This window comes from Triticum dicoccoides, chromosome 7A (genome assembly GCF_002162155.2).
Source record: "Triticum dicoccoides isolate Atlit2015 ecotype Zavitan chromosome 7A, WEW_v2.0, whole genome shotgun sequence".
NCBI classification, from domain to species: domain Eukaryota; kingdom Viridiplantae; phylum Streptophyta; class Magnoliopsida; order Poales; family Poaceae; genus Triticum; species Triticum dicoccoides.
This window is the reverse complement of record NC_041392.1, coordinates 564,475,316-564,547,404: the sequence shown is the minus strand read 5'-3', so window position 1 is coordinate 564,547,404 and position 72,089 is coordinate 564,475,316. Positions and strand designations below refer to the sequence as shown.

At 46.2% G+C, this 72,089-nt stretch overlaps 2 protein-coding genes across 2 annotated transcripts; both read right to left on the bottom strand.

Annotated features, from left to right (window-relative positions):
• Positions 1-24,624: 24,624 nt before the first annotated feature.
• LOC119333480 (C2 and GRAM domain-containing protein At1g03370-like) lies at positions 24,625-31,422 on the bottom strand. Its single transcript, XM_037606356.1, has 10 exons — positions 30,814-31,422; positions 29,244-30,608; positions 28,002-28,184; positions 27,580-27,857; positions 27,385-27,501; positions 26,922-27,181; positions 26,041-26,206; positions 25,675-25,947; positions 25,273-25,465; positions 24,625-24,966 (listed from the first exon to the last, which is right to left on the bottom strand). Exons 1-10 carry the CDS (start codon positions 31,241-31,243, stop codon positions 24,956-24,958), a joined length of 3,276 nt encoding a protein of 1,091 aa, XP_037462253.1. The 5' UTR covers positions 31,244-31,422; the 3' UTR covers positions 24,625-24,955.
• A 3,939-nt stretch (positions 31,423-35,361) lies between these two features.
• Positions 35,362-40,716, bottom strand: LOC119327578 (26S proteasome regulatory subunit S10B homolog B-like). Its single transcript, XM_037600677.1, has 10 exons — positions 40,532-40,716; positions 38,539-38,658; positions 37,788-37,924; positions 37,519-37,680; positions 37,327-37,413; positions 37,140-37,226; positions 36,605-36,742; positions 35,989-36,180; positions 35,812-35,910; positions 35,362-35,721 (listed from the first exon to the last, which is right to left on the bottom strand). Exons 1-10 carry the CDS (start codon positions 40,635-40,637, stop codon positions 35,647-35,649), a joined length of 1,203 nt encoding a protein of 400 aa, XP_037456574.1. The 5' UTR covers positions 40,638-40,716; the 3' UTR covers positions 35,362-35,646.
• Between the last annotated feature and the right edge of the window lie 31,373 nt (positions 40,717-72,089).

Genomic DNA, 72,089 nt, shown 5'->3' with positions numbered 1-72,089 from the left:
CGACCGGCCAGCACTTTGACTTGGGCCCTTTCCTCCGGTGCCACTTTCAGAGAAGCAGGCTTTTCAGCTCGGTCGAGTGAGAAAGGAGGGAGACCAGTCGACTGTCCTGGGGTCGCCTGGTCCTGACAGTAGAACCAGGTCGCCTGCCAGCCACGGACCAACTCCGGGAAAGTAATGGATGGAAAACAGCTCTTCCCCCTCGTCTGGATCGCCAAGCCCCCGCACAACTAGATCACCTGCGTCCTCTCGTCACTCGACTTGGCCTTCTTGACCGATTGAGAACGGCAGGTAAAGATGTGCTTGAAAAGTCCCCAATGGGGGCGGCAACCCAAGAAAGCCTCACACATGGAAATGAAAGCGGCAAGGTATACAATGGAGTTGGGAGTAAAATGGTGGAGCTACGCTCCAAAGAAGTTCAAGAAGCTCCGGAAAAAAGGATGGGGCGGCAGAGAAAACCCTCGGTCGATGTGGGTGGCTAGGAGCACGCACTCACCATCGCGGGCTGAGGTTCGATCTCTCTCCCCAGAAGACGCGCAGCCTCGTGGGGAATGACTCCCCCCTCGACCATGTCGTCGAGATCCTCTTGCCGGATTACTGACGGCATCCAATCGCCCTGGATCCAGCCCTTGGGCAGAGTGGACCTTGAGGAGGATCCGCCCCGAGCAGATCTTTTCCCCTTCCCCTGCGCCGCCGCCTTCTTCGCACGCTCCAGAGCGGGGGTCTTGCCCTTCATCATCGTCGCCGGCGAAGTCCCGCACGGGCCTGCTGTGCTGGGGCGAGAACGGAGGTGGCGGAAGGACTTGCGAAGGGAGAGAGGAAGAAGAAAGGAGGAGAAGAGAGCGCACTGCTTGGAAACCCCGAGCCGGCGATTTATAAGGGGCCGCTCCCGAGTGGCTGACTGGTAGGCCCAAACTATCCAGTCAAATCCCGCAGCGGACGCGCGTGCAGTACGTGGCGAAAAAGGTGACGCGGGGATTGAGGAGCTTCTGCTTTATCGCTTCCGATTACTGCGGCCGCTCCCGTCCCGCGCGCTTCCCAAAATCCGAAATCCCACGACATCCGTGGGCTGCAGAACAACTTGTCAAAACGGAAGACCCCGCCCGCGCCGATGCTCGGTATGTCACAAATAAAGAAATTCACTCGACGAAAGGCCTGGAATGGATCAAGGCGACTGAAAAAGGTTGGCAACGTCATCCGTGACGATTGACCCAAAACGAGGCACTCACGTAGCCCAAAGAGCCAGTCGGAAAGTTCTCCAACCCTTTCCCCACTCAAAACCTCGATCCATTCGGGGGCTAATGATGAAGCTACATACCTAGGGTAGGGGCACGGACCTGTCCAAAGAGCCCTACCCAAGGACGTCCCTAGAGGAAGTCACCTTTCAATCGACTTGAAGGTATCCCGCTCGACGGATTCAAGACACTCGACCAAGAAGCTATCACTCGACCACGAAGCCAACCACTCGACTGCCAGAAGACCTAAAGTCACTCTGCAGGCAAACGGTCGGCTATTGAGTAGTCTTTATGGTCATTGTAGCACTTTATTAGGGGCGTTACCAGTAACGCCCAACCTTAAATGTACCTTAAACCCTGCATTACTGAGGGCAGGAGGGGGCCGGCGAACTCTATATAAGCCACCCCCCTCCTCAGTATGAAGGGTTCGCACCCCTGTTATTCACACGCCAGTAATCCAGTCGACCGCCTCCGGGCACCGAGACGTAGGGCTGTTACTTCCTCCGCGAAGGGCCTAAACTCGTACATCTTGGTGTGTTTACAACTTCCCAATAGCTGAGATCTAGCCTCTCCATACATACCCCCCTAAATCACTGTCAGAGTTAGAACCACGACACTAGTCAAGTCGAGGCATACTAGTGACACTATGTTTGTCTATGTATTCACACATGTATTATGTTTCCGGTTAATACAATTCTAGCATGAATAATAAACATTTATCATGAAATAAGGAAATAAATAATAACTTTATTATTGCCTCTAGGGGATATTTCCTTCAAGTTTCGTCAGCCCGACGGCGTGGTGACGGTGATGATGATGCTACCGACGCAGGGCTTCGCCTAAGCACCACTACGATATGATCGAGGTGGATTATGGTGGAGGGGGGCACCACACACGGCTAAGAGATCAATGATCAATTATTGTGTCTATGGGGTGCCCCCTGCCCCCGTATATAAAGGAGCAAGGGGGAGGAGGCGGCCGGCCAGGGAGAGGCGCGCCAAGGGGGAGTCCTACTCCCACCAGGAGTAGGACTCCTCCTATTCCTAGTAGGAGTAGGAGAGGGGGAAGGAAAGGGAGAGGAGGAGAAGGAAAGAGGGGGCCGACCCCCCTTGCTCTAAACCAATTCGGTTTGGGACTTGGGGGGCGCGCCCCACACTCCCCTTGCCGCCCTCTATTTCCACTAAGGCCCATGTAGGCCCATTAAGCTCCGGGGGGGGGGGGGTCCGGTAACCCCCCGGTACTCCGGTATATGTCTAAAACCTTCCAGAACCTTTTCTGTGTCCGAACATAGTCGTCCAATATATCGATCTTTACGTCTCGACCATTTCGAGACTCCTCGTCATGTATGTGATCATATCCGGGACTCCAAACTACCTTCTGTACATCAAAACACAAAAACTCATAATATCGATCGTCACCGAACTTTAAGCGTGCGGACCGTACGGGTTCGAGAACTATGTAGACATGACCGAGACACGTCTCTCGTCAATAACCAATAGTGGAACTTGGATGTTCATATTGGCTCCCACATATTCTATGAAGATCTTTATCGGTCAAACCGCATAACAACATATGTTGTTCCCTTTGTCATCGATATGTTACTTGCCTGAGATTCGATCGTCGGTATCTCAATACCTAGTTCAATCTCGTTACCGGCAAGTCTCTTTACTCGTTCCGTAATACATCATCCTGCAACTAACTCATTAGTTACAATGCTTGCAAGGCTTATAGTGATGTGCATTACCGAGTGGGCCCAGAGATACCTCTCCGACAATCGGAGTGACAAATCCTAATCTCGACATACGCCAACTCAACAAGTACCTTCGGAGACACCTGCAGAGCACCTTTATAATCACCCAGTTACGTTGTGATGTTTGGTAGCACACAAAGTGTTCCTCCGGTAAATGGGAGTTGCATAATCTCATGGTCATAGGAACATGTAGAAGTCTTGAAGAAAGCAATAGCAACATACTACACGATCAAGTGCTAAGCTAACTGAATGGGTCAAGTCAATCACATCATTTCTCCTAATGATGTGATCCCGTTAATCAAATGACAACTCATGTCTATGGCTAGGAAACATAACCATCTTTGATCAACGAGCTGGTCAAGTAGAGGCATACTAGTGACACTCTGTTTGTCTATGTATTCACACACATGTATCATGTTTCCGGTTAATACAATTCTAGCATGAATAATAAACATTTATCATGATATAAGGAAATAAATAATAACTTTATTATTGCCTCTAGGGCATATTTCCTTCATGGGTGTGATAAGCTCTATGTTCACATACAACGGGTGCAAGACAGTTTTGCACACGCGGAATACTCGGGTTAAACTTGACGAGCCTAGCATATGCAGATATGGCCTCAGAACACTGAGACCGAAAGGTTGAGCGTGAATCATATAGAAGATATGATCGACATAGTGATGTTCACCATTGAAAACTACTCCATCTCACGTGATGATCAGACATGGTTTAGTTGATATGGATCACGTGATCACTTAGATGATTAGAGGGATGTCTATCTAAGTGGGAGTTCTTAAGTAATATGATTAATTGAACTTAAATTAATCATGAAATTAGTTCTGATAGTTTTTGCATATCTATGTTGTAGAACAATTGCTCGCGTATAGCTTCCCCATTTTATTTATGATATGTTCCTAGAGAAAACTATGTTGAAAGATGTTAGTAGCAATGATGAGGACTAGCTCCGTGATCTGAGGATTATCCTCATTGCTGCACAGAAGAATTATGTCCTTGATGCACCGCTAGGCGACGAACCTTTTGCAGGAGCAGATGCAGACGTTATGAACGTTTGACAAGCTCGGTGTGATGCCTACTTGATAGTTTAGTGCACCATGCTTTACGGCTTAGAACCAGGACTTCAAAAATGTTTTGAACACCACGGAGCATATAAGATGTTCCAAGAGCTAAAATTAGTATTTCAGACTCATGCTCGGGTCAAGAGGTATGAGACCTCTGACAAGTACTTTGCCTACAAGATGGAGGAGAATAGCTCAGCTAGTGAGCGTGTGCTTAGAATGTCTGAGTACCACAATTACTTGAATCAAGTGGGAGTTAATCTTCCAGATAAGATAGTGATTGACATAGTTCTGTAGTCACTATCACCAAGTTACTAGAACTTCGTGATGAACTATAATATGCAAGGGATGATGAAAACGATTCCCGAGCTCTTCGTGATGCTGAAATCGACGAAGGTAGAAATCAAGAAAAGCATCAAATGTTGATGGTTGACAAAACCACTAGTTTCAAGTAAAAGGGCAAGGGAAAGAAAGGGAACTTCAATAAGAATGGAAAGCAAGTTGCCACTCCCATGAAGAAGCCCAAAGATAGACCCAAGCCTGAAACTGAGTGCTTCTACTGCAAAGGAAATGGTCATTGGAAGTGGAACTGCCCTAGATACTTGGCGGATAAGAAATATGGCAAAGTGAACAAAGGTATATTTGATATACATGTTATTGATGTGTACTTTAGTAGTGTTCATAGTAACCCCAGGGTATTTGATACCGGTTCAGTTCCTAAGATTAGTAACTCGAAACAGGAGTTGCAAAATGAACAAAGACTAGTTAAGGGCAAGGTAACGATGTGTGTTGCAGGTGATTCCAAGGTTGATAAGATCACCATCGCACACTCCCTTTACCTTCAGGATTAGTGTTGAACCTAAAATAAATGTTATTTGGTGCTTGCGTTGAGCATAAATATGATTGGATCATGTTTATTGCAATACGGTTATTCATTTAAGCCAAAGAATAATTGTTGTTCTATTTACATAAATAAAACCTTCTATGGTCATACACTCAATATAAATGGTTTGTTGAATCTCGATTGTAGTGATACACATATTCATAATATTAAAGCCAAAAGATGCAAAGTTAATAATGATAGTGCAACTTGTATGTGGCACTGTTGTTTAGGTCATATTGGTGTAAAGAGCATGAAGAAACTCCATGCTGATGGACTTTTGGAATCACTTGACTATGAATCACTTGATGCTTGTGAACCATGCCTCATGGGCAAGATGACTAAGACTCCGTTCTCCGGAACAATGGAGCGAGCAACGGACTTATTGGAAATAATACATACTGATGTATGCGGTCCGATGAGTGTTGATGCTCGTGGCGGGTATCGTTATTTTCTGACCTTCACAGATGATTTGAGCATATATGGGTATATCTACTTGATGAAACATAAGTCTGAAACATTTGAAAAGTTCAAAGAATTTCAGAGTGAAGTGGAGAATCATCGTAACAAGAAAATAAAGTTTCTACTATCTGATCGTGGAGACGAAATATTTGAGTTACGAGTTTGTCCTTCAGTTGAAATAATGTCGAATAGTTTCGCAACTCACACCACCTGGAACACCATAGCATAATGGTGTGTCCGAACGTCATAGCCATACTTTATTAGATATGGTGCGATCTATGATGTCTCTTACCGATTACAACTATCGTTTTGGGGTTATGATATAGAGACAGTTGCATTCACGTTAAATAGGGCACCGTCTAAAAATCTGTTGAGATGACACCATATGAACTATGGTTTAGCAATAAACCTAAGTTGTCATTTCTTAAAGTTTGGGGTTGCGATGCTTATGTGAAAAAGTTTCAGCCTAATAAGCTCAAACTCAAATCGGAGAAGTGTGTCTTCATAGGATACCCAAAAGAAACTGTTGGGTACACCTTCTATCACAGATCCGAAGGCAAGATTTTTGTTGCTAAGAATGGATCCTTTCTAGAGAAGGAGATTCTCTCGAAAGAAGTGAGTGGGAGGAAAGTAGAACTTGATGAGGTAATTGTACCTTCTCCAGAATTAGAAAGTAGTTCATCACAGAAATCAGTTCCAGTGATGCCTACACCAATCAGTGAGGAAGTCAATGATGATGATCATGAAACTTCAGATCAAGTGACTACCGAACCTTGTAGGTCAACCAGAGTACGTTCCGCACCAGAGTGGTACGGTAATCCTGTTCTGGAGGTCATGTTACTTGACCATGACGAACCTACGAACTATGAGGAAGCGATGATGAGCCGAGATTCCGCGAAATGTCTTGAAGCCATGAAATCTGAGATGGGATCCATGTATTAGAACAAAGTATGGACTTTGATTGACTTGCCCGATGATTGCTGAGCCATTAAGAATAAATGGATTTTCAAGAAGAAGACTGACGTGACGTTAATGTTACTGTCTACAAAGCTTGACTTGTTGCAAAAGGTTTTCGACAAGTTCAAGGAGTTGACTACGATGAGACCTTCTCACCCGTAGCAATGCTTAAGTCCATCCGAATCATGTTAGAAATTGCCGCATTTTATGATTATGAAATTTGGCAAATGGATGTCAAAACTGCATTCCTTAATGGATTTCTTAAAGAAGAGTTGTATATGATACAACAAGAAGGTTCTGACAATCCTAAAGGTGCTAACAAAGTGTGCAAGCTCCAGCGGTCCATCTATGGACTGGTGGAACCATCTCGGAGTTGGAATATATGCTTTGATAAAGTGATCAAAGCATATGGTTTTATACAGACTTGCGGTGAAGCCTGTATTTATAAGAAAGTGAGTGGGAGCACTACAGCCTTTCTGATAAGTATATGTGAATGACATATTGTTGATCGGAAATGATGTAGAATTTTCTGGAAAGCATAAAGGAGTGTTTGGAAGGAGTTTTTCAATGAAAGACCTCGGTGAAGCTACTTACATATTGAGCATCAAGATCTATAGAGATAGATCAAGACGCTTGATATATTTTTCAATGAGTACATACCTTGACAAGATTTTGAAGTAGTTCAAAATGGAACAGTCAAAGAAGGAGTTCTTGCCTGTGTTGCAAGGTGTGAAGTTGAGTAAAGACTCAAAACCCGACCACGGCAGAAAATAGAAAGAGAATGAGAAGTCATTCCCTATGCCTCAGCCATAGGTTCTATAAAGTATGCTATGTTGTGTACCAGACCTATTGTGTACCTCACCAAGAGTTTGGCAAGAGGGTACAATAGTGATCCACGAGTGGATCACTGGACATCGGTCAAAATTATCCTTAGTGGAATAAGGATATGTTTCTCGGTTATGGAGGTGACAAAAAGGTTCGTTGTAAAGAGTTACGTCGATGCAAGTTTTGACACCGATCTGGATGACTCTGAGTCTCAATATGGATACATATTGAAAGTGGGAGCAATTAGCTAGAGTAGCTCCGTGCAGAGCAATGCAGACATAATTTTTTTTGCAAAATACTTACGGCTCTGAATATGGCAGACCTATTGACTAAACTTCTCTCACAAGCAAAACATGACCACTCTTTGGGTGTTAATCACATAGCGATGTGAACTATATTATTGACTTTAGTAAACCCTTTGGGTATTAGTCACATGGAGATGTGAACTAATCACATAAAGATGTGAACTATTGGTGTGAAATCACATGACGATGTGAACTAGATTATTGACTCTAGTGCAAGTGGGAGGCTGAAGGAAATATGCCCTAAAGGCAATAATAAAGTTGTTATTTATATTTCCTTATATCATGATAAATGTTTATTATTCATGCTAGAATTGTATTAACTGGAAACTTTGTACATGTGTGAATACATAGACAAACAGAGTGTCACTAGTATGCCTCTACTTGACTAGCTCGTTAATCAAAGATGGTTAAGTTTCCTAACCATAGACATGAGTTGTCATTTGATGAACGGGATCACATAATTAGAGAATGATGTGATTGACTTGACCCATCTGTTAGCTTAGCACGATGATCGTTTAGTTTGTTGTTATTGCTTTCTTCATAACTTATACATGTTCCTATGACTATGAGATTATGCAACTCCTGAATACCAGAGGAACAGTTAGTGTGCTATCAAATGTCACAACATAACTGGGTGAATATTAAGACGCTCTACAGGTGTCTCCGATGGTGTTTGTTGAGTTGGCACAGATCAAGATTAGGATTTGTCACTCCGTGTATCGGAGAGGTATCTTTGGGCCCTCTCAGTAATGCACATCACTATAAGCCTTGCAAGCAATGTGACTAATGAGTTAGTCCATTGATTTTGCATTACTGAACGAGTAAAGAGACTTGCTGGTAACGAGGTTGAACTAGGTATTGAGATACCGATGATCGAATCTCGGATAAGTAACATACCGATGACAAAGGGAACAACGTATGTTGTTATGCGGTTTGACCGATAAAGATCTTCATAGAATATGTAGGAACCAATATGAGCATGCAGGTTCCGCTATTGGTTATTGACCGGAGATGAGTCTCGGTCATGTCTACATAGTTCTCGAACCCATAGGGTCCGCACGCTTAACGTTCGGTGACGATTGGTATTATGAGTTTATGTGTTTTGATGTACCAAAGGTAGTTCGGAGTCCCGGATATGATCATGGACATGACGAGGAGTCTCAAAATGGTCGAGACATAAAGATTGACATATTGGACGGATATGTTCGGACACCGGAAGTGTTCCGGAGAAGTTTCGGATAAAACCGGAGTGCCGAGGGTTATCGGAACCCCCGGGGGAACTAATGGGCCTCGATGGGCCTTAGTGGAGAGAGAGAGGGGCGGCCAGGGCATGCAGGCCACGCGCCCCCTCCCCCTTGAGTCTGAATTGGACTAGGAAGGGGGGCGGCGCCCCCCTTTTCCTTCCCCTCTCCCTCTCCTTCCTTCCCCCTCACTCCCTTTTGGTGGAAAGCTACTAGGACTTGGAGTCCTAGTAGGATTCCCCTCTTTGGGGTGTGCCAAGGAGGGCCGGCTTGCCTCCCCCTCCCTAGTTTGTATACATTGGGAGGGGGCACCCTAGAACACACAAATTGACAGTTGTCTTTGCCGTGTGCGGTAACCCCCTCCACAGATTTCCACCTCGGTCATATCGTTGTAGTGCTTAGGCGAAGCCCTGCGTCGGTAACTTCATCATCATCGTCATCACGCCATCATGCTGACGAAACTCTCCCTCGACCTCAGCTAGACCTAGAGTTCGTGGGACGTCACCGAGCTAAACGTGTGCAGATCGCGGAGGTGACGTACCTTCGGTGCTAGGATCGGTCGGATCGTGAAGACGTATGACTACATCAACCGCGTTTTCATAACGCTTCCGCTTACGGTGTACGAGGGTACATGGAAAACACTCTCCCCTCTCGTTGCTATGCATCACCTAGATGGATCTTGCGTGTGTGTAGGAATTTTTTTGAAATTACTGCGTTCCCCAACACCTGGCATCACGAAAGAATAAGCTAGAGTTCTGGTTGAACCCTTCAGTGTGCAAGAACTTCAGGAGGTGATTTTCAACGTGGAGAAAAACAAAAGCCCTGGACCAGATGGTCTACCCATAGAATTTTACCAAAATTTTTGGGAATTAATTAAATGGGATCTTAAAGGCCACTCTGGAACCCTGGATATTTCTAGGCTGAACTATGGGATTATTACTTTAATTCCTAAAGTTAAATATGCCAGACAAATACATAAATTCAAACCAATTTGCCTGCTTAATGTGAGTTTCAAGATAATAACTAAAGTACTGATGAATAGACTCGGAAAGGTCATTAGGCCAATAATCTCCCCAAATCAGACAACATTCATAAAAAGGGAGATACATTATGGAAGGGGTGGTAGTGCTACATGAAGCTCTAAATACAATACATAAAAAGAAATAGAGTGTTTTGCTCTTCAAGGTAGATTTAAAAAAAGGATATGATAAGATCAAATGGCCTTTTGTGTATAAGATGATGAAACTTAAAAACTTCCCTGATCAATGGTGTGACTTGGTGATGCACACCATGGTGGGGGGACATGTTGGAGTTAAAGTGAATGATATTATTGGACCATATTTTAAAACCTTCAAAGGGCTGAGACAGGGAGATTCCTTGTCACCCTTGGTTTTTGATATTGCTGCAGATGCCTTAGCCATAATATTGGACAAAGCTATGCAGGAGGGGTTTGTGAAAGGGGTGCTCTCAGAGTTGAATAATTGTGAAGTAAACATGCTGCAATATGCAGATGACACAATTTTTTTTGCTACAAGATGATGAGGAGAGTGCAAAAAACTTGAAATTCATATTGACAACTATTGAACAAATGTCTGGGCTGACCATTAATTTTCATAAGAGTGAAATTTTCTTATTTGGAGAGGATGTTAACAAGACTGGGATATACCAAGAGATATTTACATGTGAGGTAGGAAAGATACCCATTAAATACTTAGGATTACTTGTGGCGGATGTTAGATTGGGGAATAAATTCTGGAAGGGAGTTACAGAAAAAATTGAGAAGAGGTGTGCATGTTGGCAAGGCAGGCTTCTAAATATGGCCGGAAGAGTGACTTTGGTGCAAGCTTGCCTTACCAACATCCCACTTTTCATGATGTCCCTTTATCCTCTTCCTGTTGGAGTCAGGAAAAAGCAGATTTATTCAGAGCCAGACTTGTGTGGCAAGAAGATGAAAATAAGAAGAAATATCATCTGGTTAATTGGAGAACATGCTGCCTACCAAAAGAATGGGGGGGCTTGGTATTATCAATCTAGATGTTATGAATAAATCTTTGTTAGCTAAGTGGCTATGGAAACTAGAAACTGAGTCGAGAACCTGGGTGGATATTCTGGAAAACAAATATATTCAGAATAAGTGTTTGTCTGGACTAGAAAAGAAACCTAGAGACTCTCGGTTTTGGAGCAGTCTGATGGGAATTAAAAAATTATACTTTCAACATGTTAAGAAAAATTGGGTGATGGGAATGAGACTAGATTCTGGGAGGACTGGTGGGTAGGATCTAGACCTCTAAAAGATCTACACCCTAGGTTATATAATATCAGCTTTGATCGCAACATTTCTATGGCAGATGCTGTTAATAGAGGATGGCAAGGTTTTAGCTTTAGAACAACATTGACTAAAGAAGCAACAGAACTTTGGAATAGTCTAGAAACAAGATGTGAGGAGGTAAGGATGCATGGGAGAAAGATCAACCCCTGTGGATGCTTACTAAAAGCAGAAAGTTCTTGGTCAAATCTCTGTATTCTTTCCTGATCAATGATGGTGTGGGATTCTGAAAGCACAAGTGCTCCCTGGGTGATTTTGGTAATTATTGTCAACATATCTCTTGTTGGACTAATATTTTCATCTAGTATATTTCATATGAGTTCAACAGTGGAGTGCCTTGGACAAGAGGATGTGGAACCCCTTCAAGATGCTAAGGACAAAATTGGCAAAAGCTCAAGACTCTACATTTTCATTTCAGTGATCGAAGATCACATTGAGTCCATAGGAAAGCCAATACTATTAAAAGGGGATGAGGTGTTTCTTAGTGGCTTGCTTGCTCAAAGTTCTTAGTGATATGCTCCAAATCCCTCAACCACTTTCTCATTTCCACATGTGTCCTAAACCTAAAGTAAAACTCGGCCCCACCGATTTGATCTATCCGGCACCACCGATTTCACTTGACATAGTGATAACCCACAAGTATAGGGGATTGCAACAGTTTTCGAGGGTAGAGTATTCAACCCAAATTTATTGATTCGACACAAGGGGAGCCAAAGAATATTCTCAAGTATTAGCAGCTGAGTTGTCAATTCAACCACACCTGGAAACTTTGTATCTGTAGCAAAGTAATATGATAATAGCGGTAACGGTAGCAAAAGTAATAGTTTTGGTTTTATAGTGATTGTAACAGTAGCAACGGAGAAGTAAATAAGCGAAGAACAATATGTGAAAAGCTCGTAGTCAATGGATCAGTGATGGATAATTATGTCGGATGCGATTCCTCATGCAATAGTTATAACATAGGGTGACACAGAGCTAGCTCCAGTTCATCAATGTAATGTAGGCATGTATTCCGAATATAGTCATACGTGCTTATGGAAAAGAACTTGCATGACATCTTTTGTCCTACCCTCCCGTGGCAGCGGGGTCCTATTGGAAACTAAGGGATATTAAGGCCTCCTTTTAATAGAGTACCAGACCAAAGCACTAACACATAGTGAATACATGAACTCCTCAAACTACGGTCATCACTGGTAAGTATCCCGATTATTGTCACTTCGGGGTTAACGGACCATAACACCTAATAGGTGACTATTGACTTGCAAGATAGGATCAAGAACTCACATATATTCATGAAAACATAATAGGTTCTGATCTGAAATCGTGGCACTCGGGCCCTAGTGACAAGCATTAAGCATAACAAAGTCATAGTAACATCAATCTCAGAACATAGTGGATACTAGGGATCAAACCCTAACAAAACTAACGTGATTACATGATAAATCTCATCCAACCCATCACCATCCAGCAAGCCTACGATGGAATTACTCACGCACAGCGGTGAGCATCATGAAATTGGTGGTGCAGGAAGGTTGATGATGATGATGGCGACGGATTCCCCTCTCCGGAGCCCTGAACGGACTCCAGATCAGCCCTCCCGGGAGATATTAGGGCTTGGCGGCGGCTCCGTATCGTAAAACACGATGAATCCTTCTCTCTGAATTTTTTTCTCCCCGAACGTGAATATATGGAGTTGGAGTTGAGGTCAGTGGAGCACCAGGGGGCCCACGTGGCAGGGGGGCGCGCCCAGGGGGGTAGGCGCGCCCCCCACCCTCGTGGACAGGGTGTGGCGCCCTGGCCTTGATTCTTTCGCCAGTATTGTTTATATATTCCAAAAATATTCTCCGTTGATTTTCAAGTCATTCCGAGAACTTTTATTTCTGCACAAAAATAATACCATGGCAATTCTGCCGAAAACAATGTCAGACCGGGTTAGTTCCATTCAAATCATGCAAGTTAGAGTCCAAAACAAGGGCAAAAGTGTTTGGAAAAGTAGATACGTTGGAGACATATCACATAGCCACTGCCAGAAACCCTAATTAATTCGGTCTCACCGATGGGATCTCGATCTCACCGAGATGGACTTGCAAACTCTTTGTTGCTTGTTGCATATATTTAGGTCTCACCGATATATGCAGTCGGGCCCTCCGAGTTTGCTTGACTAACTCTCTATTTTGCTTATTACCAAAATCGGTCTCACCGAGTTTGTGTAATCGGTCAAACCGAGTTGAGGTTTTACCCTAACCCTAGCACATCGATCCCACTGAGTTGATCATATCGGTCCCACCGAAAACTCTAACGTTCACATTTTGAACCATATCGGACTGACCGAGTTTCTTGATTCGGTCCCACCGAGTTTGGCGAATTGTGTGTAATGGCTAGGTTTTGTGTGAAGGCTATATATACCCCTCCACCCATTCTCCATTAGGGGAGAGAGCCATCGGAATGTGCCTACACTTCCATCATTCATTTTCTGAGAGAGAATCACCTACTCATGTGTTGAGACCAAGATATTCCAATCCAACCACAAGAATCTTGATCTAGCCTTCCCCGAGTTGCTTTCCACTCAAATCATCTTTCCATCATATCCAAATCTGTGTGAGAGAGTTGAGTGTTGGGAAGACTATCATTTGAAGCACAAGAGCAAGGAGTTCATCATCAACACACCATCTATTACCTTTTGGAGAGTGGTCTCTCCTAGATTGGTTAGGTGTCACTTGGGAGCCTCCGTCAAGATTGTGGAGTTAAACCAAGGAGTTTGTACAGGCAAGGAGATCGCCTACTTCATGAAGATCTACCCAAGTGAGGCAAGTCCTTCGTGGGCAACGACCATGGTGGGATAGACAGGGTTGCTTCTTCGTGGACCATTCATGGGTGGAGCCCTCCCTGAACTCGAGCAACCGTTACCCTTCATGGGTTGAAGTCTCCATCAACGTGGATGTACGATAGTACCACCTATCGGAACCATGCCAAAAATCTCCGTATCTCCAATTGCGTTTGCACTCTCCAATACCATCCCTTTACTTTCTTGCAAGTTGCATGCTTTACTTTCCGCTGCTCATATACTCTTGCCATGCTTGCTTGAAACATATTGTGAATGTTTAAACTTGTGCTAAAACTCCACCTTAACTTAAAGAAATTAAAAACTGCTACTTTTCCTTGTTCAGGGTCTAATCACCCCCCCCTCAAGACACCTCTTCTCGATCCTACAGATTCCCACATAAGTTTCTGTGGAAGATTGATTAAAATCCCATCCAAGATTGAAATGTTCTTTTGGCTGGTGGCCAGAACAAGCATTTTGACCAAAGACAATTTGATCAAAAAGGATGAAAAGGGGGAAAGGAATGTGTATATTGTGTTAAAGATGAAAACATTGATCATCTTTTCTTTGAGTGTTCTGCGGCTAGACTGGTCTGGATTTTGATCAAATGTGCTTTAGATCTTAGAACCACACCAGTTAACTCAAATGGTTACTTGGGGGATGGCTGAAAACCTTTTAAAAACCTGAGAAAATTTTGGTTTTGGTAGGAAGCGTTGCTATATTCTGGGCTCTCTGGAAATGCAGAAATGGTATTATCTTCAGATCTAAAAAGGTATATGATCCAATGATATTCATTCAACTTACGTGCAATTGGATCGTTGACTAGTCGGTTTTGCAGAGAAAAAAGCCGGAGCAAAAACTACTGCAGCTAGGAGCAAAACTAATCAAGTGGGTGGCAAGTGAGATATACAAGGCGGCACAAGGGTGGATACTTGGAGTTCAGCGGCTTGAAGGATGACTCCAACGAAGAAGGAAAAAGTCTTACTCTCTCTGTTTATGCTATGTAATCTTGAACTTGTGGGAGAATAATCTCTGAAACTGGTGTAAGCGATGCATGCCTTTTGTATTCCCGTGCAGCAAGTAGTTCTTAGCTTAGATTAGATTTGATGCATATCTTGAACCCGATGGCTGGACGGGGATCCCCTGGTTTGTGCTCGCTTTGGTTTCGTTAATGAAATCGGAGGGAAACCTCTTTCATTCAAAAAAAATCCGAATACCTCAAATTAGAAATCTCAAATCCATATTATTACATGCAACGTGGCGATCTTTAAGCGGAGCTTGTCCGACTGCTGGTTGAGCTCCCCAGTGTGTTGGTCCGGTCACCAACAAAGTAGAGTAGAGCATGGGACACGAGCAGGCTCACGGGACTCAAGGCGCCGTCGTCTCCCATGCCCTACTCTTCATCGTCGGAGTTCGGAACCCGTTGGGTGCCGGTGGACGTCAGATCGATGATGGATCAGTCCTGGGACGAGTCGACGACATCCACCACTATGTTGTTGTGGCGCCCGGACTGGTGCACCATACGGGGCGGGAGAATGCGACTCAGCGTCACCAGCGTCCACCGTCGCGAGGGTTGCTGCCGCCTCCCGCGCCCGCTGCCTCGCACGGCGGGCACGCCGTGCCATGTTTGCGTTGGACGATGCCCATGGTGAGTCCACGGCCTAGGTGCGCCAACAGAGAGGTTGTGCTTCCACATCGTGTTCGGATACCAAACAGACTGTACCGCCTCCCCTAGGGCAACGACGGTTGCCCTAGCGCCGGATCCATGAGCCATTTGGGCGGATGCAATGGATTCCCGAAGGAATGAGTCCGAGCGCTGCCATGCACTGGCTCCTCCAGGATCAGCGGAGCACAAGCCGGACGGCCATCTCCTCCTCGGGGACGCATGTGATGAGATCGGGGTCGAGGGATCTGGAGGTGACGGACTCGGATCCGCTGTCTGCCATGCCGGAGACGGCCGGACGCCGCTGGATACGAGCTTGGGCGGCGGAGGGGAGGGGCTAGAGTTCAGTCCAGGCCGGGTCCGATGTGGCGGGTGCGCCCGGGCGCCCCGATATCCGCCCTATATTTGAGTTGTATATGAGGGGTGCCAGTCAGCCTAGGCGTTTGAGGCCCGTAAGTGCCCAATTAGGTCGAAATTTCGTGGCCGGACATTTGAGGAGGGTTTGGGGTGTCCGGTTGTAGATGCTCTAGCGTGAACTTGTTATGGTGGAACCAACCCACACCGTGGTTCAAATTCTAGATGTGACACTAGTGTTCATATTTTTCTAAATAACTTTAGACTTTTCAACAATATTCATTCGGTGTTTGAGATGTTTTTATCAACTATGAGACACATGTGATGACTTTAATCTTAAAATGTTTTGCCGGCTCAGTATCTCGAAAGTGTTCATAGAAATATAATATGTGTGCGGGTGTTTATAAGGATAAGTGTATGTGAACATCTGCAATTCTAATACTGTACTAAGATAAAGTTACCTGACAATAATGTGGGGTGTGCAAACCATGTATAGATGACAAGCACGCAGGGTTACATAGCTGGCCTAATGACGGAGTACGGTACTGAAAGCAAATAATTAACTCACAAGTCAGAACGTACAATCATACATTGAGGACGTACAGACAAAATCATTAATCAAACTTTTCTAACTTTTAGCTGCTAACACCAGAGAAAAAATACTTTAACCTCGGACAAGTACAGATAAGATACAAAATAGTACCATTGGATTTGTTATGAAAATGTATATTCGTAATAATATAGAATCTCATAAATTTATGGAATTCTATACTACAATGAATTAAACCACCAAAAAATAAAATAAAAACAGTACTCCCTCCAATTCATAGTATAAAGTTGTACTAAAATCTCCTACAATTAATATGGATTGAAGGAAGTACCATTGGATTTGTTATGGAAATGTATATTTATAATAGTGTAGAATGTCATATATTTAAATTGAACTATAAAAACGTCTTACATCTAGCAATTTTTTAGAGAAAAGGCCAAGGCCCGACTTTATAGATAAAGCCACCAGGCAGCGTCACGGATACCACAGGTTCACAGGAAATCATAACCACACAGAGGAGTTTAAGAAAAACCTAAGCAAGCATGATACAGGCAACTGCCATACACAGGGCGCAGGCCGGGGAGGAGAAAGACCAAATGTCCGCAAACGACAGCACCAAATTATACGGCAGGGTTCGTCCCGGGTATCTGAGAAGTCGAAGCCCGAATTTTGTTGATGAGCAGGTCCAGGGCGTCCCGATCAGGCTCCTTAGTCAAAGATCTCCACTGCTGCAAGAATATACATGATTTGAATAGAACATCAGCAGGTTTAGATGGGAAGGTAAGCTCAATAGTAAATTTGTTTCTAATATTCCATAAGGCCCAGCATAAGGCTCCCAAGCCAACCCAAAATACCCTCTTGGTGACCCCGACCAAAGTTTTAGCTAGAGTTCTAATATCAGAAAAAGAGGAGGGATTCCAAGAAACCCGAAGCCAAGATCTGACGCAAGACCAAACTAATTTGGCAAGTACACAGTTGAAAAAGATGTGGTCGGAATTTTCCAAGGCCCCACACAGGTTACAGAATTCAGAGCCCGGCCCATTGCGTTTTTTGATCTGATTAGCAGTAGGGAGGCGACCACGAAAGGCCTGCCAGAGGAAAATCTTAATTTTCGGAGGAACCCTTGATTTCCAGACACAAGAGAATCTAGCCGAGGGGGTACCACCAATGAGACTAGAATACAACGACTTAACAGAAAAATTACCAGAGGCCGAAAGTGGCCAAAACACCGAGTCAGCCGACTCCGAGAGCACAGGGAAGAGGGCAGAGAGGCTTTGCCAATCTTCCAACTCTTCAGGAGACAGAGCCCGACGGAAAGCCAAATCCCAATTATTAGCAGCCAGCTCCGCGATGGAGATCTGTGGATTGGGACAATAAGAAAACAAAATCGGAAAGCTCACGGCAAGTGGGGCATCCCCAGACCACCAATCCAACCAAAAACGAACAGCAGACCCATTCCCCACAGAAAACTTGACATGCTCCAAAAAAATCAGCCTAACTTTAACAAGAGCTTTCCAAAACTGAGAACCACGCCGCGCGGGAGCAAACATAGGATCGGAGTGGGGGAAATATTTGGCCTTAAGAATCGAAAACCACAGCGACCCGGCCCCCACAGTCATAATTTTCCACCACCACTTGATGAGCAAACACATGTTCATCACCCGAGTGTTAATAATGCCTAACCCCCCAAGGTTTTTAGGCCTACACATCAGTTGCCACTTAACCAGCCTATATTTTCTTTTGTTATCAGCTGAATTCCAGTAGAAGCCACCCCTATGTTTGTCGAAGCCAGAATGCACGCCATTTGTGAGAAGATAGAAGCCCATAAGAAACATAGGGAGAGAAGACATGCAAGAATTGATTAAAGCCACTTTGCCTGCATTGGTATTATATCTACCCCTCCACGGGAGCACCCTGTTTCCTACTTTAGCAACCACCGGAGCGAAGTCCTTCACATGAAGGATACCAGGAGAGATAGGAAGTCCTAAATACTTGAGAGGGAAAGAGCCTAAAGCGCAATTAAGGAACCTGGCAACTCGCAAGGCTTCCGCCCCGTCCACACCCGTCACCAGAACCTCACTCTTGGCGAAATTGATCTTCAGACCCGAAACAGCTTCGAAACACAGCAAGATGAATTTAAGATTGGCAATACAGGCATTATCCAACTCCACCAATATGATTGTATCATCAGCGTATTGCAGGTGGGAGACACCTTCCGGCAGAAGATGGGAGATCACGGGGGTAATGTGCCCACAACGGGCCGCCTTGGAGAGCATGCAAGAGAAGGCGTCGGCCACAAAGTTAAAGAGAACCGGGGAGGCTGGATCAATACATCTAGCAATTTGGAGGGGCGTTCATGCATGCGCTAAATTGCAGGTGGTGTGGTCCAGCCTTGTCCTCTCCGACCCCTCCTCTGGTGACCCCCGTCTCGCCTCCCCTGGCGGCGGCGGGGGAACCCTAGCCGCGCCGCCGCGGCCCCCTCCCCACCTCGTCCTACCTCCTCGCCGTCGCCTGAGGCAGCCGCCGGGCAAGCCCAGGGCGCCAAGGATGGTGGTAGCGGGGCCTCGGTTGCCCTGCTTTCGTGTGGGGAACCCGGATCTGGAGCGGCGGCTCTATTGGCAAGGCACGACCGGCTAGCAGCCGTGTGGGCAGTGGTTTTGGTGTCCCGGTTGCGCGGGCGGCGAGATCCGGTGGTCGTCGTCAGCCGGCGGCGGCCGGTGCGCGCGATCTGGCGCCTCCCCTCCTTCCCTATTTGGCGTGCGGGCCAGCCTGGTCAGGCCGCGCTTCCTCTTGATCGCCGGTTCTGTACAGGAGGCGCTGGTGGTGGCGGGGATCTAGTTCGGGTGAAATCCCTGGCCGGCCTTGACCGGCCGCGTCGTTCCCTCCTTGAAGGCGCCTGTATGGACTGGTCTCCTCACTTCACCTTCCCCTAGGTCTCCCGAGCGAAAGCCCTAACTTTGTTGGGCGGCAGCGGCGCTCACGGCGTCGTTCCTTTCTTGAGGGCGCCACTTTGGGAACCTTGGGGTTGGTGGCGCTTGTGGGTGGTGGGCGACGGCGGTGATGCAGCCCTATTCTAGCATGAATTTACGTCAGTTGCTTGGAGATGGACTCGCGTAGGTGGAGGTCGTCGGCTGGCGTCGTGGTGGCGTCAATGGCGGAGGACCTGCCAAGACTCGCGTAGGTGGAGGTCGTCGTTTGGCGCCGATGGCGGAGGACCTGCCAAGGTTGTCACCTCAATCTGCTCTGAAGATGGACTAGTGGAACACGGCGGCGGCGACACATGTGAGTGCGTCGGACCAGTTTGAACCTCGGACCTGGCAGATGGCTCGGTCGGGGCCTCCGCCTTTAGATGTTAGGCTTAGATGAGAGGTCTGGGCATGTGGCTCAGCTTGCACCCCTTCATCATTTGGATAGGAGTAGCGGCAGATGTTGACAAGATGACGGATCTAGACATATTGTTGTTCTACTTTGTAAGGTCTTTAACAATAAGTAACAAAATGACCGCATGCATCTCTCAGATGAATAGGCCGGGCGTCATTTCTTTTTTTAAAAAAAATACAGGTGATGCGGTAATCCTATCCTACAAAAGACAGGGGTCAGGGTGAGGAGAGAGGACAACTCGGCGTACAGCGCGTACTATACGTGATCGTGTCCACAGGCTTGTGGGTGTCCTGCAAAGCGATCCACAGTTCAAGCCCCAGCAGGAGAGGTTACTATGGTCCCTGGTCCCCTCGCAAAAAGAAAGAGATTACTATGGAACGTGGCAGGTGACAGCAACAATGCACGACTGTACGGAAGGTTGCTTGGCGCCAATAACGATGGACACCGGAATTGATCACGCAGAAGTAAGGTCGCAAAAGGGAAAACTGAGCTATACCAATTAGGACGTACTACTCATTTGTTATTTTATTTTATTTTGCGATGAAGGGCGTACTACTCATTTGTTATTTCAAAAAGATAGGGACATTCCAACACCGCCATACACACATTTCCAAACGGAGGAAATTATCCTGCTAAAAGTTCCTACTGCCTCCCAGAGGAGTTGCGGTGGACCGAGCAGCAGCCGGACAACACTGCACCACAATGGCGGAGGCCATGGGCGTGCTGTGGAAGATGTTCACCGGCCAGGGCGTCCCCCGACGCCGCCATCGATGTCCACCTGCCGCCTGCCGGCGTGCCGCGGTGGTGCTGACCGGCGTCTACAACCTCTCGGAACGAGACCAGCTCCGGGTAATTGGCTGAGGCCAAGATCTCAACCACCACACCGGCGATCAATGCATGAGACATACTCCTACTACATCACGGAATTATTGGCCGGTCCAGCTGACGTGTCCCACCCTGACTAACCCTGCTTGCAGGTGCCGGTTGGCGCGCGGGCCTACTTCACCTGGCCGCTACAATGGCTACGTCCATGGGGCTTATTTTGCTGGTATGAACTCCCCCGATACTCTGATGAACAGCGTATTCAACACTGTGGAGTTCAATGTCCGTCCCAAGTATGACGACCAGCAGATCGCAGAGGTACATAGCCTCTTTGATCTGCATGATATCAAAAGTATCCAAATAATAAATGTCACACGTGTGAATGAAGCACTCCGGCCCTGATGTTTTTTACAGCTAAAATAGTCATCCGAAAACAAAAAACAAACAAAAAACTGAAACTTGCTATAAAAGAAAGTTGCTATCCTCGGTCACTAAAACAGCCATAAAAATGTTCGGAGTTGTCATGTGTTTGTGCCACACGTGTGGAACTTATCAGGGTATAGGAATAGAAAAAACCAAAAGCAGGGAGGATAACATTGCATGGTACCTGGAGAGTGATGGACAATTTTCATCCAGACCGGCCTACGCAGCGCTGTTCGACCAAAGTAGTTGTAGACTTGTTGCGGTGTCAAAACTGTTGTGCTGAAGGTTATCTACGTCCCGCTTTATAGATAAAGCAAGGATTCATATAATTATAGACTTGCTGCGGTGCTAAAGTTGTTGGACTTGATTGTGTTGTGGCCCCAGCCTTCGTTCATGAATCGGAGTTTTGATGTTGGTTGTATGGATCGTTACTTTATCTATAAAGCAGGGCGAAAGCCTATTGCAAAAACAGGGTCGGCCCTGGGGCATGGGCAGAGGGGCGGCGGCCCAGGGCCCAGACCGAAGGGGGGCCCATGATGTGTATACATATAGAGTATAAGCAAAAAAATAGATAAGGAAAAAATTGTGTGGAAAAATAAATGAGATGTGCTTGGCCCGTCAGGTAGCTAGGTAGAAAGTTTAAAAAAAGGTAGCTAGGTAGAGATTAGCGAAGCATCAGCCACGACGGCCGCAGCGCACGCGTATACATGTGAAACAAATCAATCGGAAGATCTGGCTTGTGCCTTCAATCGTCGGTTCGTCTTTCGTCGTATCGTCGGCCCGTCGCTCCGCCGCTAAGCACCTTGGCCGCTCGTTGTCGCTGCTGCGCACGGCAGTCCGGCAGACTGTTGTTGCGCTGTGCGGCCGTGCCGGCAACCCGGCCATCCGGCAATAGGTTAATACGTTATACGTATGTGAGCGTCAGGACTCAGGATAGTACGTATCCACGACTCCTGATCCATTCATCGATCCCTCAATTTGAGTAGTTTCTTTACTAGGTATTCAACTATCCATCTGAAGTTTCAAAAAAAATTATGTATACTCTTCTACATAGTATACATTCAAACATCCTAATCTTTAGTCATTCTATGTCCATATCTAGTGTTTCGATCATCCGATCTATAAATTTCTAATTCTTTATATACTCTTTACTTTTATATAATTTTAAGACACAGCATGCTACGTTGCCTAAGAAGCTTTTTCGGATGATAACTCATCTGATGTTGATCTTGATAGTGCCCTTAATGACTTTGCATCAAGAAACGCCCGAAGAAACCTTTTTTGAAGCAATGGAGTATTATTGTTGTCAATGGAGTGAGTCGAATTTGTTTCTTTTTTGAGGTAATCATGTCATTTTAGTTTTGTTTTGCTATCTTTTGAGTATTTCTGTCGTAATATGGCATTGTCCAATAATTATAATAGTCAAATTTCAAATTAAAGATGTGTGATTAAAAGATTACTCTTATATATATGTTTATGTATCACACGCACACATACATATATATGATCTTACGATATAGGGGCCCATGTCGTCGAGTTCGCCTAGGGCCTCCCAAAACACAGGGTCGGCCCTGTGCAAAAAAGATTAGTTGTTTGGCAAAGTAATTGTGGCCACCTGGCCATCAATAAAAGTAGGGTGGGGCGACGATACCTACGCGGTAGCACAGCCGGTCACAGGAGGCAGAAGCATGCGCTCACGCCGACGATGATTTTGGTGGCTGGAGCGGCCGTGAGCCGATGAAAAGGCTGAAACGCTAATGTCGGCTTCATGCGGCTGGTCTTGGGATCCTAATGGATGCTAATTTCTTTGTGAATTAGGTGAAAGAAAAAAGCTAACTGTAAAAGCCACACTATCACAACCTGCTTCTCAGCTAAAGTACGGTCGGCCCTACAAACAACTTCGAGTTGTGAGGTCACAACAGATGCTAAATAGTTGTTTGTTTGGGTTAAAAATAGTCATCCAAAGTTGCTCCTGGAGGCCCAAACAAACAGGACCGAACATCATCCGGCAAACGCAACGCTGGCCAACCGGCCTCTTGTCGTCGCGACGCCTAGCCAAATGACCCTCAAGGCCTGGTGGGCCGATGTCGCCACCTCCAGCCGGATGGCCCTCTCCAACCACCCGACACACGTCGCACCAAGCCGTGCGCTCTTGCGGGCCCGGCTCACGTGAACCAACCAGCCCGGCCACCTGAGCCTGGTGTGGGGCGAGCGACGCTGACAGGCGGACCCAGACGCGGGTGCGGCCGAACACAAGACGCTGACAGGTGGCCCCGGCCTTTTTGTCACGCGCGGGGCGCGCGCTGGCGCGACCAAAGCACCATATGACAGCGGCCTTGACCGCGCCCGTGGCCCACCCGTCATGGACCCCCGAGGCAAGTCGCCTGGGTGCGCGTCATCTGAGAAGATCAGACGGCACAGAGAGCCAGCCGCGGGAGGACGGCACCAGACGGATGGTGCGGAGGCTCTCCGGGGAGGCAGGTACTCCAACATTCTTTATAGGAGTAATTTGTATTCCGCGCTAACAATATATGCATCCAAGATAGCTTCATTCGTCTTTTGTTATTTTGGAAGATTCATGGAGGAGGTTTGATGAGTCATTTCGGCGTGAAGAAGATCAATGATGTGCCCGTTGAACACTTCTTTTGGCCGAGGATGCGATGGGATGTTGAGAGATTCATTGTTGGATGCATTACATGCTAAAAAGCTAAGTCGCGACTTAATCCTCATTGTTTATAGGTCTCTTTCTGTTCCTAGTGTACATTGGGAAGATATGTCCATATACTTTGCGTTCGGATTACCTCAAACAAAGAAGGGGAGGGATAGTATTTTCGTAGTCGTCGACAGATTTTTCAAGAAGATGATTTTTATACCTTGTTACAAGAGTGATGACCCTATACATGTTGCTAATTTATTCTTTTGTGAAATTGTTCGTCTATGTGGTGTGTCAACTACAATTATTTCATATCATGGATTCGTCATACTAATTTTCTTAGCCACTTTTGGAGATGTTTATTGGTTACGTTGTACTTGGTGTTATATGTCGTGCACCCACTAATTTGTTACCTCTTTCATCTTTAGAGAAGGTTAATTTTGATGCTACGAAATATGCCGAACTAATGTTGAAATGCATGAGATGATGAAGGAAAACATAGAGTGCATGAATGCTAAGTACAAACTTGTGGGTGATAAGGATAGAAAGCATGTTATGTTTAACTTATCTGGGTGCATTTACATAAAGATAGATTTCCTGAGTTGCACAAATCTAAACTAATGCCAGGGGATGATGGTCCATTTAAGGTCTTAGAGAAAAGATAAATGATAATGCATACAAATTTGAGTTGCAGCATAAAAGGATGCATGCAGGAGGGGGATAACAAAACATCCAGTACCTATGCCTATATACATGATGTTTGTTATACAGCAAGCTCTTAGATCAATCATCAATGCATACGAGTATGGCACATTGAACAACAAAATAGTACATGTATGATATACCACATATTTGCTTGATTGTTTTACAGTACATCACAGAACTCCGACAAGACCTCTGTGAATCAAAATTAGCTTCCTTTCACTATATCACTTGTGTTATACATATACAGGTCAGCTGTGCATATACAACTCTACTTGACTTCCTACGAGGGTAAATGGGTAAGGCCGTATCAGAATATTTTTTTTAACGAACTGCTTCTGAAACAATCTATTCACATAGTTAACTTTCAGGCTCTGCTGTCTGTGTAAGAACTGCAAACTGTTGGCAGCAGCTAAAGCATGTCTCACCACAAGCAGATGGCAACAGATCATGCCGATTCCCCTCTCTGTTTGGGCTCTTCAAACAAATTTTGATGGAATGAGTAATCTACTGTCATACTGTACAGAGGTTAGCTTCCACCTACAAATTTTCCGCACACAGAAAAATCAGCGTCATTCTTTCCCGTGGCAAAACAAATAGCGCTGATTCATACAGAGCAATAAAAACAGTATGCTTTCTGACAGTGCCACATAAAAAGTTATACCAGATTCATTGCATTTAGTTTCCACTCGGTGGTAATAATTCATTTGACATGGAAGCAATGAAATGCATCATATAAACTTACTTCCTGGCATTGGTTTGATAAGAACTCTGCTATAGGTTAACGTGACATTAGAAACCACAATAATGAACACTAAGGATCAATAGCTGCATTGAAAAGGGTACCGTTTCTTGACGTAAGATCCTTCTCGACTAAGGAAAAGAGCTCCTTCAATCTATTCGAGGTGTTGGACATGATATTTTTTGTGATCTTCTTTTGTTGCTTGGTGCTTTTCAACCAGGCAATCCCCAATAAAACCTGCACGCTGCAGGTGTTTGGTTTTGACGGTATGTTCGCCATATGATACTTTAGCTGGAGCTGCAAGTTAAGAACCATTGTGATCAACAGTATTCTATCTACCAGTTCAGCAAAAGGATTGACAGAACAAGCATACAGTAATACCACTTCAGTTCTTATGTTTTAGCTCAGAGCTAAGGTTACAACTATTCAGAATGGTCACAAACTCTTGATAATGGTTAGCATAGTACAAACCATTTAAGAATAAATGTGGGAAGGGGGAGTCTTACATTAAAGTAGTCCCCAAGTAGAACACCTTGGAGGGTCATCACCTCTTCAATGGCCCAGCCATCTTGGTTCACTAGGGCATACTTCTGCTGAGTGGTGCTTGCTTCTCCTCCATATCGAGACAATGCTTTGTCAAACTTGTAGCTGATTTGCCGCTTGAATATATTTCTGCTTACAAGTTCCCATTCTGTTGATGAGTAGTCCAGACAGCCAGTCTTTTGCATCACTTTGTGTTCCAACTGACCTCCTGAAAACATCTCCATCAAGGACTCAACCTGAAAATTTAGATATATGTAAGGAATCCCAAAACAAATTTTAGTGTGAAAATGAATTGTGACAAGCTCACGCAAAATAAAAGTGGCACTCACGTCCACAGAAAGAACTGATGAGAATATTTCAGACATTTTGACATCCTCATGGGTAAATAAGGATCCACATTCTTCCGCCTGGAGTTCTTTTGGTTCAGACTCCTCAATTACCTCTCCTTTCTGTTCTTGACCCGGTGATCGCATTTTCCAAATCCCCATGATTATTCTGTCAGATAAAGATTTCTTGGTGTGATACATTCATATGCAAACTAGCAGAATAGCTTAGTACAGGATGGGATAGCAAGATCCGATCAACTATCTGCAGAACCATAATCAGTAGAAAATAGAAACCTTTTGTTACTACATTTTCTTATTTGTATACCGTGAGGTTGTGAGCGTATAGAAGAACCTGAATACAGTGGGCCAGCCTTGGGCAGATTCCTTTTTTTTGGAAACAGTGGGCCAATTTTGACTTGCTTGGCTCAAGGGACTAGACTAGTCAAGATTAGTCAGCTACTAGTTAACCAGTCGCTCGGCTGTGCCAACCAATAGAGTCGAGGTGCCCAGTTAACACCCAGGTTACGACTGGTACACTTGTCAACGCGACTAGTCGCTCGACGCTTAATATTGGGTTCAAATCCCCCAAAAGACTAAAATGTTAAAGTTGTCCTATCTTATAATGGGAATTATGCTGAAATGTGTCCATTTATAGTTTTCGACCTTTCGTCACTGCAGGTCAAGCCGGCTTTGGGCTTGTAATCTGCAAACCAAAGCCACATCAGGCCAGCGTACCCATGAACATGTTATCCTTGAACTTCACAAAATAAGATCTAGAGTTATCTTATTTTATTTAGAAATTTTGATCTGAAGTTCTGAAGAATAAAATATATGCTTGGCCTAGATGTCTCACTGGACCTCAAAAACAAACAAATGAAAGGTACCTGTGAGCATCATTGAACGAAACAAAGGACTGAAAATGGAACTTGAGTCTTCCATGATGATCTGTTGCCTTGGCACCATGTTTTGCTTCTGACCCTCTATCCTTTCTAAGGATAACCATCAAGGATGGGCTGCCAATTGACAGTGTAGGAGGGATAACCTGGATATCATCAACGTCTTCCCACAGAAAGAAAAACTTGGTCTTGTGACCAAATATATTAGAGTAGAATCCAATTATTCTTGGAGAAAAAAATACGCGTCCCTGTAAAAGAGTCAGTTCTCTGTAAATATTGACAGAACAAAATGGAGAAAGTACAAAATATTGGCAACTGTCAAGTGAGTCACAAACGAATGCAAAACGATTCTCCTTGGTAGTATGGTACATACATGTACAGGTCTACTTGGTACAATTAAAATAATAGTAGCATCTTTGACACATAAGTAAACAATCAGAAAAGTAAATACCTGAAGTGGCATCTTCCGTTTTAGATGACAGGTGAAATCATCGATGAGGAATTCTTCAGGAGGGAGGTTAAAGAGCTTTCGGAATGCTAAATTTGTTTGTGCTGACCGCAAATTTATCTACACATTATATCATATGTAATTTCAGAAATAGAAGAGATGATGAAAAACAAATCAGACAAAAAGTTAGGTCCTTACCTTCTTACCGACTTCATTCCCCATCTTTGCCAGGTAATTCAGAACAACTTCAGTTCCTCTCGAGTTGTTCAAAAATATTCTCAAATGTAGCTTAGGGTTGCTTGCTGGATCACACTTCCCATCAAGAGGAACCCATATGTCCATTAAATCTGACAAATTGCTCTTCAGGAAGTTCACTTCGGCGTGACCAATGGGAGCTTCATCTAATTGATTCGAATCATGAATAGCTACATCCATCCTTGATGGTGGATCATCCATTGCATCAAATTCAAATATCTCTAGAAATTCAAGCATCAATGGGTCAGCTACACTATGCATATGCGAAGGTCAGTACCGTCAGTTCATGCAATACTGTGTAGCACAAAGGATCGGCTGCTCTTCCCAGCTGAGAACAAAGCAACATGAAGGGGAAAGAAACTAACCGTTCCATTTTGGATCAGATGCGTGGAATTTAATTGAGCTTGTTTTCCTCTTCGTGTTGCAGGTAAAAACAGCATATAGGTCAAATGGTTTAGATGAACCAGCAGATAGTATACCAGTACCCTCAATAAGTGCAACAGTCAGTAACCAGCCATCTCCATGAGCTTTGACTCCATGATCACTACCTAATACAGGAAGAAGAAAAAGACGAATATTGCTCAACTGTTACCGAAATTTAAAGCAAATCAAGTAGCACTACAATACCAGAACATATGTGTAGAGCGAAATGTCCATTGGTTGCAGTAGAAGACAATTCACCTCATCTCCTTTTAGAATAACACTTTCACTCTTAGAGCATATCTATATCTATACCATCTATTTCTATTCCATTATATAGTGTATGAATAGCTTTGAATATCGTCCATTGGATAAAGTCAATCTGACGTGAGAGAGATGGCAAATCCGAGCACTTGTGGCCGTCGGATTTCTCTTTACTACACCAGATTCTGCCACATATACTATCTAGAAGATTCTATGGTTATACTAAAGCCCAATGGATATTATGCACAAATCACGAAACACACTTCTATTTTATTCTAGACTCTTCTATAATTAAACACTCCTAAGTTCTTCTTTTCTAACAGAACTGTCATTGATTTTTACTTTTGTGAAAAAAAATCATTGTGTTCAAGGCTACGGCCTTACATCATAAACCACATTTATCTTTGTGATGCAGCATTAGGTATTCATGTTATTTTCTATTGAAAATTCAATACGAAGTAATTAAAAGAGACTGCCTAGACAAAATGTGCTCGATATATTTTACCCGAGTTTTGTGTAGCATATACGATGCAGTTTTCAAGTATTTTGTAGCTATAATTTGATTTATTTTTTATGGAATGGACTAAGAGAATTAAATATGCATCTTATACTTGATGCATGTGCCTCAAATTTTCATTTGACTATTACAATTCAGTATGTCGATCTTTGGTCGTACTTTGATTATCTAAGCTCTCACGTGCAATGCACATATTACTTACTAGAAACTTCCTCCGTCCGGAATTACTTGTCGCTCAAATGGATGTATCTAGACATATTTTAGTGCTAGATACATCCGTTTGAGCGACAAGTAATTCCAGGCGCAGGGAGTACAACAGAAAGAGAACATAAAACTAATCAAGAATATACAGATTCATGTGCAACAGTTTTGAAGTAGATAATAACATAGGGCCTAAGATATCCACCTCTTTGTCTCCATGCATTCAAGAAGCGCTTTATTACTTTCAGGATGGTCTGTCCCTGAAGGATCAAGACAGCACAAACCACAACCTCTCCAATTGAATCTGGAAGGTCAATGCCAAAATATTCAAGCCCATTCATCACTTTGGGCCTTGATAAATGAAGGTGAACTATAACATATATCCCTATGATAACAGAGAATATGAATGTGAAGTTCCCAAGGAAGCGGACAATCAACCTCCAGCTTGGTTCTTTATGTGCTTGTAGTGAGGCTAAAATCTTTGCTTTGTTTGAATTGGCATCATCAAGCTCAGCTACTTTAAACCTTTGGGACAGTACTTCAGAAAATTGTGCAAAACCTTCTGACATGCCTTGTTTTGCACCACTCTCAATCATTCCTTTCATCATTGTGCTCTGAAGAAAGTTGATCCGCCAACTTACAGTAAGATGTGCTGTTTGCTCTTCAGATGATAACTGGGGACCTGGCGTTATACAGTACAATATCTCTATCTTGAAACAACTGCCATAAGGAACATCAGGAGTGCTAACAATAGACAAAACAGCGAAAGAATTCCCAGCTGCTTTTAAGTATTTCTGCTCTTCTGTGGCTTTGCAAGCTTTAACCAGCTTACTAGCGGCCTTTATGTAACTTAATGTTCTTCGCAAACAACCATCGTTGCTATCGATCTTCCATGGTTCAATCTGAAATCCACTTGTTCCTTGAAGCTCTGCTACTGCTGGCCAGAAATCTGAATTTGGAGTAAACAAGAGGGAATTCAGTCCAGCTGGTGCGATAACATAAGATTCGTCAACTAGAACGCCGTTAGACAATTTTGCTGGCATTTCACAGCCTTGATCTTTGGACTCCATGATTTTCAGTAGCTCATCAAGGTTTGACTCGGATGGCGTGCCATTCTCAGGACTTTCACGGTCTACAGAGCAAACTTTTGGCTCTTCGGACTGCTCCACCACCGACTCGGCGTCAGAGGCAACGATGGAAGGCAGATTAGTATCAGCAGGTTTCCCAAAGAAATAGCGAGACAAGACCTCTACCACCGACGACGTATTCGCCATCGCATCATTACAAACAGCGGTTCCAGGTTCAGTGACTGCTTGGTCAATGCTGGTCTGGGGCGGTTGGTCTACAGCACCATCCCCCAATCGTTCCGTACTTCCCTGCGATGATCGGTCCAAACTGGAAAGGGCTGACATGTCAATGTAGCTATTGCTGGTTGACAAAGCTCCATCTTTGTTCCCAATTGACCTGTCTGAACTGGACGCCATGCCATCCGAAGTGGGTTGTGGTAGCTGGTGTGATTCTTCGGACACGTGCGCGCGCGTAGACAAGGATATGCGCAGGCAAATTTCCCCTGCACATGGAAGAAATTCAAATTAAATGGTGCCAAGATTACAACATATCTTAGAATATGATATCTAAGACATCTTATATACCTGTGCGTGCATGTCACAATTGCTTAGTGCTTACACAAATTCAAAACGAAACCATAAGAGAGGAGAGGGGGAAACGTGGAGGAGATGAATGCGGTGATGGGCAAGGCAATAATAATAGCATACCGCGTTCTTTCTTCTTGGACTTCTTGCTCTTGGGCTGGAGCTGGTACCAGGCGGTGCCGAGGGAGAGGTCCGGGGCCTCCATGACCATGGAGAGCGGCACCTTGACCTTGCCGAGGAGGTCGTTGGTGAAGTACTTGTCCTCGTTGAGCACGGATACGGAGAGCTCCTCGGTGACGTCGCCGACGAGGAAGCTGAACTCCTCGTCCCAGACGGGGGTGAGGCTCTTCTTGACGACGGCCGTCTTGGCGCGGCGCTTGCCGAGCTGCAGCTTGACGAAGGGGTCGCTGGAGCCGTTGAGGTGCACCGGCAGCAGGCCCCGCGCCTCGACGACGCGCACCAGCAGCTTCATCAACGACCCGGCAATCTGCCGAGCGCTCCCCGCGCACTCCGCCTTCCCCACCGACGACGTTAGGCTCTTGAGCTTCGTCATGCGCGGATCGCGGCGGCGACCATCAAATCAAATCAAAATGCGAGCAGACATGCACGATCGATCGATCGATCTTTCCAAATCTTTTGAGCTGACAATTTCGAGGGAGGAAAGGGATCAGAGTTCTTGGGTCGCCATGTCTGTTTGGTTCCTTCCTTGCGCCGAAACGGTGGGAGGGGTGGGGGGTGGTTTCCCCGCGTCCGCCCGGGTGCTCGCTAATTTTGGTTTTGGGCACTCACGTGCGCTTTGAGATTGGTGCTGGCCGTCGGATCGGAGAGGACGCTGGGGAAGGAAGGAGCGGCGTTTCGGCCCAACACGTGGCTTCAAGGTTTCCTTTTCGTCCGTGTAAAAATAGAACAAACGATCAATATAGCATGGGGTAAAAAAGCAAGGCTTGCCTCAAATAGAGGAGCGGAGAATGGACAAAGCAGCCTAATATTCGTCACCCTGGGTGAGGAATAGTTATTCGTCATCCTGAGTCAGGAATAGTTATTTTTCACCCCCTCTCTATTTTAACGTCAGTGCATCGTATTTTTAAGTTTCGTAAATTTTGTCTTATTTCATACGTAAAAAGAGAACGTAAGAAAATATACACTCGTCATAAAAAATATTTTATGTTATGTAAAACCATAATATAAAACATACATAAAATGCGATATTGTTGGTCTTATAACCTATTTTTTTATTTTCTTATACCAAAATTTATGTAGTGAATCAATATGAATGTAACCATTTGTATTCCAAACATAATTTATTTATAAAGCTATCGTAAGGTAATTGAAGAATTACTTATTCTGCGTCCTGGGTGATGAATAGTATTAGTATTAGGTAAAACTGTGTCTACCATAGCTTGCCACAGAACTAGTTAAGTTTCCCTAAACTTCTAACGGTTTAAAAGTTAGCAAAAAATATGAAATAAATATGGGAGTATCTCTCTAATGTAATAAGATGATCCAACGGAGGGATTGTCAAAATATGCATCTATGTGTCCTCGACAAAAATAATAAGCATTTCAGCTCAGTGCGACATAAATATATACTGAACTATTTGTTTTTTTTTGTCCAGGACACGTACAGTTGTATTTTTTAATCCCTCCGTTGGATCATGTTATATTATAGGTGTGTTGGTTCAGTATTTTTTTCAGAATTTTTGAGAACTTTTGCACCGTTGAAACCCTTAACTAGTTCTGTGGCAAGCACTTGTAGAAAATCCTACTCCCCAGGACTTAGCAATATTTGATTGATCACAATTCGGTATATTCCATTTATAATAAAGGTTCCTAAGGAATTCATTATAGGAATGTTTTCGATAGAAATGGTTTGCTTTTGCACATCTAAACCAAAAATTAATCTCGCAGATACATATACTCCCTCCGTTCCGAAAAAGTTGTCTTCATGACATTTTTGCAAAAAAGCCCTCCACTTTTGTCCGACCAAACCTGCAGTCCTCGTCTTGCCGCTGCGTCACTCCCCTCCCCGCAGCTTCCCGACGTTGCGCTGCTCCCCTTCCCGCCGCGCCGCGCCGCGCCGGTGAGCTCCCCCGCGCCGCTGAGCTCCCTCGCGCCGCTGAGATCCCCCGCGCCTCCTCTCCCTCCTCCACGCCGCCGCGCCGCTCCAGTTCGCTGCGTAGCTCCTCCTCTCCCCTAAAAATCCCTTCTTCTGGTGAGGTTCTCTTCGACGAGGCGCCGCTCGATCTGGAGGATGACGACAAGTTGGCGCTCGATCTGGAGCATGGCGACGGCATGGGGCGGGCGCTCTCGTCCTCGAGCTCCTAATCCACCAGCTCCTCTTCCTCCTCCAGGCCCTCCTCAACATCACCGGCGACGACGGCATGGGGAAGACGACGGCGGCGGCTGCGGAAGTCGACCCCAACGAAGGCGGATCCTCCTCAACATCCCAGGCTCCTCCTCCTTCAGGTCCTCCTCGTGCTCATCTATCTCATGCCAAGTCTGAATTTGTACTGCCAAGTCTGAAATTTTCATCTTTATTGTTAAGTCTGAAGTTAGCTGACATGCTTCTCTGACTTGACATGCTTGCAATTTTGATCACTAAGAGTACTGCAGCTAGAGTATATCTCAATTTATAACAGCACATGTTGACCTTGCAGCAAGTTTACAAGGACATCATTTCTGTCAAACTAAAGCAAGCAAACACTTAACTGAATTTGACTGTACCAATTGAACAAAGCTGCAGGGTACATTATGTTAAAGATTTCCTACTTTAGTGATTTTTAGGGAGAGCACTTAAAAAATTTAGTCAGCATTGATTTATGAGGGAGTAGAATTTTTGACAAAAATGCTAGTGATGTCTGTCTGTGCCTTCCAAGCCTACAAAGAGGTAGTACTGCATTTGTGTCAAATTTGATTTAGTCTTAATTTAGAGCTGCGTGTAGTGCAAACTGGATGATGTAGTGCTCTGAATTTGAAGCTTTAACAGTATGTGGATATAGTCTTGTTCAGATCTTACTGAAGAAGAGAGGGGTTAGTAGGCAGGTTACTTCAGATGCTTTGTTCAGATCTAACTGAATGAATAATTCAGTTAACTTTACAGGGGATCTAACTGACTGAATAAGTTTTAGGGACATGCTTTTATCAACTCTTAGTTAAGAGATTGTGGCAGTTTTCTGCAGTCTATCAGTTTGAAATTGACTTCCCTTGTTCGTATTTTACACTCATCTCTACCTGGAGAACAAATTCCTTAGTGCATAATCTGTAGCTCACCATGACAATACTGTCACATGAACAATTCAAAACAGTTAACTGAAAGTGTCTAAAAGTAGTTAAGTGTTTCCAGGATTTCTTTTTTCTTCGGCAAGGCATGATTTCTTTTTTCTTCTTCTTTTTTCTCTAGTGTGCCATGATTTCTTCAGCAAAGCATCAATATCTATTCCTATCAGTGGTTATCTAATTGAATTTTCACATGCTTCTATCAGTGGTTATCTAACTGAATTTTCACATGCTTCTATCAGTGGAAAACTTATATTGTTTGCTAACATTTTATAAACAAAACACATGGAAGCAACTCTATATTTGATCCATTTTGAGTAATTAATTTGGTACTCTGTTTGCTGTTGAATTCTGCAAGTCCTTCAGTCTAAGCCTATGAGTAACACTGCTTGTTCACTAATTCAGTTTACTGTACAATTTTGTGCAGACTGAATATTGTGTGTGTGTAGCACACGCTCATCAAATTACAGACTGGATGATCCGCTGCTACTCTAATTCACCTCAATTTGACATCAATTTGATCTACACAACAAATTAACATCAATTTGAAACTGATTTCAGGGCGCTGGCTACCTTTCAGCAGCAGCAGAGGCGACGAGGAGGAGCTGGGTCGCCTGGACGAAGAAGAAGAAATCAGCGAGGAGGAGCAGGTGGGCGGCATAGCAGGTGGGCGGCGGCGCTGGGCCCTACGGTGGATGCACTGGTCACCTCGGTGCACGGCGGTGGAGCAACGGCGGCCGGGGGTCTTGCCCAACTCCCGCAGCAGAGTGGCTGGCCTTGGCGAGCCGGGGTTGCGGCCGGGGATGCGAGAAGGACGACGAGTAGAGCCGACCGTGAGCCGTGGAATCGCCGCCTGTCGAGGTGTCGCTGCGGAGGAGCAGCTGGGCGGCGGCGAAGCTCGCCTCCGCAGCGCAGCTAAGCAGGGGCGGCGCAAGATGGCAGCTGCGGGACAGGTGGGCGGCGGCGCAAGTGGGACTTCGTCCTGGCTGATCCTACGGCGGCTGGGGCACGCGGTGCCCGTGGGCAACAAGGGGAGGCGGAGGCTGGGAAGGACCGATTAGCACGAGATTTAAAATGAAAAAGGGGTTTTCTGCAAAATTACAATTGAACTATGCTGGTGACAACTTTTTCCGGACGGAGGGAGTAATTCAGAAGAATAGGTGAGTACTCTGTTTCACCACGGGCATGTGAAATTCCACGTGAATCAGGTCGTTTTCAGCAGGAAACGGAATGCGTCCCCTACGGAGCCAAGTACCACTGCACATTTCTTGATTCCCTCCCACGGGCAGAGAGAAGCGCAGGCAGAAGCACACGCTGCAAATCTTCCTTTAAGCACATTCCTTGATTCTCAGGTAGAGTAACAGGACGAGGTTCCTTTTCGCATTCTCAGGTAAAGTAACAGGAAGAAATTGCAAGTGTTGCCACATTTTTTTGATTCCACAATCGAGGCACAGTAACTTGAGAAGGAAACAAGTTTGTAAATCTAAGAAACCAGTCAGTTCCAGACCTGTCTCAACTTTTGATTACATCCAACTTGCGCGGCAAAGGCAGTCGTCCCACAACATATAAAAGGTAGAAACACATGATGTTCTATATCGTCGGGTCCGGGGGTGACAAACTCCGCCATGGTACAAGAAAACAGACAGTGTTTCGTTTCGCCTGACAGTCTCCTACTCTCATCTTAGTCCTTGCCAAAGTCGGCGCTGTAGTGTGCGCTGGACTCGAGCTTCTTGGCGTCATTCAACTTCCGCACCGCCTGCAACCATTTTGCCAGACATTGTAGTGAGTACCTGACTCAATTGTATTAGGATGAACAGGTAGAAAGGAATAGCAATCGACACCCCACCTTCATGAAGTCTTCGTGGATGACATAGTCCCGCTCTGCTCGAATGGCGGCCATGCCAGCCTCAGTGCAGACATTGCGAAGATCGGCGCCATTGAAGCCCTGGAACCATACGAGTTAAGGCTTCAGAAACACCAGCATGATGAGGTGGTAGTTAGCTTAACTATAAGAGTAACTCACCTCGGCCAACTTAACCACAGCCTCATAATCAATTTCACCATGCTTGGCGATACCAGCAGCGTGGATTTTCAGGACCTCGGTCCTGGATTGCTCATTCGGCAGCGGAATCTCTATCTTCCGGTCTAGGCGTCCAGGACGAAGGAGCGCAGGGTCCAAGACATCAGGCCGGTTCGTCGCCATGATCATCTTCACCTGTATAAGCAGTGGCACGCATGATTGACATAAGCAGATATTCAGCAACTCACAACACATGTACACTCCATAATAATAATTTAAGACAATCAATCAGGGACAACCAGCATATCTTCAACTTTCGAGTTCTTTTTTCTAATAAATATCTTTCTCAGGTTTCTACACAAAAGTTTCTCTTCCCCAAGATTAACACTGACCTAATCAACTACTCGATACAACAACTTTATGATGTAGGAAAGGCGGGTAGTTCATAGGGCAACTAAAGATAGATTGACTGTAACTAGAGTGCAGTGCGGTGCACATTAAGAATTCAGCATTCAATTGATCAGTATTCAGTAAGCATTGTATCACTGTACAATACCTACTCTTATTCAATAAACATATGTTTCACCATAGCTGCCACAAAACAGAAAATAATGTGTACCTTTCCGAGCTCATCGAATCCATCCAACTGATTTAGGAGCTCCATCAATGTCCGTTGTATTTCACGATCTGCACTAGTGCCCTCACTGAATCTTCGGCCACCAATGGCATCAATCTCATCCATGAAAATAATACATGGCTAAACAAAAGGATCAGAAAAGAAGATAATGTTAATGAGCGATATTAGTACAAAATAGAAGAGAAACAAACATATAACTTCAAATGCATTCACAGATGTGCATAGTAGCAACTTAAAATGCGAAGATCTTCTCCATGGACTTTTCTGGCAGAGTAAACATAGAGTTTGGGTGCTCTGTATCGCAGACTGCTAGCAACTTTTGCTCTCCTAATGAATGGAGAATCTACAGCTAATTCACGCACAAACCTAATCTAACAACTGGAGCAGAATATATTTGGCAATGAGGGAACAAATGTAATAGCTTACATTATTATGATTTTAACAGCTTTCAAATAATAGACAGAATATTAAGGATTACTAGTAAATGTACAAAGAAACAGAACATAATGAGACTTACTTGATGCTCACGTGCATAGTTAAACATTTCTCTTATAAGACGGGCACTTTCACCAATATATTTGTCAATGATAGCACTTGAAACAATCTGCATTAGCAGAACACATTAGTTCAACATAGTACCATAATGATATATCCAGATAAAAGGTTGCTACTAAATAACAGCATTAAAGAAAAGAAAAGCAGACCTTCAAAAAGTTAGCATCGATGTTGCTAGCAATGGCTCTAGCAAGCAATGTCTTTCCCGTTCCAGGTGGGCCATAGAGCAGAACACCCTTGAATGAGTAAAGTAGCAGTTAGTACATCTCAGGATGGTGATAATTGTATCATTATTTGTCTAAGCTAACTGCATAATACGGCACATCTTTTCTTCAAACTACCTTTGGTGGTTTAATCCCAACGCGAAGAAACAATTCTGGATTCATAAGAGGTAACTCGATGGACTCCCGCAGCTCCCTTATTTGATCCGACAGTCCACCTACAGCTGAGTAACTGACATTGCCGGGGTCTTCGTGTAGCATATTATAGACCACGGGGTCAACCTAAGCAAAGGAAATTAGTACAATCTTAGTGTAACCCCTCACATTAGAAACAGAATTTCAAAACTGTACTGAACTAAAACATAAACGAAAAATCAACAATCACATACCTCACGTGGTAGAGTGCGCATTATTGTTAATGTTGTCATGTCAAGGACAACTCGTGTTGCAGCTGTCAGCTTTTCTTTGTCAACTTTGCTTCTGCAGCCAACCACATAACGTGGGCCACTACTGGCTTTGACGATAACTACAACAAAAACAAGTTTCAGTTGCTTTGCTAAAACTAAGTACATTGTTGCTGAATTGAGAAGGAAAGGTTCAGTTTGTCTAATTCACATCTAGATGTTTTTTAAGGATGTCACTTCTAATCTCCCACAAATATATAATGCAGCAACAAGAAACAAAAAATAAACTAAAAGGGCAGCCCCAGTGCATGTAGCTCCCGCTTGCGCAGGGTCTGGGGAAGGGTCCGACCACTTTGGGTCTATTGTACGCAGCCTTTCCCTACATTTTGTAAGAGGCTGTTTCCAGGACTTGAACCCGTGACCTCATGGTCATAAGGCAGCAGCTTTACCACTGCGCCAAGGCTCCCCTTCAAACAAAAAATAAACTAGGACAAAAAAAATAGACCACAAACAGAGTGGACATCAGCTTAGATGTGACATAGTCATGTCACATCTAGATGTGTCCTAGACAGACCCGGAAAGGTTTACTGCCATGAGCAAACATATTACAACAACTTAGGGAGAAAAACAAGCAATGTAATGATGAAACTAATGGCCAAAAAGAGAATGGATATTATCATGTTTGTACAGAGATAAATCTGTTCTAAAACCAACAAAAGTAAGTCTTTTCACTTACATCTTTCACTGTCCAATGGTCGAAGTACTTCACCAATGATTTGGCCCACACTCTGCAAGGACTTCAAATCATCTTCAGTTTTATCGTAATCTTTCTTTGCCTTTTTTAGGTTTTCCCTACCTGCATATAAATAAGTAGATTTATCAAACAAAAGCCATCTAATAAAACCATGAGTACTGCTGTCCATAGTTCAACATAATCTTCAATAAAAAGAAGTTGCATCAAACATTGAACCTGGGGACAACAGGACAAGAGAAACAAGATATTATGCATGTGCCAGATCGAGTACATAATTTGTATATCAAAATGTCAGGTCAGGTTATCAATCCAGTCAGTCCAATTGACAAGGATTAAGGGCTAGTTTGGTTCGCTTCCACGTCGCGGGATACCTGGCCTGGAGCTTCCCTGAAGTCTGCCTGAAGTTCGTTTGGTTGGTGTCCTGAGAATTTTGGTGCGAGCCTGGCCTGAATCGCCCAGGCATGAGATTAGCCTGCCAGGCGTCCCCTTCCATCCGCCTGGACGGCAGGCAACATCAGCCTGATGCTGATCCAGCAGGTTATAGATGAGTTATGGGCTGCTTTGTCAGTTTTATGTTTGTTTATTCCTCCCAGGCCCAGCACACAATCCAAACAGCTACCTCTCCAGGCTGCCTGGCCAGGCTAGAAAATTGAAAATCTCAGGCACATACCAGGCAGCAGCTTTGCCCAGGCATGCGGCCCAGGCTTGCAACCAAACTAACCCTAAATCCAGGTTCTAGGTAAATTACACACACATAGCATGAGCCATAGACATTACTCGTTTTATTTTATTTTTACTGTCGGTTGGAAACTGGCATCATCTCCAACATATGTGTTTAACCATCATTTTCACAAATTACATGTTTGCAAATATTAGTACAAATATAACAATACCAAAGCTATTTAATCTATCACACCTTTAAGTTGTAAAGGCTCTGAGCCTCACCCAAACCATGTTGCATCAAAACCAAATCATATAAGGCAGACGCATATAAGACCAAGCATAACCACAAGAAAGAGTGAAAGGTCGCCCACTGATGGAACAAACATAAACCAAGGAAAGGACGAATCCATGGAAGCTCATGTTCATCACCATATCACCAGCAACACAATTCAAGGTGTGAAGGATAAAGTAGAAAAATGAACAGGCACATAAACTTGGATACATGTAGTTTTGGGGCCTTTCCGCGTATGATACTTAATAGGGCTGGTCCCAAATATATATATCAAAAGAAATGAAACATGTGCACCAAATCTGAGCTCCTTGACACCTTAACAGCACAGAGTTATAGGACCTTATGGAAAGAAGAGTGATCACCCAGCATCTCAATCACTCGAACTAATAACTACTGCAGTTGCCTTTGCCTCACCACGATGGAAAACACTATGATGAACTGCCGAACCAGATAATCAATTACATCACGACCACAAATTAGGCCAAATGACTAGCTAAATATTACTATGATATTCATGTTTAGCACTCAACGCCAATTACGAATTCACATCCTAAATCAAAACGCAAATGGTAGAGCAAACATATCTAGGACCGAACCCCAGCTCATCCTAATCTACTGCTCAACGAGAATAACACTTCATCCCAAATCCTCTTGTTCGTATCTTGCAAAATCAACCAAATCTCACCTAAATCAAAGACGGCGCCCTAAGAACCTAAACACCACATGTTCAGCAGGCAATCAGCAACCGACCCACTAGCCTCCCTCGTCGAGAACCAACAGCCCAAGCCGTGGTCGAGGCAGGCTGAGGCACGCAACTCCTGAACCCAAATTGGCCAAACCAAAACCCTAGCCCACAACCCTCCTAATCGCCACGGAAAACCAGATCCCGTCCTCCACAATCGACCAGCACCCGCGGATACCTCGGGGCGAGCCAACTAGTCTGAAACCCGTAGATCGAACAAGTAGGATCCACAGCGCATGAGATGGGAGGGGGGAGGGAGGGGGGAGGCGCCGTGTTACCTGTGCGGACCCTCGTCTCTAGCTCGCGGCAGTTGAGGAGCTTGTTGCGGTACTCCGTGGTGACGGTGCGCCGGCGGGCGGCGGCGGCGTCGTCGGCCTCGGCCATATCCACCTCGGCGGCGCGGCTCTGCTTTGCTTCCTTCCCAAGATGAGCGGAGCGGGGGAGGACTCGACGCTCTCCGTCCGCGGTGTCCTGGCTTTATTATGGTCGCTAACCGTAGTCCGGTGCCACCGTGCTTTCTGGTTTCTTTCTTTTCGGACGGGCAAAATACGAACCTAAACTGAACTCTATTTAGATTTACAAAAGCTTCCAATCTTTCTTTGATAGAAAAACTATCAATCTAACATCTTCAAGCATGGCAGTATAAAGAACAACAGAGATAATAAAAATTATATGTCCATGGACCATCTAGCGACGAGTACAAATACTGAAGCGAGCCAAAAGCGCACCGCCGTCATCGCCCCTTCGTCACCGGAGTCGGACAAATCTTGTTGTAGTAGACAGTCGGAAAGTTATCGTGCTAAGGCCCTGTAAGAGCAGCGCACCAGAGTAGCAAAAATAGCTAATGAAAAAATTCATAGATCAGAAGGATCAAACCTGTAAACACCCAAACGTAGATGAACTAGGATCGGATCCAAACAGATCCACCGAATACCAGCACTGACCGAATCCTGCGAGATCTGACGGAGAAAAACCTCCACACGCCCTCCATGGGACGGAGATAGAATGTGGGAGGCATTATTCCTACTAAGGGACATCATCGCTGCCACACAAGTTCAACCAAAACGATGAATCTAACAAAAACGAAAACGGGGTCCCTCCCGCTGGCGGCGACGACGAAAGAAGAAGAGCTTTCCTTTTGGAAGAGGTAAAAGATACGTATGTTGATATTCGTCTTCTTTTATCTTTTTTCAGGGACTATTTGGATTCATAATGGACCAAAACTGACATATATTTACATAGATAATTTTAGAGTTTTAATTTAGAATACCGGTTTCTATGAAATCATGATTTTAAATATTTTGATGTGTCTTTTTTATTGTAATACATGTCTCATTCATATTATAGAGATCATAGTACAAGCAACATAAACAAGGACCTGACAAAACTAAAAATACTATTGAACGCTAGCCTTTACACAAAGGAATATCAGCCTAGAAGGAAAATTACAATCAAGACCGAAGAATCCTCTGAGCTTGATACCAATGTGTGACACATGTTTCTGGCACCACCACAATAGCCACCAGAGAAAAGAATAATGAATCGTCTCCTCGCCCAAGCTCAACACGGCTCCATCGCTAATATGCGGCTTTGTGGACTTTCAAGGTGGCTCGTCAAAGGTGAAACCATTACCTTTGAACGAATCGGACCTAGGGTAACACCTCAAACACTGCATCAAACTCATGCACCCCACACGACCAAGACGTCGGAGGAGGAAACCACACCTCCCATCCACGAACCCAGCACATGATCCACCATCTTCCGGATGTTATCAATGTGGACCACAATATGCATCCGCTTCCGGACTACCTCCCAAGCTCCACACGGGCCCAACGACGGAGCCCGAGGACACAAGTCCAACACAAGGATGTCACACCATCCTTGCTTGAACTGATTGGTTTTCAAATCCATCCCCAATCTCCTCGTTACGGAAGGATCTGAAGAATCTTTATTCAATGCCGCCATCATCGTCGTCGAAGCCAAGACGATGAACAGCATAAAAACTAAGCTATTATGGGCTAAAACTATCAACACACATAGATCCTGCGACCCCCCTCACCACCGACGACCGACGAAAGCCGACGGAGGACATAGGCGGAGAAACTCTCCTGGTGAGAAGTGATGGCGAGATCGCTGATACGTACATTTTGCATCATGTTTACCTACTGTTATTTATAATGTTTTTATGCATAATAATGCTTTTGTAGTAATTCTAATGCCTTTTCTCTCATAATATGCAAGGTTCACACAAAGAGGGAGAATTTCGACAGCTGGAAATCTGGACCTGAAAAAGCTACGTCGGGCTACCTATTCCGCACAACTCTAAACGAGCTGAAACTTCACGAGGAATTTTTATGGAATAAATAAGAATTATTGGAACGGATAACTACCAGAGGGGGCCCACCAGGTGGGCACAACCCACCTAGGCGCGCCCCGGTGGGTTGTGCCCTCCTCGGCCCACCTCCGGTGCCCATATTCTGGTATATAAGTCATTTTGACCTAGAAACAATGAGGAGAGGACTTACGGGAGGGAGTGCCACCGTCTCGAGGTGGAACATGGGCATGAGCACTTTTGTCCTTCGGCGGAGCGATTCCGCCGGGGGAACTTCCCTCCCGAAGGGGGAAATCATCGTCATCATAATCACCAACAACCCTCTCATCTTGAGGAGGCCAATCTTCATCAACATCTTCACCAGCACCACCTCCTCTCAAACCCTAGTTCATCTCTTGTGTTTAATCTTTGTACCGGAACCTCAGATTGGTACATGTGGGTGACTAGTAGTGTTGATTACATCTTGTAGTTGATCACTATATGGTTTATTTGGTGGAAGATTATATGTTCAGATCCATTATGCTATTTAATACCCCTCTGATCATGAACATGTTTATCACTTATGAGTAGTTACTTTTGTTTTTGAGGTCACGGAAGAAATCATGTTGCAAGTAATCATGTGAAACTGATATGTGTTCGATATTTCGATAATATGTATATATGTTGTGATTCCCTTAGTGGTGTCATGTGAACGTCGACTACACACTTCACCATATTTGGGCCTAAGGGAATGCATTGTGGAGTAGTTATTAGATGATGGGTTGCTAGAGTGATAGAAGCTTAAACCCTAGTTTTTGCGCTACTTTGCAAGGGACAGATTTGGATCCAAAAGTTTAATGCTATGGTTAGATTCTATCTTAATACTTTTCTCGTAGTTGCGGATGCTTGCGAGGGGGGTAATCATAAGTAGGAGGTTTGTTCAAGTAAGAACATCACCTAAGCACCGATCCACCCACATATCAAATTATCAAAGCAGTGAACACAAATCAAGCCAACATGATGAAAGTGACTAGATGAAATTCCCGTGTGCCCTCAAGAACACTTTGCTTATTATAAGAAACCGTTTTGGCCTGTCCTTTGCCACAAAAGGATTGGGCTATCTTGCTTCATATTATTTGCCGTTCCCGTTACGTGCTCGTTACAAATTATCCTGCTACCAAATTATCTGTTACTTACAATTTCAGCGCTTGCACACATTACCTTGCTGAAAACCACTTGCCATTTCCTTCTGCTCCTCGTTGGGTTCGACACTCTTACTTATCGAAAGGACTACGATTGATCCCCTATACTTGTGGGTCATCAAGACTCTTTTCTGGCGCCATTGCCGGGGAGTGAAGCGCTCTTGGTAAGGAAAATTTATTACTACGTGCTGAAATTTATTGTCACTTGTTACTATGAAGAACAATCCTTTGAGGGGTTTGTTCGGGGTATATTCACCTCGATCAGAACCACAATTAGTTGCCCTCAGCCCACTGCACCTACTAAAAATACTGAATATGAAATTCCTTTGGGTATGATAGAACAACTGCTAGTTAATCCTTATGCAGGAGATGGAACCGAACATCCTGATATGCGCTTGATATATGTGGATGAAATTTGTGGATTATTTAAGCTTGCAGATTTACCCGGAGATGAAACTAAGAAGAAGGTTTTCTCTTTATCTTTGGAGGTAGAGGCATTGACATGGTATAGGCTATGCGATGATATTGGATCTTGAAATTGGAATCGGTTGAAATTGGAATTCCACAAAAAAAATATCCTATGCATCTAGTTCATCGTGATTGGAATTATATATATAATTTTTGGCCTCGTGAAGGAGAAAGTATCGCTCTAGCTTGGAGGAGGCTTAAGTCAATGTTATATTCATGGCCCAACCATGAGCTCTCAAGAGAAATTACTATTCAGAATTTTTATGCTCGGCTTTCTCATAATGATCGATCCATGCTCGATACTTCTTGTGTCGGTTCCTTTATGAAGACTATTGAATTCTGATGGAATCTTTTAGAAAGAATTAAATGCAACTTTGAAGATTGGGAACTCAACGAAGTTAAATAGTCAGGTATTAAGCTTAATTTTGATTGTGTTAAATCTTTTATGAATACATATGCTTTTCAGAAGTTTAGCACTAAATATGGACTAGACTGTGAGATAGTAGCCTCCTTTTGTGAATATTTTGCTAATCATGTTGATCTCCCTAAGGAGAAGTGGTTTAAATATCACCCACCTATTAAAGAAGAAATTAAATAACCGGTAATAGCTAAAGATGAAACTACTATTTATAATGTTGATCTAGTTGTTCCTGTTGCTTATATTGAAAAACCACCTTTACCTGTTAGGATGAAGGAACATGCTAATGTTTCAACTGCGGTCAATAAAAGTTATATTAGAACACCTAAACCAGCTGAACAAATCAAAGTAGAACCTAGTGTTGCTATGGTTAAGGATCTACTGGTTGAAAAATATAGATGGGCATGTTATTTTACTTTTTGTGATGAAGCTGCTAGAATTGCCAAACCTAATGAAAAGGATAGACATAGACCTGTTGTTGGCATGCCTGTTGTCTCAGTTAAGACAGGAGATCACTGTTATCATTGTTTATCTGACATGGGTGCTAGCGTGAGTGCTATTCCTTTTACCTTATATCAAGAAATTATGAATGACATATCACCCGCTGAGATAGAAGACATAGGCGACTTTTATGAATTCTTCACTGAGGAATTTCGGGGTGAGGAAATTCCTAAGCGAAGAATTACTTGCAGCAGAATAAGTACTCAGATGCAGACATGACATAACATAAGTATGGACATCATGATGAAATGAAAACAAACACAGAGTACAGAAAGCGTAAGCACAAGATACAACAGGGTGAAGACAAATAGACTGAAGAAATTGAACTGAGGAAATTGAGAAAGTCTTCAGTCAAAGCCTTCAAACAGATATGAACAAGCACACAACATAGTAATGAGGAAATGAAAGGGTTGAGGAAATAGAACCAGTTAGCTCAGTGAAGACAATGATTTGGTAGACCAGTTCCAACTGTTGTGATAGTCGTACGTCTGGCTTGAGCGGCTAGGTATTTAAACCTGAGGACACACAGTCCTCACCGTATTATCCTTGAACTAAGTTCACACAGACCCCGTCCAATCACTCGTGGTAAGTCTTCAGGTGACTTCCAAACCTTCACAGACTCGGTCACTCGATGATCCACAATTTCCTCTTGGATGCTCTAGACCATGAGGCCTAACCGTCTGGAGGATGCACAGTCCTCAAAGGTAACAAGCATCGGTTCCACACAGGAACAATCTCTTCAGTGATGCTCAATCACTCTGGGTTTGTAGGTGTTTGGGTTTGGGTTTTCCTCACTTGATGATTTTCGCTCAAAGTCCTCGGAGGATGGGATGCTCTCAATGACAAGTGTCAGTTTCTCACAGAGCAGCCAACCAGCTAGTGGTTGTAGGGGGCGGCTATTTATAGCCTAGGGAGCAGCCTGACATGATAAGACATAAACCCTTCAATGATATGACCGTTAGGTGGATAAGATATTTTGGGACAGCTGGCGCATAGCACAACAACGATTGGAAATTTGAGGTTCAAATTCCTCAGGGCTATCATGTTCCTCACTTGTAGGCAATCTGCACTGGCGAATTCCTAACTCCTCAGTCATGAAAAATTCCTCAGATACCAGAAGAACTTCGTCTCTGTCACTGAAGAACTTGACTGAACTATATGAGATTTCCAATGGCTTCACTCGAAGGGATTGGTAGGTGTAGGATTTTGAGTTGAGCATCACGTGGAAATTTTTCCTTAGTTTTTCCTTGACCCCCTTTAACAGTACGATGTTTCCTATGACTCAAGAAAGAGAAAATGAAACTACGAAAACAAAAGTCTTCATGCTTCATATTCCTCGCATGAGTATCAAGTCTTCACGGTCACACCAATTTCTTCACTTTCAAAGTCTTCAGAAAGTCTTCAGAAATCCAAAGTCTTCAGTTGAAGACATTCATTTCAAGGGGTCGACTTTCTCTATAAATATCAAACTCCTCATAGACTTATAGACATGTGTACACTCACAAACACATTAGCCCCTTAACCTATAAGTCTTCAATACACCAAAATCACTAAGGGGCACTAGATGCACTTACAATCTCCCCCTTTTTGGTGATTGATGACAATATAGGTTAAGTTTTCAACGGGGATAAACATATGAAGTGTAAATAATGAGGAATTTGATTGCAAGATATAGAAGAACTCCCCCTGAAGATGTGCATATGTGAGGAATTTGCTTTTGAGAAGCAATGCACATTGAAGAGTAGTATCATGGAGATCTCCCTCTATATCTTGTAATTCATACACGCATTTAAACATATGATATGAAGAATTTGAAATGCATGATGAAGTATGGTGACTGATGTAATTCAGCATACATGCATTATCATACATGTGGAAACAACATGCAGAAGAACATAGAGAAAGTATCAGACCACCATCTGAGTTAAGATTACAACTCGATCCAGCAAAGTTTTCAAAAGAACGAGAGTTGTAACTTAGCAAAAAAATGCCCATATAAATAGACCCGCTTGAAGACTAACTCAAATTTCTCCCCCTTTGTCATTGAATGACCAAAAGGGACGAAAAGTGAGGACTAACGCCCCTGAAGAATATCATCATGAGGTCGATGGAGGAGCGCCAGCGTTGTTGGGGTCGGTTGTTGAAGTAGGGTCTGCCGCAATGTCGTCCAAATCTTCATTTTCATCAGTCTCGCGTGATGAAGAATAAGAGCTGGCCACCAAGTGAGGAACTTTGACCTTCTTGAATTTCTTCGAAGGTGGCTGAGACCAGTCAAAGTCCTGCTTGTAGCCCATCTTCTTGAGGTTATCTTCACCGTGGAGATGAGTCAGAACAGCCCAGGTGCGATCAAATACTTCATGCAGATAGTAATGGTTCTTCTTCACTGAATTCTGAGTGATGGTCATTGAGGGAGTCCTCGACTAAGGGGTCCTTGGGCGTCCGGTCTGTTATCTGTTGGGCCGGACTGATGAGTTATGAAGACATGAAGACCGAAGATTATACCCATGTCCGGATTGGACTCTACTTGGCGTGGAAGGCAAGCTAGGCGACCGATTATGAAAGATTCCCTCTTATGTAACCGACCTCGTGTAACCCTAGATCTCTCCGGTGTCTATATAAACCGGAGAGCATAGTCCGGATAGGACAAATTCATTACCATATACTCATAGGCTAGAATTCTAGGGTTTAGCCATTATGATCTCATGGTAGATCAACTCTTGTAACACCCATATTCATCAAGATCAATCAAGCAGGAAGTAGGGTATTACCTCCATAGAGAGGGCCCGAACCTGGGTAAACATCATGTCCGCCGTCTCCTGTTACCATCGATCCTAGACGCACAGTTCGGGACCCCCTACCCGAGATCCGCCGGTTTTGACACCGACATTGGTGCTTTCATTGAGAGTTCAACTGTGCCGTCGATGAAAGGTTTGATGGCCCCTTCAATTATCAGTAATGACATAGTCCAGGGAGAAATCTTCCTCCCCGGACAGATCTTTGTATTCGGCGGCTTCGTACTGTGGGCCAACTCGCTCGGCCATCTAGAGCAGATCAATAGCCACGCCCCTGGCCATCAGGTCAGATTCGGAAGACTGAACTACGTCGCGGACATCCGTGGAGACTTGATCTTCGACGGATTTGAGATCGCGGCAACCACTCCCCTTCGCCCCGATGAACATGGCTTAAACCTGACATCGGTCCGTATCCAGGAGATAGCCCCTGTAACCACTCTGGCCTTAGATCCGGAGCAGACCAAGTCGTCCGAAGATGGGAAACTCAACCCCATCGCAGGGGCTACCAATTCGGCGGCATTGGAGCCGTATGCAGATTCCCCTTCGTACGATACTTGCATCAACGGAACCCCAGACTTGTTTCCGGTATCGAGTTCCGAACCCCGCGAGCCCGCGGATACCGAACTCGATCGGCTATCGATCTCCAAGTTCAGCGCCGCAGATATCTTCCGACACTTGCCCATGGGCGACCTACTAATCTCGCTAAAAACCTATCCCTGGCAGATGGTTCGACCTTACGGCGGATGATGGAGAATTTTGCTTCCCACCTGTCGGTGTCAAAACCGGCGGATCTCGGGTAGGGGGTCCCGAACTATGCGTCTAAGGCGGATGGTAACAGGAGGCAGGGGATACAATGTTTTACCCAGGTTCGGGCCCTCTTGATGGAGGTAAAACCCTACGTCCGGCTTGATTAATATTGATGATATGGGTAGTACAAGAGTAGATCTACCACGAGATCAGAGAGGCTAAACCCTAGAAGCTAGCCTATGGTATGATTGTTTGTTGTTGTTGTGTCCTACGGACTAAAACCTCCGGTTTATATAGACACCAGAGAGGGTTAGGGTTACACAAGGTCGGTTACAAAGGAGGAGATACACATATCCGTATTGCCTAGCTTGCCTTCCACGCCAAGTAGAGTCCCATCCGGACACGAGACGAAGTCTTCAATCTTGTATCTTCATAGTCCAACAGTCCGGCCAAAGGATATAGTCCGGCTGTCCGGAGACCCCCTAATCCAGGACTCCCTCAGTAGCCCCTGAACCAGGCTTCAATGACGATGAGTCCGGCGCGCAGTATTGTCTTCGGCATTTCAAGGCGGGTTCCTCCTCCGAATACACCACGGAAGAATTTGAATACAAGGATAGTGTCCGACCCTGCAAAATAAGTTCCACATACCACCGTAGAGAGAATAATATTTCCACAAATCCAATTTGCTGACTTGTTTTGGCAACATGACATTATGCCATGGCCCGGTGATTATTCGAACAGTTTCCTTTAACTAGCCCCGCACATAACGCGAGGCAGTTTTTTGACACGTCTTGTAAAAGCAGAGATCGTGTCCCCTTATCACGGGATTCTCATCAATACGGGTGTGGGTAATCCAACCGCGCCATCGATTACGGCGCTTGGGGGATAAGCGAGTTTTACCAGGCTAGTGGGGACGCTTAGTTTCGTCCGCCCATATAAAGGGATAAGGATTCACCTTTTCATCCACGCCTTCTTCCTCCTTTGCTCATCCATTTTTGCGCACTCGAGCTCCAACACCCAAGTCCACATCCCTTCCCTCAACCTTCTCCAAACATGTCCTGAATGGGAGGCAAATGGATGGCTTCCTCCGTTATAGAGGGGCATATCAAGAAGCTGCGCGAAGCCGGATACTTAGCGCGAACATCGCGCATCGGCTGCCCGCTGCGGGGCAGATCGTCCCTACCCCGGAACCTCACGAGAGGGTAGTTTTCCTCCACCACTTCCTCCGCGGACTGGGGTTTCCCCTCCATCCATTCGTCCGTGGTCTCATGTTCTACTACGGGCTGGACTTTCATGATCTGGCCCCGAACTTCGTCCTCAACATTTCGGCGTTCATCATCGTGTGTGAGGCTTTCCTCCGCATCCGGCCCCACTTCGACCTGTGGTTAAAGACCTTCAATATCAAGCCGAAGGTGGTGGGAGGCCAACAAGCAGAATGCGGTGGAGCCATGGTGGGCAAGATGCCCAACGTTATATGGCTTGAAGGCTCCTTTGTGGAGACCATAAAGGGATGGCAATCGGCGTGGTTCTACATCACCGAGCCGCGTGACGCCAAATGGGCGGCGGCCCCCGAGTTTCGATCCGGATTCCCTACGCGGCTCACTTCCTGGAAAGAGAAGGGCTTGTCGTGGGGTTCATCGGTGGAGCTGGATGGACTCCAGAAATGTATCCGGAGTATGGCAAGCAAGAAGCTCAAGCTTGTCAACATAGTCCAGGTTATGCTCATCCGTCGGATCCTCCCGTGTCAACAATGGGATTTTAACTTGTGGGAGTTCGACCCGGCCCAGCACCAGACTTTGAGCGAGCTCTTCGATACGACACACAAGGACGTCTGGAAGGTGCTGTTCAAGGGCGCTAAGGTCCCTCCTTCTCCCGCCGAGGACCGCGGGCTAAGCGCAAAGCGCCTAGCGCGTTCGGTGAGTTCAATACGTCTCGTAGGACATTTATTTCCCCTAGCTTAATCATGTGCAGGGTCTAATCTCCATGCCTTCGGCAGGACTGGGTGGAGACGTCGGGGCAGATTAACTGTCCGGCCCCTTTGCCCAAAGACACTGCGGGCGCTCTCCTGACGGAGATGCTGACTCCGGCTCCTTACAAGGTGCCGAAGAAGACCAAGAAGGCCAAGGGAACCCGAAAGAGTTCCCGACGCCAGGCGTCGTCGGACTCACCGTCCGATGACTCTGCGGCGCACTCCTCCCCCGAAGACGAGGAAGAAGAAGAAGAAGAAGATGCTCCCCCTCCAGTTGGGGGAGATAAGAAAAGGAAGGCCGCCCCAACTGGGGGCCGAAGGCTCCAAGAAGGGAAGGACTCTCCTTCCGGACAGTTCCACCGCCGACGACGAAGGCGAAGACGAGTGGTTGCCCAGGGCCAAGCCCCTCGGGAGATCGTAAGTATTCGAATACCAGAGTAACTCATAGCATTCCTTTGTCGCACTGCTTTCCCTAGCGCCGAACATGATTATGCAGGCCGCCACGAGCCAATATCAATGTATCATTGTACGGCTCCCTGGGCTCGTCGGATATGGATAGCGATCCACTTCCAACCGCCACCTCCCCTTGCCCCACGGACGATGCAGAGGTATTGTCTCGAGAGGCACCGGGTCGAGGGGAGACAGTCCCGGAGGCGCCTCAAGGCGAACTTTTGGACTCCAAGAGCAGAGGGGACAAGGCCCCTAAAGGCCCCGAGTTCGGCCCTCAGCCGAACACCACGCCGGATCCTCCAGTGGTTCCGGACTCGGGCAGGCGGCCTCCTTCCAAGAGGGGCAAGACGCCTGTGCCCGTGACCTCTGTCCATCCAGAGGCGCCGGACAATCTGCTGGAAGCGCTTCACAACGCTTCCATCGACGAGGAGCACCATACTATCATGAGTGCGGTGATCCAGAAGGTTCAGTCCGCCAAGAGCGAATTGACTGAAGCCTGTGCCAGCCTTCTAACAGGCTTTGAGGTAAGTGTTTAAAATGTAGGAAAATATTACCGCATAGATAGTAGCCCCTGATGCTCCATTCGGTGTTCACAAAGAAAAGCCGAATAGAGGATCAAACAATATCGCAGGAGTCTAATATGAGTATGTCAATATGCATATGCAGGCTTCGCTGCTGGCGTCTGCCGCACTGACTGCGGAGGTCGCCGTACTGAAGCAGGACCTTAAAGGGTCCCAGGACGAGCTCAGCCTTGCCAAGAGGTGGCTCGAGGAGAACAAAGGTAAGTAGTACCTAGTCTGTGGATATGTATAAAAAGAGTGCGATTGCAAAATGACAGGATCATCGTGAATTTGCCAGGGGCCGCGACTGAAGTGGCGACCCTAAAGCAAGCGTTGTTCGAGGCCGAAGATAAAGCGGCCAAGGAGCGCACCGAGTGAGAAAAGCAAGAGGCTCGGGTGGGCGAGGTGCAGCAAGAGCTCCAGGCTCTCGTGACGAAGCACGAGGCGTTGGAGCTTGACTCGAAGACGCGAGAGTCTGAGCTTGCCACGACCCTCGAGAGCGCAAAAAGTGCCAAGGCCGAAGCCCAAAGGGCCCTCCAGGAGATCGACGCAATGAAGAAGATAGCAGCGGGTAAGGCATTCTATATGCAGAGCAAGCATGTAAAAGTAAATTACCGATTACTTACCCGAATTCAGAGCTCTCCAGGAGCATTCGCAGATTTGCCCCACAGCGTGTCGGATGCCGCACAGTTTTACCAGGCCGAGGAGGGAAGCTCAATGGAGAAGCTGTTCTGGTCTCAGTATACTAGGACCGAACACCCGATGCCTCTGAGCGACCAGCTAAAGCAGCTGGTCGAGCTGCACAAGGCGGCCGAGCAGGCCATGAAGGGCCTTATAGTCCGGCTGTGGCCTGGCGACGCCCTTCTGAACAGCTACTTCGGCCTGGTAAGGCGGCTTGTGGATGCCTGCCCACGGCTGGAGGTCGTCAAGCGGTCCATCTGCATCGAAGGTGCACGCCGGGCTTTCACCCGTGTGAAGGTGCAGTGGGCCAAGCTAGACGCTGTGAAGCTGATCAAGGAAGGGCTGCTGCAGGGCAAGGAGCATCGCACCCCCGAAATTTATTATGAGGGTGTCATGAAGGGTGCCCGTCTTGTAGCGGACGAATGTTCAAAGGATGTTGAGGATATCACTACTGGGCGTAAACCGGCCTATCTGGGCCGGGTTAACTTCTTCAGTAGTTAACTATGTTGAAACCCAAGAAGGCAGATGAGGGCTCAAGGCCCATAGTTGGTTCAAGGCCTGTAGCCGTAAACCGGCGTTGGTATGTAACTTGTATTGTAAGTTAGGAATAAGTAGAGACCAAACCAGACACATCTATGAGCCGGTATTGGGAATCTGTGAACCGACGGGCGTCACCCGTGTATATAAGGGGACGACCCAGCGGCGGTTCAGACAACGGACAACAACTCGAGACTTAGGTGAAGCTTGTTTGCTCCCTAGTCATCGAAACCCCATCAATTCCATCACAACTAGACGTAGGCTTTTACCTTCATCGAAGGGGCCGAACTAGTATAAACTCTCTTGCGTCCCTGTGTCCGCTTTAACCCCTTCAAGCTAACCCGTCGCGATGGCTCCATGACTAAGTCCTTTCTCTAGGACATCTGCCGTGACAAAACCACGACAGTTGGCGCCCACCGTGGGGCTATCGCACGATGGTTTCAAGTTCTTGGAGGGCCGCTTTGAAGGACTCGAGGGCTTCGCTGTGGGCCGGATGACTAAGAATTGTCGCGGCAAGCTCTACATCGATGATGCAGGCTGGGACCCTGAGGCCGACTCAGTTGAGTACGGGTACCGGGTCCCCTTTGGTGGCATACACGTTTTCATCGGCAAGATCGGTGAACCGGGCCCTGAGCCGGACATCTGCACCGACCTTATCGAAATGGCTCAGCGTGCGCGGTCCGCCCGGATTAAACCGGTCGTGAAGCGTGCCTTCGTGGGAGTCATCCATGGAGGAAGTTACGAGGATGGATCGGAATCTCGCGGCGAGACTGTCGTTTATTCCGGCGATGAGTCATCAACCGGAGAAACCGAATCTCTATATCGGCTACAAGATGGCTGGATTGGGGGCTGTTCCGACGGCGACAGTATTCTGGACCCCTCTGATCTACCCAACCAAGTTGGAATATTCATGGCCGGCACACAAGCAGCGCTTCATTCTTCAACCGCTGCGCCAATAACCTCTGGTTCAGCAGTGGCGACAGCTGCCGGGGTAGGAAGCTCCGCACGCCCGCCGGCTCAAGTTCTATCGGATCTATTTGATGCATTGGCTGTGCTTATGGCAGAAGCTAATCCGGCGGATCAGGAAGTCCACAACGCAGAGATTGTAAAGGTGAAGGAACAGATCACCCAGGCCAAGGCGGACCTGGCAGCTGAGAATGCCAGGATGACCACAGAGCGTGCCGCTTTAGACGCACAGGCCTACAGGCTCATGTTGGACCAGAACGCGTCGCATGAAGTCATGAAGAGGAAGTACCGATCCCGTTTGCCTTCGGTTTTCGAGGCCAGAGACCTTTTTAACACCCCAGGAGCAGGAACCAGTAATCCGCTGGAGGGGAACCAGCCGGAAGCTCCGGGGGCCGGTGCGCCGGTTCAGCCCCGTCTGATGAATCCGCCTCGTCAAAACACTGTTATACCTCAGGCTGTTTCAACACCTCCGGGTCACTACTCCAACCCAATGGACAATCTCGTTGCCGCTGCTGCACGGCTGGAGGCCATTCCAATTGAAGGTGACTCGCCGCAGGCGGTAGAGACACGACGGGTCAAAGAGCTTCTTAGGACAGCTTTGGTCCAACAGGAAGCATACTCGTACAGCCGCGACCGGATCCACTCGACCCCTCGTCCAAGCCGGAGCTATAGCAAGCATACGGATGAACCAGCAGTGTCAAGTAATGAATGACATGGAGCACCCCGCGGCAACAACCCGGCGGGTGGTGCTGATAACACTTAGGAAGTGGTGGACCGGGCTCGAGCGCGCAGGGAGGCCGAGTTAGCCGCACAGTATCAGGCTCGGCAGCTTACGCCGGTTCGTCCAACTATTTTGGTCGAACCCGGTGTTACTTCTAGCTCTTTGGGGGTGCCTTGCCTTGTCCCCGCTTTACGCAATGTGTGCCTGCCCAAGGATTTCAATGGCCCACACAAGGTACCAAATTACACGGCGGATCAACCCCCAGAGACATGGGTGGAGAGCTATGAGATGGCCATGGAGATGCTTGATGTGGATGATGCGGCATGTGCGAAGTACTTCACCATGATGCTTGAAGGAACGGCCCGCACTTGGTTAAAAAGCTTATCGGCCAATTCTATCAGTTCATGGGCCCAATTACGAGCCCGGTTTATCAGTAATTTCAAGGATACATGTAAGCAGCCATGTCGATAGTAGACTTAGCTGCCTGTGTCCAGGTGGAAGGAGAATCGATGACTCATTGGGTGCGCCGGGTCTCACAAGTGTTGCATTCATCAAACCGCATCAACGCTGACACCGCAGTCTTAACCCTAGAAGGCAACTGCCGGTTTGGGCCCCTAAAGTTGAAGTTGGGACGAATGAAGCGCCATTGCACTGACATGGGGACCCTCATGGCTGCTTTGGTAAAGTATGCTGATTCTGATAGTACCAAGGATCCCGAATCTGATGATGACAAGGCAGGGAAGGGAAAGAGGAACAACAACTCCAAAGGTCAGCAGCATCACTTGGCAGGCAATGGTGGTGGAGGCAAGCGTAAAGCGGATGGTAGCATGGACTTTGTGGCTAATACCAACGCGCAGGACAAGGGCCAGCGACGCAGGGGTAAACCGCCAAATCGCAGTGGGGCACCCAACCCTAACCCGGACCGCCTAAATTATCTACCGAGCCAGCCCTGTCCAAGACATGGGACGAAGGAGGTGCCAGCAAACCACCTTTGGAAGGATTGCTTCATTATGTAGGAGTTCAAGAATTCTAATGCTTTTCGGTATGATCACGGCTCCGGCGGTGGCTCAGGATCCGGGCCGGGTTATGGTGGAGGAAATTCCGGTTCAGGATTTAATGGTAATCTGGGCGGACATAATAATCAAAATAATCAGAACAACCAGGGTGGTTACAACCAACAGTAGCAACAGTCAGGTTACCAGAGCAACCCAAAGCAGTTGAATAGTGGGCAGTACCATGTTTTCACCACTAGCTTGGACAAGCGAGACTGGAAGGTTCAGAGGCGGCCAGTCAACTCTGTTGAACCAGCCGTGCCCCGTTATCTACGCTGGTTCGAACAACCAATCATATGGAGCAGAGAGGATCACCCTCCCCAGGTTGATAATCCGGGTCAGTTGGCTCTGGTGGTGGTGCCTCAGGTGGGAGGTTACAAGTTCACCAAAGTGCTCATGGATGGAGGGAGCAGCATTAATATCTTGTACTATGAGACCTTCCGTCGTATGGGACTAACAGATAAAAATCTCAAACCATCTAATACGGTGTTCCACGGGGTGGTACCTGGCAAGTCAGCATATCCTGTTGGTAAGATAGCTCTGGAAGTGGCCTTTGGAGATGATCATGATTCCAGGTCGAAGACATTGACGTTTGAAGTGGTGAAAATCCAAAGTCCATATCACGCCATGTTTGGGCGACCAGCCTACGCCAAGTTTATGGCACGGCCCTGTTATGTGTATTTGTAGCTCAAGATGTCGGGTCACAAGGGGACAATAACGGTTCACGAAAGCCGTACAATCGCTTTGGAGTGCGAGGAAGGAGATGCGGCCTACGCAGAGTCGGTTTGTGCCACCGAGGAGCTGAAGTATTATAAGGACAATGTTGATCCGACAGACATGACTCCATTAAAGAAGCCAACTACGGAGCATGATTCGGCCCTGAAGTTCAAATCGGCAGCAGAAACTAAGCTTGTTGACTTCGTACCTGGCGATTCGTCCAAGCAGTTCAGCATCAGTGCCAACTTGGATCCTAAATAGGAAAGCGTGCTCATCGAGTTCATCCGTGAGAATCGGGACATTTTTGCATGGAAGCCCTCTGACATGCCAGGTGTACCGAGGCAACTCGCTGAGCACACCCTTAATGTGGATCTTAAATACAAAACGGTGAAACAGTTCCTCCGCCGGTTTAACGAAGAAAGACGCAAGGCGATTGGAGAAGAGGTAGCCAGGCTCTTAGAGGCTGTCTTTATTGTTGAAGTTTTTCACCCTGAGTAGCTTGCCAATCCGGTGCTGGTCCTTAAGAAAAACGGCACTTGGCGCCTGTGTGTGGATTATACAGATCTTAATAAGGTTTGTCCAGCAGATCCTTTTGCCCTCCCCCGTATTGATCAAATTATTGATGCTATGGCGGGTTGCGAGCGTTTAAGTTTTTTGGATGCATATTCTGGCTATCATCAGATCAAAATGGCAGTTAAGGACCAGGAGAAGACAACATTCATGAACCGGGGCGAGTTACCAGAGGATGAGATTCTGGCCCGACAGATAATCCGGCGGTCTAAGTCCATGGCTATTGTCAATGGCGAGTTGCATCATTGCAGTGTATCAGGGGCGTTTCAATGCTGTGTGTCTCCTGAAGAAGGCTGTGAAATTTTGCGTGAGATCCACGAAGGAGATTGTGGTCACCACGTCGGTTCAAAATCTTTGGTAGCTAAAGCGTTTCGCCATGGCTTCTATTGGTTAACTGCTCATGTTGATGCGGAGGATCTGGTCAGACGATGTGAGGTTGCCAAAAGTTTTCAAGACGTGCTCATGTGCCGGCTCAAGAATTGAGAATGATTCCAATTACTTGGCCGTTTGCGACTTGGGGGCTGGATATGGTTGGGCCTTTCAAAAGGTCCAAAGATAAGAAGACCCACCTCCTGGTGGCGGTCGACAAGTTTACAAAGTGGGTGGAGGCAGAACCTGTTAGCAAGTGTGATGCGGCCACGACGGTTCAGTTCATCAAAAAGGTGATTTTCCGGTTTGGCTTTCCACACAGTATCATCACAGATAATGGTACCAATTTGTCCAAGGGTGCCATGAAGGAGTTCTGCGAACGGGAGCACATCCGGCTTGACGTTTCATCAGTGGCACACCCACAGTCCAATGGTCAAGCAGAAAGGGCTAATCAAGAGATCTTGAAAGGCATCAAGCCCCGGCTTATGGTTCCTTTGCAGAGAACACCGGGTTGTTGGGTAGAAGAGTTACCATCTGTGTTATGGAGCATCAATACTACACCCAACAGATCAACAGGATACACACCGTTCTTCATGGTTTACGGAGCGGAGGCGGTTCTCCCCAGTGATACCCGTCATGACTCACCTCGTGTGGCGGCTTATGTTGAAGCGGACAATGAGACAGCACGGCAAGACGCTTTGGACCTGTCGGATGAAGAATGTGACATAGCAGCCGCCCGCTTGGTGATTTACCAACATGATCTTCGTCGTTATCACAGTCGCCGAGTCAGAACCAGAACCTTTCAGGAAGGAGATTTGGTGCTTCGGCTCATCCAAGATCACATTGATATGCATAAGCTATCCCCACCTTGGGAGGGACCTTTAGTGGTCAGCAAGAATCTGCACAACGGGTCATACTATCTGATCGATATTCGAGAGCATAAAGACTCACGTACATTAGAGGAGGAGACCAACAGGCCGTGGAACATAGCTCATCTTCGGCCTTACTATACCTGAGCCATTGGCTCTACTTATGTACATATTACGACGATGTATATATTATGATTAAATATAATAAACCGGAACCTTAGCTAAAGCGGGGTATCTGTCCTTTTACATCATGTGTGGTTACACGGAGTTGTTCTAAAACGGCCTCCGGTTTACCCCTTGAGTTAGCTTTTCAAAAGCATCATGTTATATCACTTGGGGGCTTGGTCGTGTCCGAACCAATGCAACACCTCTTGATAGGCGAGAGCCACCAGATCACTTGGGGACTTGGTCATGTCTGAACCAGTCACGCCTCTTGATCGGCCTAAGGCCACAGAATCACTTGGGGGCTTGGTCAAACCCGAACCATTGCCACGCCTCTTGATCGGCATAAATGCCACGGTTTCATTTGGGGACCTGGCTGACTTGAACCATAGCTACACCTATCGGGAGCTTGGTCATGTCCGACCATGGTAACGCCATCTGATCGGCTCAAATAAGCCTCTTTTTGCAAATGGTTTTATCATTGCCTTTTGCTTCACAATTTTCTTTGATAGATATTTCTTTCTTTTTGTTGCGTTTTTTAAACCGACAAAATTTTAAAACCGGTTCACACTGTCAATTGACGGAACACGGTTCATTTTTAATCCGGAGACTATTTGCCCGGTTTGATTTTTTGTTAACATCCTATTACGGAGTAACACGGTGCTTTATTATAACCCGGCACGGTTTACATGGTAAACCGGCATTATATATATAGGAGCTGCTATCTCCTCCAATAGTGTGGGTTTATGAAACCTCTGTTTCAAGATTGGCTAAGCCAACTTCATGCCCAACGATGGCAGGTATCATGTATCTCAAAGATTTGATCATATGCTTACATTTCAGATATTTTGATTTCACATATGCAGACATCATACTCCGCCTGACGGTACAACCGCGGTGGCACTTTAAGATCTTTATATTGCAGAAAATACTTTGGAAAGTTCATCACCCAAAGGAAGAACAAGTTGCAGTAATTATGCACGAAGGCATATCAAAATCAAGAGTATCAGCTAGCCTATTACAAGGCAACACGGTGCCCAAAACAAGATCATTGTTTTTTCCAAGGAGAAGCAGTTTAAACCGGCTTCCGGTTCAAGCTTGGTCACTAGCCTGGCCTGATGGTTGTGGGTCATCCCGCACCGCTTCAACTTCAGTTTCTCTACCCAGCAGCTGGAAATCAACAGTTGTCCAGTCGATTCCCATTAATGATTGAAAGACAGTTTCATCATGGATCAGCAACGATGGTTCAATATCGGGAGCGTAAGTATGCTTACGGATTGGAGGGATAAGATTTTCCGCTTCATGAATTGGTGAAGCTACTCGCTTGTTTTGATTGTCATATTGGGCTTGATAATGAGACAAGTCTGCTTCTTCAGCCAATTGACAAGCTAGCGGACGCACCTCCCGGTTTATTGCTCGCAGATCCGCTTCACTAAACTCTGACCCGTCTTCCTTCAAGCTGGGATAGCCCTGAGCCGCTTCAATAGGATCAAAATCCGGCACCCAAGCTTTTTCTTGGATTAAGGCATTGATCGCACCGGTTCGAGCAGCAGATTTCTTCAGCTCTTCCACCCGGGCAGGAAGCACCAACAATTTCTGCAGAGTGTCCTGAATCAAAGTGGGCGCCGGCTTGTTGTGGGATGCAGTATAGATGATCCGTTGTGCACCAGTGTACATTTGTTCGATCAATGTATAGGCGGCTTTCAATTTCTTCCGCACATCTGACCCCAAATGACCAATGCGTGTCCCTGAAATATCACAAAGGGTTAACAAACCGGTAGCTTTGTAAGACGGCAGAATCAAATCAGAAATCAAACCGGCTTACCAAAGATAGCAGCAGTCATGGCATGCACGTGCCACTTTATGCTGGTCAGTTCATCCACCACCGGTTTTAGTGCAGCCTCGGATTCTTCTGCTCGTTTGGTTAAAGCGGATTTTTTAGTAGCCCAATCCGCCCGCTCCTTCTTGAAATCCTTCTTAAGCTGTTCCATGACGCTTAAGGCACTGGTTAACTCCTATTTTGCTTTTGAGATTTCAGTCTGTTGGGACTTCATATTTTCTTGGAGATCAGCGATTTGGGTCTCTTTTGTCTTCAGCTCAGCCTGCATACAGACAGTTATATGATTCAGCAAGCAGTGCAAGAATTGAAGCACCAACCACATAACAAGTTATGCACTTGGCGCTTGGGGGCTAATGCCTATTTGATCTTCATATTTCACTTGATTCTAAAGTCCCAAGCTCAATACAAGTATTCAACTTGGCACTTGGGGGCTAATGGCTATTTGTTCAAATAAGTTCTGATGCGGCGATATTAATTACTTAAGTCCCGGTTTAACTACACTAAGTTGAACCGGCCCTTGGGGGCTACATCAGCGAATTTCGAGGCATTAAGATTTATATTAGTAAGTCCCATTTGAAAGAAGATTACAAACCAGTCCTTGGGGGCTAGGCGAGTCAGCAAGAATTGAAGCATACAAGCAGGAAAGAGCATATGGAAGTTACCTCATATTTATCTTTCATCATGTTAACCAGACCGGCTTCATAGTCACAACTGGTATACAGTCAGTTCAGATAGTCAGAATGGATGTCTTGGGCGTTCAGAGCAGCGTAAGTCGCCAGATCAACATTCCACTTGCCCTTGCCAAAGGCAGCAAATTCTTCCTTGGCAGTATGTTTAGACAAAGCGACAGGATTGCTTGGCTCTGTATGGCCAATGCCAGTAATAACAACTTCATCATCCTTGGCATCGTCAGTTTGCATTGGGGCCGTCAGTTTATCAGTAGACTTGGATGGACTGGTGGATTTCTCAATCCGGATGGGGCTTCTAGGCTGGTCAACAGGACCGGAGGTATCAACATGTCTCTCTTCAGTAATAAAATCATCATCTTGTCGTGGTGGGTCGTTTGGCACATCCTCACGGATGGCCGCTTCAGGGTTGAGTACTCTGTCCAGTTCAAGAATAGCATCTTCTTCAGCCGCTTTATCTAGGCGAGCCTTCTTGCTTGGCTTAGGCTTGGCCCTGAAAGGAGTAACAAAGGTCACTACAGTATATGCTACAAAGTAATACACCAGAAGCATTATGATAAGTACGGCTTACCCAAGCACCATTTTGAGTGGCGGCAGCTGGGTAGCTGATGACTCGCCAGATGATGAATGGGAAGTGACCTGATAATCGGAGTCAGACGGATTAAGAGGTTGACGAAAAATAGCCCATTTTAGGACAAGCACTGACAGGCAAATTAGAGACCTCTGAATGGCGTTTCCGAACCGGACTATTCGGTAAACCGGCGGAGGTAACTACCTGGCCACTATGCCGGTTCGTGCGGCGAGCTTCGTACTGTTGGGTCTTCATAAGAAATTTGGGATCCAAGTAAGCAAGAGGATGAGAAAATTTAACCTTCCGGTTTGCCTGATGGATTTTTAGTGAAGGCAAAGGATCTGAATCGGAGGAAAGAATAATTACCTCTGCAACATCAGCATGACTGGCTTCGGCATCATCCTGACAAATATCATCATCAACAAGGCGTGTGAAAAATAAGCCAAGTGAATCAAGTTCTACCTCAAGGTCCGGGTTACCCACATCGTCATCAGCGGCCGGATCAGAGGATGCAGTGGTTCTTTTCCTGTGGGTAGCCTTCTTCACAGCTTTAGTCTTTTGCCGGATTGATCTTTCCGGTTTGTCTGGTTTTTCTGGTTTCTCCTGCGGCAGTTTTTTGCTCCAAAACGGATCATTGCCCTGTTTAAACAGGCATTGATATTAAACAATGACCAGATATATCAATAACAGGTTCAGAAAAAAGAACAATCAAACTCTTACAGCTGGTGGTTTGTTGGTGGCACAGAAGGGAAGCAGGCCGGTTCGAGCACAGACGTGTTCCGGTTCATTTAGCATTTTATTCACAGCCTCTGTGATTTCTTCGTCGGTAAGCTGGATGTTAGCATGTCGCAATGGGTCATCAACACTGCCAGTATACTCGCACATCAAGCCGGAGCGCTGACTAAGGGGCAGTATGCTCCACGATATCCAACAACGAGCGAGATCAACTCCTGTTAAACCATTGGCCATGAAGGCTCTGAGCTTGGACAGTTGAGGAGCGTATTTGCTTCTCTCCTTGGCAGTCAACCTTTGCGGAAAGGGGTGTGTATTGCTAAGCCGCTCCGGACTAAAGCTAGGCAAAGGATTTTCACCAGCAGGGGAGGTGTCTCTGCAATAGAACCATGTTTGATTCCACTCTTTGGGGTGGCTGTGCAGCTTGGCGTGAGGGTATGTGACCTCTTTCCTTTTTTGAATCGCCACACCGCTCAATTCCGTATTGGAACCGTCAGAAAATTCAGTACGGCGGTTTGGATGGAAACAGTCTCTGAGCAACTCCATTGTGGGCTCCTCTTGAAAAAACACCTCACAGAGCACTTGGAAGTGACACATGTTTGTAACTGAGTTGGGACCAGTGTCTTGTGGGTGGAGTTGAAAATTGGCTAAAACGTCCCGGTAAAATTTAGAACCGGGCGGCTTAAAGCCCCGGGCTAAGTGATCTACGAAAACAACGACCTCTCCTTCTTGAGGTGTGGGAGGGCATTCTTTGTCAGGAGCTCTCCAATGGATGGTGTTTTTGCTGCCTAAAGCGCCAATCAGGACTAAATTATTTAGTTGAGTCTCTGTGACGCGAGAAGGAACCCAATTGCACTCATATACTTGCTTGGCCATGATGAAATCTACAAGATAGATAATTCCGGTTCAAGAATGCATTTATTAAAGTGCACTGGTATGTACAATGTTAAACCGGAGACAGCTATATCTAAACCGGAGTTTTATGAAGCAACAACATCTGGCGGTTCAACAAGGGGACTAATGGTATATACCGGTTTGGCAATTTTTTCTACAAAGTTAAACCGCCAGATCTAAGCATTGAAACAGTCGAGATTGCGGATAGATAAGTGTACAGAAACAAATTTCACAAGATTTCTCTATAGCGACGGATCTGAAGCAAGTTCAGAAAAGAAGGAAAATATTCAAGGTTAAAAAAAGAACAGTACCGAATCAATGGGCAGAGATACATGTAGATCTATGGTCTTGAGGCATATAAGTAAAGGCGGATGCTAAGAACTACCGCTACACAGAGCAAAGGTTCACAGGTTCATCTAGGATCTATCATGTGAGTACGAAGCAGACGATGAACACTGAAGAACTTGGAAACCCTAGAACGGATCTACGGAGGAAAAGGTGAAGAACTCACCGAAGCCGAGGAAGAAACAGAAGGTCGCCACAATGCTCTGGTACAATCAGGGTGATGCAGCGGCCAAGGTTAGAGCAGAAGTCGTCGACGGCGGCGGGGCTCCGAAGCTGGACGACGCAGGGAAGACGAAGCAGAAGGGCACGAAGGGGAAAAAAGAAATGACCCTTCGGTGTTATTTATAAGGCAAGGGGCATGTGTCAGGCGCGAAAATCAAGGAACCGTGGGTCTGGAAACGGAGCTGTCGCCTCGATTGTCGCAGAACTATTAAACAAAAAAGGTATCATGGATAAGTTTCTTTATAACAGGTGACGTCACGCCGGTTTACAACGACCAGAGAAGATGACATCACGGCGATTCAACAAACTACAAGAAGGTGTTGAAGATGAAGATTTTTGCTAAGGATTGACATGAACCTGTTCAAATCAATCTGGGGCCTAATGTTGAGGATATCACTACTGGGCGTAAACTGGCCTATCTGGGCCGGGTTAACTTCTTCAGTAGTTAACTATGTTGAAACCCAAGAAGGCAGATGAGGGCTCAAGGCCCATAGTTGGTTCAAGGCCTGTAATCGTAAACCGGCGTTGGTATGTAACTTGTATTGTAAGTTAGGAATAAGTAGAGACCAAACCGGACACATCTATGAGCCGGTATTGGGAATCTGTGAACCGACGGGCGTCACCCGTGTATATAAGGGGACGACCCAGCGGCGGTTCAGACAACGGACAACAACTCGAGACTTAGGCGAAGCTTGTTTGCTCCCTAGTCATCGAAACCCCATCAATTCCATCACAACTAGATGTAGGCTTTTACCTTCATCGAAGGGGCCGAACTAGTATAAACTCTCTTGCGTCCCTGTGTCCGCTTTAACCTCTTCAAGCTAACCCGTCGCGATAGCTCCACGACTAAGTCCTTTCTCTAGGACATCTGCCGTGACAAAACCACGACAAAGGATGTAATATTTGAGTAAACTTGCTCGTGTGATCCTGTATGATGAAAACTTGTTTCATATGCGCTATGCAACGCTTGTGTGAATTTAAAATATTACCTTCTGTTTGGCTGTTTATCCAATTTGAGAGGTGGCTAGTCCTCGGCTTCTGCCCCATGCCACGAGTGCTAGGGTGTTCGGGATAAACCTGAGCACTCTTGTTCCCATGTTTGGGTCCTTCGAGGGAGGTGCTCAGCACAACGAACAAGGCAACCGGACTAATAATGCTTTATCACTCTCACTTAGCCATAGAATTCTATAATTTTAAATTTCGGCAAAGCCCCTGGTATTCGGAAGGCCGAATTCGGGGCGCGATACACGCCTTTAAGCCGGACAGGGCCGGCCCCTCGCTCTAAGCGGCATAAGTCTTTAGGGACTCGAAAACCTCGCCGAACAACGACCAGTCTCTCGCCTTATCATGACAGTCAGTTTTAGCTTTCTCTACTGAGGTGCTTAGCCCAGCAGAACCGGGGCACAATCGCAATAGTTCTCCTAGCGCTACCTTAGCCGATAGAGCGGAATGTAAGGTACCAAAACATAGGAGCCGGGAAAACCCAACATTTGACCAAAGACATGATTCGGAGCTGATGCATATAATGCTATAAGTTCGGGGTGCCGCACTTGTGAAAGTGTTCGGACTTTTCACACCATATTGTGGGGTACGTAAGCCCCTGGTGTATTGGCCGTACCAAAGTGTACGGTTGCAAGGCGTCATTAATGAACACATATATGTATAACAAGAATGCAATAATAGTCATAATGTTATGCATTGTTTATTCGAAAAGGTGCATTTAAAGCAGAATGATACAGATGGTGCGATAAGCAAAGAGTAGGACTATGTCCCTTCCAAGGGCAAGCCGAGGAATAGTATTAAATCAAATATTTCACTTGTTATTGTAATCCACCTGGGAATTCCGTGGTGTGACGTAGCTTTCTGCCTCCTTGGTTGCTGCATCATGTGTTCGGCAATAGTGCTGCCGGGCAGGGTTTCCAGAGATTAAGGTCCTGAAAAAGAGAAAAATAACCAAAAAGGAAGCCCCTAGTGCGGTTTAAGCTGCGTGTTGGGGCGTGTCGCAGTTGTGCCCCCCTCCCCACCTGTGCCCATGGTATTTTTAATGCGTAATTATGTACGCGTGGCACGAGTTTCGCCGTTTGGCTGGGACTGGGGTGGGGGCCGCATTGCTACGCGAGCTCAGATCGCGCCAGGCGGTCTAGTTGCCGATTGCTCCAAGCGCGCTTGAAGGTGTCCGGGTCTTGAAACGCCGAACTGGTGGATTGCCTTGAGAGGCTGCTTTGCGCTTCTGCTGCGAGGGCTGCGGTTTGCTCCTCCATTCGGAGAGAGTGCTCTGTGTTTCCATTTACTGTAATAACCCCGCGAGGTCCTGGCATCTTGAGCTTGAGGTATGCATAATGCGGTACCGCATTGAATCTCGCAAATGCGGTTCGCCCGAGCAGTGCGTGATAACCACTGCGGAACGGGACTATATCGAAGATTAACTCTACGCTTTGAAAGTTATCCGGGGATCCGAAGACCACTTCCAGTGTAATTGAGCCTGTGCAATGGGCCTCTACGCCTGGAATGACGCCCTTAAAGGTCGTTTTTGTGGGTTTGATCCTTGAGGGGTCTATGCCCATTTTGCGCACTGTGTCCTGATAAAGCAGGTTCAGGCTGCTGCCGCCATCCATAAGAACTCGAGTGAGGTGAAATCCGTTAATGATTGGGTCCAGAACTAGTGCGGCGAATCCTCCATGATGAATACTAGTGGGATGGTCCCTGCGATCGAAAGTGATCGGGTAGGAGGACCATGGGTTGAACTTTGGGGCGACTGGCTCCAACGCATATACGTCCCTAAGCACACGCTTCTGCTCCCTCTTGGGGATGTGGGTTGCGTATATCATGTTCACCGTCCGCACTTGTGGGGGAAACCTCTTCTGTCCTCCGGTGTGTGGCTGCCGGGGCTCCTCCTTGTCATCGCTATGTGTCCCCTTGTCCTTGTTTTCGGCAATTAACTTGCCGGCCTGCTTGAACACCCAACAATCCCTGTTGGTGTGATTGGCTGGCTTTTCTGGGGTGCCGTGTATTTGACACGAGCGATCGAGTATACGGTCCAAGCTGGACGGACCCGGCGTACTTTGTTTGAATGTCTTTTTCCGCTGACCAGGTTTAGAGCCTTTGAATCCTGCATTGACTGTCGTATCCTCGGTATTATCGCTGTTAATGCGGCGCTTATGTTTGTTACAACGTGACCTGCTATTGCCGTCCTTGGTATCCGAAGTACCATGGTTCTTTGATATGTTATTACTGCGAGCCAGCCAACTGTCTTCTCCCGCACAAAAGCGGGTCATGAGTGTCGTGAGGGCTGCCATAGATTTTGGCTTTTCCTGACCAAGGTGCCGGGCTAGCCATTCGTCGCGGATGTTGTGTTTGAAAGCCGCTAGGGCCTCTGCATCCGGACAATCGACGATTTGATTTTTCTTTGTTAGGAACCGAGTCCAGAATTGTCTGGCCGATTCTTCTGGCTGCTGAATTATGTGGCTCAAGTCATCGTCATCTGGTGGCCGCACATAAGTGCCCTGCAAGTTGTCGAGGAATGCGGCTTCCAGATCTTCCCAACAGCTAATGGACTCTGCTGGCAAGCTGTTGAGCCAATGTCGCGCTAGTCCTTTGAGCTTTAGTGGGAGGTATTTGATGGCGTGTAAGTCATCGCCGTGGGCCATGTGGATGTGGAGGAGGAAATCCTCGATCCATATCGCGGGATCTGTTGTGCCGTCGTATTATTCAATATTTATAGGTTCGAAACCTTTTGGGATTTGATGATCCATTACTTCGTCTGTGAAGCATAGGGGGTGTGCGGCGCCTCTGTATTGGGCTATATCACGACGCAGCTCGAATGGGTCTTGCCCGCTGTGTTCGACCTAGCCGGATTTACTTTTACTATATCCGGTGCGACATTTATCGTCTCGCATAGTGGTGCGCCCTCGTGATCCGTAGATCGATCTTGCATGCTTTGCTTTGTCCTCCAATATGTCTCGCAGGTCAGGCGTATCTCCCCATGCCTTTTTATTTGAATGGCGTTGGGGTGCAGGCTGAGTTTTTGGCTGGAATGCCTCTCTATCGCGGCCACGAGGTGGCCGATCAGCCGCGTCATACGCTTCTTCCTCCAGTCGGGGTAGCAACCTGCATTTTGGGTAACTCTTGGAGGGGCGCTCGAGTTTATATTCCTCGGCCGCGAGGACTTCAGTCCATCTGTCAGCTAGCAGATCTTGATCAGCTTGAAGCTGCTGCTGCTTTTTCTTAAGGCTATTTGTCGTGGCTATAAGCCGGCGTTTGAAGCGCTCTTGTTCGACGGGATCCTCTGGCACGGCGAATTTGTCGTCGCCAAGGCTTGCCTTGTCTTCGGAGGGGGGCATGTAATTATCATCCTCCACCTCTTCATCTACCGCTCTCTCAGGAGGGCTGGATCCTCCATCCTCCTGCTCTAAATCTTGCTGGAGGGGATTGTTGTTGTCTTCGGCACTATCCAGAGTGTTATTATCTCCTGTGCTGGTATCACCACTTTTGCTTTGGCGGGACTTAGAGCGGCACCGCTGACGTAGGCACTTGGGTTGCTTCTTGGAGGGGTCATCCTCCGCTATCTCCTCGCCATTGCCTTCTTTGGGTGTATCCACCATGTATATATCATATGATGAGGTGGCTGTCCAGTGCCCTGTGGGCAGTGGTTCCTCTTCGTCTCCCGCATCGTCGTCCATACCGTTGATGTCTTCAGAGTCGAAGTCGAGCATGTCGGTTAAGTCATCGACAGTGGCTACTAAGTGGGTGGTGGGTGGGCCGCGAATTTCTTCGTCGTCCGCATCCCAGTCCTGCCGGACATAGTTCGGCCAGGATCCTCCTGACAAGGAGAGAGACCTTAATGAGTTCAGTATGTCGCCAAAGGGCGAGTGCTGAAAAATATCCGCGGAGGGAAACTCCATGATCGGCGCCCAATCGGATTTGATAGGAATGGGCGCAGGCGGCTCACAGTCCATGGCCAGAGAAGGATCCGGCAGTTTAACAACACGGCTCTCGTGCAAGGTAAGGTCGATGTTTGGCTCGATCGCCGCTAAGGGTAAGGCCTCCGTGGCGGCGTCCATCCACCAGTCCATGGACGGTGCAACTGGCTCCGAATTGAGGGTCGGAGCGGCTGCCTGTGCGATCTCCTGAACACTGTCCGATGGTAGAGCTAAATCGTACTCATCGTGACCGCGTGACGCACAAGGCAGAGGCTCGAATCCGTCGAAGATCAAGTCTCCACGGATATCGGCCGTGTAGTTTAAGCTTCCAAACCTGACCTGGTGGCCAGGGGCGTAACTTTCAATCTGCTCCAGATGGCCAAGCGAATTGGCCCGCAGTGCAAAGCCGCCGAACACGAAGACCTGTCCGGGGAGAAAAGTCTCACCCTGGACTGCATCGCTATCGATGATAGTAGGAGCCATCAAGCCTAACGGCGACGACACAGAGGAATTCTCAATGAAAGCACCAATGTCGTGTTGGAAATATGCCCTAGAGGCAATAATAAAATGTTTATTATTATATTTCCTTGTTCATGATAATTGTCTATTATTCATGCTATAATTGTGTTATCCGGAAATCATAATACATGTGTGAATACATAGACCACAACATGTCCCTAGTGAGCCTCTAGTTAACTAGCTCGTTGATCAATAGATAGTCACAGTTTCCTAACTATGGACATTGGATGCCATTGATAACGGGATCACATCATTAGGAGAATGATGTGATGGACAAGACCCAATCCTAAGCATAGCACAAGATCATGTAGTTCGTTTGCTAGAGCTTTTCCAATGTCAAGTATCATTTCCTTAGACCATGAGATCGTGTAACTCCCGGATGTCGTAGGAGTGCTTTGGGTGTACCAAACATCACAACGTAACTGGGTGACTATAAAGGTATACTACAGGTATCCCCGAAAGTATCTGTTGGGTTGACACGGATCGAGACTAGGATTTGTCACTCCGTATGACGGAGAGGTATCTCTGGGCCCACTCGGTAATGCATCATCATAATGAGCTCAATGTGACCAAGTGTTTGGTCACGGGATCATGCATTACGGTACGAGTAAAGTGACTTGCCGGTATCGAGATTGAACGAGGTATTGGGATACAGACGATTGAATCTCGGGCAAGTAACGTACCGATTGACAAAGGGAATTGTATACGGGATTACTCGAATCCTCGACATCGTTGTTCATCTGATGAGATCGTCGAGGAGCATGTGGGAGCCAACATGGGTATCCAGACCCCGCTGTTGGTTATTGACCGGAGAGTCGTCTCAGTCATGTCTGCGTGTCTCCCGAACCCGTAGGGTCTACACACTTAAGGTTCGGTGACGCTAGGGTTGTAGAGATATTAGTATGCAGTAACCCGAAAGTTGTTCGGAGTCCCGGATGAGATCTCGGACGTCACGAGGAGTTCTGGAATGGTCCGGAGGTAAAGATTTATATATAGGAAGTCCAGTTTCGGCCATCGGGGAAGTTTCGGGGGTAATCGGTATTGTACCGGGACCACCGGAAGGGTCACGGGGGTCCACCGGGTGGGGCCACCTATACCGGAGGGCCCCATGGGCTAAAGTGGGAGGGGAACCAGCCCCTGGTGGGCTGGTGCGCCCCCCATGGGCCTCCCCCACGCCTAGGGTTGGAAACCCTAGGGGTGGGGGGCGCCCCACCTGACTTGGGGGGCAAGTCCCCCTTGGCCGCCGCCCCCCTTGGAGATTGGATCTCCTAGGGCCGGCGCCCCCCTAGGGGCCCTATATATAGTGGGGGGGAGGGAGGGCAGCCACACACCAAGCCCTTGGCGCCTCCCTCTCCCCTCGTAACACCTCTCTCTCTCTCTCGTTGGAGCTTGGCGAAGCCGTGCCGAGATCACCACTGCTTCCACCACCACGCCGTCGTGCTGCTGGATCTCCATCAACCTCTCCTTCCCCTTGCTGGATCAAGAAGGAGGAGACGTCTTCCCAACCGTATGTGTGTTGAACGCGGAGGTGCCGTCCGTTCGGTGCTTGGTCATCGGTGATTTGGATCACGACGAGTACGACTCCATCAACCCCGTTCTCTTGAACGCTTCCGCTTGCAATCTACAAGGGTATGTAGATGCACTCCCCTCTCCCTCGTTGCTAGATGACTCCATAGATTGATCTTGGTGATGCATAGAAAATTTTAAAATTCTGCTACGTTCCCCAACAGTGGCATTAGAGCTAAGTCTATGCGTAGTTTCTATGCACGAGTAGAACACAAGTTGTTGTGGGCGTCGATTTTGTCAATTTACTTGCTGTTACTAGTCTTATCTTGATTCGGCTGCATCGTGGGATGAAGCGGCCCGGACCGACCTTACACATACGCTTACGTGAGACTGGTTCCACCGACTGACATGCACTAGTTGCATAAGGTGGCTAGCGGGTGTCTGTCTCTCCCACTTTAGTCGGATCGGATTCGATGAAAAGGGTCCTTATGAAGGGTAAATAGAAATTGGCATACCACGTTGTGGTTTTGGCATAGGTAAGAAACGTTCTTGCTAGAAACCTATAGCAGCCACGTAAAAACTTGCAACAACAATTAGAGGATGTCTAACTTGTTTTTGCAGCATATGCCGTGTGATGTGATAGGGCCAAAAGGATGTGATGAATGATATATGTGATGTATGAGATTGATCATGTTCTTGTAATAGGAATCACGACTTGCATGTCGATGAGTATGAAAACCGGCAGGAGCCATAGGAGTTGTCTTAATTTATTTATGACCTGCGTGTCAACATAAACGTCATGTAATTACTTTAATTTATTGCTAAACTGTTAGCCATAGCAGTAGAAGTAATAGATGACGAGACAACTTCATGAAGACACGATGATGGAGATCATGATGATGGAGATCATGGTATCATGCCGGTGATGATAATGATCATGGCGTCCCGAAGATGGAGATCAAAAGGAGCAAATGATATTGGCCATATCATGTCACTATTTGATTGCATGTGATGTTTATCATGTTTTTTGCTTCTTATTTGCTTAGAACGACGGTAGTAAATAAGATGATCCCTCACAATAATTTGAAGAAAGTGTTCCCCCTAACTGTGCACTGTTGCGAAGGTTCGTTGTTTCAAAGCACCACGTGATGATCGGGTGTGATAGATTCTAACGTTCGAATACAACGGGTGTAAGCCAGATTTACACACGCAATACACTTAGGTTGACTTGATGAGCCTAGCATGTACAGACATGGCCTCGGAACACGGAAGACCGAAAGGTCGAAAAACATGAGTCGTATAGAAGATACGATCAACATGGAGATATTCACCGATGATGACTAGTCCGTCTCACGTGATGATCGGACACGGTCTAGTTGAGTCGGATCATGTATCACTTAGATGACTAGAGCGATGTCTAATCTGAGTGGGAGTTCATTAAATAATTTGATTAGATGAACTTAATTATCATGAACTTAGTCTAAAAACCTTTGAAAAATGTCTTGTAGATCAAATGGCCAACGCTCATGTCAACCTCAAC

What these genes read in the sequence shown, in the direction of transcription:
- LOC119327578 (XM_037600677.1), bottom strand. Translation starts at nt 40,637, where the DNA reads ATGGCCGAGGCCGACGACGCCGCCGCCGCCCGCCGGCGCACCGTCACC. An exon ending in TGCGCACTCTACCACGTGAG is followed by an intron (nt 37,681 to 37,787) that starts GTATGTGATTGT and finishes TCCTTTGCTTAG; the next exon opens with GTTGACCCCGTGGTCTATAA. An exon ending in CTGTGGTTAAGTTGGCCGAG is followed by an intron (nt 35,911 to 35,988) that starts GTGAGTTACTCT and finishes GTATGGTTCCAG; the next exon opens with GGCTTCAATGGCGCCGATCT.
- LOC119333480 (XM_037606356.1), bottom strand. Translation starts at nt 31,243, where the DNA reads ATGACGAAGCTCAAGAGCCTAACGTCGTCGGTGGGGAAGGCGGAGTGC. An exon ending in AACGGAAGATGCCACTTCAG is followed by an intron (nt 27,182 to 27,384) that starts GTATTTACTTTT and finishes ACTCTTTTACAG; the next exon opens with GGACGCGTATTTTTTTCTCC. An exon ending in TACTTGGGGACTACTTTAAT is followed by an intron (nt 25,466 to 25,674) that starts GTAAGACTCCCC and finishes CTTAACTTGCAG; the next exon opens with CTCCAGCTAAAGTATCATAT.